Source organism: Solanum verrucosum, unplaced genomic scaffold (assembly GCF_900185275.1).
Source record: "Solanum verrucosum unplaced genomic scaffold, falcon-dt-bn FXZP01000102.1, whole genome shotgun sequence".
Taxonomy (NCBI): domain Eukaryota; kingdom Viridiplantae; phylum Streptophyta; class Magnoliopsida; order Solanales; family Solanaceae; genus Solanum; species Solanum verrucosum.
In genome coordinates this window covers 555,814-627,902 of record NW_026019930.1, presented here as the reverse complement: position 1 = coordinate 627,902, position 72,089 = coordinate 555,814, and the positions used below count along the sequence as shown (strand labels likewise).

The 72,089-nt window shown below is 33.7% G+C and overlaps 8 protein-coding genes across 9 annotated transcripts in view; 1 reads left to right on the top strand and 7 right to left on the bottom strand.

Moving 5' to 3' along the window:
- Window positions 1–5,430: 5,430 nt before the first annotated feature.
- On the top strand, window positions 5,431–6,918 carry LOC125828204 (uncharacterized). Its single transcript, XM_049507525.1, has one exon. It carries the CDS (start codon window positions 5,431–5,433, stop codon window positions 6,916–6,918), a length of 1,488 nt encoding a protein of 495 aa, XP_049363482.1.
- A 7,969-nt stretch (window positions 6,919–14,887) lies between these two features.
- LOC125828163 (CLP protease regulatory subunit CLPX1, mitochondrial-like) lies at window positions 14,888–24,916 on the bottom strand. The gene is made up of 15 exons (XM_049507484.1): window positions 23,940–24,916; window positions 23,343–23,404; window positions 23,088–23,176; window positions 22,242–22,321; window positions 21,318–21,368; window positions 20,338–20,412; window positions 20,136–20,213; window positions 18,821–18,877; window positions 17,440–17,510; window positions 17,249–17,348; window positions 17,023–17,127; window positions 15,832–15,894; window positions 15,566–15,688; window positions 15,334–15,492; window positions 14,888–15,203 (listed from the first exon to the last, which is right to left on the bottom strand). The coding sequence occupies exons 1-15, from the start codon at window positions 24,801–24,803 to the stop codon at window positions 15,129–15,131; spliced, it is 2,052 nt and encodes a 683-aa protein (XP_049363441.1). The 5' UTR covers window positions 24,804–24,916; the 3' UTR covers window positions 14,888–15,128.
- A 1,102-nt stretch (window positions 24,917–26,018) lies between these two features.
- LOC125828129 (uncharacterized) lies at window positions 26,019–43,373 on the bottom strand. Of its 2 annotated transcripts, XM_049507440.1 has the most exons (18): window positions 43,018–43,373; window positions 41,644–41,758; window positions 40,370–40,477; window positions 39,733–39,914; window positions 38,567–38,762; window positions 37,309–37,566; window positions 36,208–36,354; window positions 35,896–35,974; window positions 35,530–35,643; window positions 35,272–35,462; window positions 32,236–32,354; window positions 29,779–29,902; window positions 29,590–29,664; window positions 29,051–29,177; window positions 28,773–28,887; window positions 26,779–26,969; window positions 26,557–26,669; window positions 26,019–26,403 (listed from the first exon to the last, which is right to left on the bottom strand). In XM_049507440.1, the coding sequence occupies exons 1-18, from the start codon at window positions 43,353–43,355 to the stop codon at window positions 26,158–26,160; spliced, it is 2,838 nt and encodes a 945-aa protein (XP_049363397.1). In that variant the 5' UTR covers window positions 43,356–43,373; the 3' UTR covers window positions 26,019–26,157. The 2 variants fall into 2 exon arrangements, with proteins under 2 accessions (XP_049363397.1, XP_049363406.1); XM_049507449.1 differs by lacking the exons at window positions 26,019–26,403; window positions 26,557–26,669; window positions 26,779–26,969 and adding an exon at window positions 28,667–28,712.
- An 8,344-nt stretch (window positions 43,374–51,717) lies between these two features.
- LOC125831423 (protein MAIN-LIKE 2-like) lies at window positions 51,718–52,314 on the bottom strand. The gene has a single exon (XM_049510630.1). The coding sequence runs from the start codon at window positions 52,312–52,314 to the stop codon at window positions 51,718–51,720; it is 597 nt and encodes a 198-aa protein (XP_049366587.1).
- Window positions 52,315–54,545: 2,231 nt separating this feature from the next.
- Window positions 54,546–55,343, bottom strand: LOC125828358 (NAC domain containing protein 50-like). The gene has a single exon (XM_049507674.1). It carries the CDS (start codon window positions 55,341–55,343, stop codon window positions 54,546–54,548), a length of 798 nt encoding a protein of 265 aa, XP_049363631.1.
- Window positions 55,344–56,383: 1,040 nt separating this feature from the next.
- LOC125828320 (protein BEARSKIN2) lies at window positions 56,384–59,810 on the bottom strand. Its single transcript, XM_049507638.1, has 3 exons — window positions 59,645–59,810; window positions 58,581–58,849; window positions 56,384–56,905 (listed from the first exon to the last, which is right to left on the bottom strand). The coding sequence occupies exons 1-3, from the start codon at window positions 59,808–59,810 to the stop codon at window positions 56,384–56,386; spliced, it is 957 nt and encodes a 318-aa protein (XP_049363595.1).
- A 7,124-nt stretch (window positions 59,811–66,934) lies between these two features.
- On the bottom strand, window positions 66,935–68,592 carry LOC125828378 (phytolongin Phyl1.1). The gene has a single exon (XM_049507697.1). The coding sequence runs from the start codon at window positions 68,234–68,236 to the stop codon at window positions 67,508–67,510; it is 729 nt and encodes a 242-aa protein (XP_049363654.1). The 5' UTR covers window positions 68,237–68,592; the 3' UTR covers window positions 66,935–67,507.
- Window positions 68,593–70,835: 2,243 nt separating this feature from the next.
- Window positions 70,836–72,089, bottom strand: part of LOC125828330 (RING-H2 finger protein ATL7) — a 3,607-nt gene continuing 2,353 nt past the window's right edge. Inside the window, exon 3 of the mRNA XM_049507647.1 lies at window positions 70,836–71,873. Within this exon, the coding sequence (XP_049363604.1) occupies window positions 71,360–71,873 (514 nt within the window). The 3' untranslated portion in view covers window positions 70,836–71,359. The remainder of the gene's footprint in view (window positions 71,874–72,089) is intronic.

Here is a 72,089-nt window from a genome sequence, read left to right as displayed (position 1 = left end):
ATAGGCACTCAAGTCTTTAAAACATTTAATAAAATAAATGAATAATACAGACTTCTCAACTATATTGACTATCTATGAAGCCTCTAACTGTTAAAAGATGGAAGTCGGGACAAGAACCACGACATACTGACTAAACTGAAAAGTAAATGAAATCCTACGGAAACAAAGAGGCTCGCCATAGCTAACTCGAACTTCTGGATGTATCAACGAAGCTCTTGTTGATGACCCTGAATACCTATGTCTGCATCATGAGAAGATGCAGGCCAAATGGCTCAGTACGTGGAATGTACGAGCATGTAAGAGGAATTCTAAAGCATAAACATAAGTTTGAAACTTGATAAAAAGGAAACATGCTTACCTCTTCTCAAACTTACTCAGCTCAAGGAATACTCAAGTATACTCAAAACTACTCAAACTTGCTCAACTTAGAAGTACTCAAGGATAAGATACTCAACTCAGAGATAGGATACTCAACTCAAAGATATGTTATTCGACTCTAGGTGCTCAACTCTGGATACCCAACCCAATATGACTGAACTCATTTCAATATAAAGCAATTTAAAATAAGTGCAATATAAAGAAACAAATTATTTAAGAACATACTGTAAACTCTGCGTATGCAAGGATACAACATAACTCTGAAATGCATGTAAAAATACAATAAGCTGATGTATATAAAAATACAATAACTTCTGTGGAAGTTTCTCTAACCGACAACCATCACTTAAGAGCTATAGTGATGATACCACATTTTACCTCACGCTGCCAAGGACCATCCTATACCTTGCCATCAGTATAGGACCTTAACTTAACTTAGTGGATCCACTAGCTTAACTTACATGATCATCTAAAAAGTATGACCCGTTAAATCTCATGTTGGCCACATAGTTCTTATGGAGATTTGAGTTAATATGAACTCGCGTCCCCAATTTGGTGCTCAATATTACTCCCAAAATATACTTAAGCTTATATGTGTTTTAAACACCTCTTTCTTTAGTTTGAGATAATTGCTCAAAAACTTAGCTTAAAAGTTCTCTTGGAATCGATGTTCCCTTTTCTGAAAACTAGCCCAAAGGCTCTTTTGGAAATCATAGTTCCTTTCTTGCTCAAATGTGAAAACATTTATAAACTTCTTTGGGAATACTTAGTTCCCTAATAACTTTTGAGAAATGAACTCAACTCTATACTCTTTACTTTACTCAAAACTTAAGTCTTAAAACAAATGTAAAACGTTTGTAAAAGACTTCTTAAAATGTGGTTCATATCGAATGATGGACATGAACGACTCAATCCAAGGTTGTTAATAACCATATATAGAACTCAAATACTTGGAATTCAAGAACCTCAATGATACTACTCATTTCAAGAATGCTCAACTCATAGTTCATGTGGAATTATGAGCATGAACTACTCAACTCAATGACTCAAAGATACTTCTCATCTTAAGATTGTTCGACTTATAATATTCATGCGGAATTATGAGCATGAAATATTCAACTCAAGTACTCAAAGATGCTTCTCAAAAGAGATTTAGGAACTCAACACTTAAAGGCTTAGAACTTGAAGATACCACTTCTCTAAATGATGCTCAACTTACGAAGTTCATGCAAAATTATGGGCATGAAACAACTCGACTCGATGGTCTACATAACTATATGGAACTCATGTATACGACTCTTCTCATTCTCTGAATTACTTCCTCAAAACTTAGTTCAACTTGATAGTTGATCTCAAAGGATTCACAATTGAACTCAAAGGCTTTCTTGAACTCTACTCTTAACTCTCTCTTGAATGTGAATTATGAATTCAAGAGTTATGTTTCATGATATGAAGGATCTTGTGATGACAAAATAGACTCATGAATACATTCTCATCATTCTCATACTCACTTCCTCGAGTCTTGAAACAAACTACTAGAAGTTGTAGAAGACTCCACAAAAGGACTCAAAAGGACTTTCTTAGAATGTTCAAAAGAATTCTCAAAACTTAACTCTCATCTCTATCTTCAATTTGAATTATGAATTCAAGGTTATGATCATGTTAAGAATGATTTTAGATAGCTAAACATGAGAAAAGACTGAAAATCAATATTTGAGAGTGGGTCCGTAACGCGGAGAGGCTTTTAAAATTTTGGTTTTGAAAACATCTTTTGAGGCAGAACACTCCATGTCAGCTCCGCGACGCGAAACAGAAATTCCCAAATCTGGGAAGTGGCTGCGCGACGCGGAGGGGGTTCCAAATTTCGACCGACGAAATTTCTTCTTCGTTTCCTAACCCCAATTCGCCTAACTTTGATTCTTTTTCTCAATCTCTCTTTAGATTTAAATACCCAGCACAAGACCACAAGAATCTAACTCTAACAACTCTATAAATCGACACTTTAACCTCAAGAACTCTTCAATCTCAGCCCAATTCAAGAACGTAAGCAAATTCATGAATACACAACAAGAACATCAAAGCTTCAACTTGTAGAACGAATTTAAAGCTGAAATTAACATGATTGGCGTGTGGGTGCACAAACCCAACACTATGGAAGCTTACATACCTGAAAGAACCATCTTCTTGCAATACTTGAAGGAAAATCTTGAGAGATGAACCTTAGCCTTAGCGTTTCTTGATTTTCTTGAGCGTAGAATCTTTGGAGTGAATGAGAGGGTTTTGATTTGTGAAAACTGATTTTCTATTCGTTTAGGGCAATTTAGATGACCTCCTAAGGATTTTTAGGACTAAACTACCCTTAAAGAAATAATTAAAACGAGTTGGGAGTCGGAAAGATCTTTAACTAGGCAGTGAGGTCTGTGTTGGCTCCGCGTCGCGGAGCTGCTGCCAAGTTTGCGCGATGTTAGTAAATCAGTCATAACTTTTTACTCAGAGCTCGGAATTGAGAAAACTCAGTGGCGTTGGAAAGAGGACTCGAAGAAATTTAATTTTTTATCTTGTATCTCACCTAACTCATCTTGTACTAGGAGTTATGGTCGTTTGAAGTTGACCCAAAACTTAAGAAAAACTAAGAATGACTTGAATGCTTTTCTCTTAGGTTCTTCTTGGAACTCAAGGTGCAACATCTAGTGACCTTAATACTCAAGAAATTTTAAATTCCTTGCAAAAATCTCACTCACTATGAAGAACGGTTCGAGTCTTACTCAAAAAATTTCTAGGGTGTTACATTTCCTTAGTAGTTTGTTGCTACAATTTTCTATTTAGCTTGTTCCGTGCTTACTCACTTCACTCGTGATGGAATGTACGCGTCCACTATACGTTAACGGACCAGGTTAACTCAGCAAGAACAGTAACTGAAATAAATGCATAAGGTAAATAGCCAGAAGTAAAATATGCACAAGGATTTTACGTGGAAACCCCCTTGCTCAAGGGCGGTGAAAACCACAACCTATACTCACAGGATTTCAACCCAAACTCCATTTCACTAAAACGGAGCAATAATTCAGATTACAGACTCTTGTAACCTAAGAATTTACCTCTAAATCTCTTCCCCCTCAATGTAGCTACTCTACTACAAAGAAAGATCTGAGCAATAACTCTATTGCCCACTAAACCACCCGACTCTAGATGATTTAGACTTCAACATAAGCAACAACTATGTTGCCCACTAAACCACCTAACTCTAGATGATTTAGACTTCATCTAAGCAACAACAATGTTGCCCACTAAACCACCTAACTCTAGATGATTTAGACTTCAACTAAGCAACAACAATGTTGCCCACTGAATCAATCAACTCTAACTGATTTAGACTTTTTGACTGAACCAAAACAATTATCTAATTCTTTTATAACACATGAATAGATTTACAATTTAAGCACATATGCCACAAAGCTCAAATTACAACAAAGACGTTTCAGCACTCTATCAGGTCTATCAGGTCCCTTTGTTGAGCATGAGTAGTGTTCTTCCTTGAAGATGGCCTTTACTTTTTGAGCTTATGAATTTTCAGAAATTCGCAACTTTGTTTGCCAAAACTTGGGTTTGTGTTTGGAGAAGAGACTATTATTAAAATGGACACAAACCCATGGGACAAAACCATTGAATGAGAGCCTGTTGTTCTTGAAAAGTTGTGCACCAACTACATCGGAGTTGGCAGCTTTTTGAGAGCTGTCTTTTCGTCCTTTTCACGTACGCAATCTTTTCTGGACCAGGTCCCTTGTTGTGTTCTTTGGTGCTTGAGTTCTTGGAAAGAATTGCTAGCTCTCTCTCTCTCTTTGAATGAATAATGTTGTTTGCTTATTGTTGTATATATCAATTACCAACAAGGGTTTTGACCACTGAAACAAACAACTTCGTCCGCCCTTCCTATTGGTGAAGTACGCTGCACATTTCACCAACCATCCTGACACGACTTTACAGTTGTGCACCACTTTGAATGTGGACGAGAGCACTCTGCCAGGGATCGGGTCCCTGCATTTGTGAGGATCATCAAAACATCTAGAATATAACAACTCGCTTTTGTTTAGTAGCGATTCTTCATTCTTTAGATATCCGCGTGAGAGATTTGGCATTCCATTCAATTCAGGTCCTTATTAGTTTTAGTTGAATCGCGAGTAAAGCTCAACAACAGTACAACAATAAACTACTTTTTTTTTCTCGTGGTCCTTCTGATGAGGATAAGGATGTAGAGTTCTAGTACATTAGTATGTTAGATGTACGTTAGTACGTATATTCGAGTTATACATAGTTAGTTCCTCTTCTCTTTAGGTCTCTTATGTTCAGCAAACTCCATTCTCTAGATAAAATAATGAACAAGAATTTCAAACTAGACCAAAGTAGTAGTAAGATTTATAAGCAGTGGATAACTGAACCTACAAAGTTAAGAAAACTGCACTAAAAAGACAAAAATAATAAACTGAAACATTCAACTCTATTATTTATTAAAAAATAATTTATTTTGTAATGTCAAATTTTTGTAAAGAGTATTTGTTTCATAAATTAAGTTTGCTCGTAAAAATTTGTTAATGAGTTTTTTTTTCTAATTTTAATTTATTTATGGGGTTCATGTGTACATATATACTAGTAAAATAAAAATAACCGTAAGTTTCCAAATATTGTTATATTGTTGGATATGGTAAGTTACTAAATACTATTAGTTTTCCGAAGTAAATACCAATTGGGTTTTCTGTTATCTAATTGTACTTTTTTAAAATTAGCTCAAAAAACTATAGTATTTGATAATTAACTATACACACCTGACGGATTACAGCGGTAAGTTTCTAAATATTTATTTTCCTAATTTGTTACCAATCGGGTTTCCGATCAAGCCAAGAATTGACTAACTATGCCTATAAATATACTTGATTCGTACAATTGTTCCCATTCCCTTCAACCTTATTACTTTTTGTTGTATAAAATATACCTCTCAGCCCCCATATATACTCTGTTCCATATTTGAAAAATATATATCATATACAAGAAAGAGTGATGGAGTTTGAAGAAGAAGGGTATCGATTTCATCCAAGAGATTCAGAGTTATTCACATACCTTCTTAGGTTTATCGCTCAAAAAGATTTGTGTGACAATGGTTTTATTATGGAGTGTGATGTTTACAAACAAGAACCATGGGTAACTTATGGCTATGGGAGCTATTGTGGGGGAGAAGACGATGGCGATACTAATATTTTTCGATACTTTATTTCCCCGAGGCATAAGAAGAATAAAAGTGATAAGAGATTTTGCAGAGTTGTAGGTAATAATCTTGGGACTTGGAAACAGCAAGATAAGGGGAAATGGGTTAGGAGTAAACAGAGCAAGCCCTTGAATATGGGACGCAAGAAGAGTCTCAATTATGATACTAAGATATGTTGTCCCGATGATAGAAAGTGGCTCATGAAGGAATATGTTTTTTGCGAAGCTATTCTTAAAAAGTTCAAAAACTCTAATTTTAGAGATTATTGTATTTGTGCTATAAAAACGAAAAATTCTGCTAATCCTTCTCGAAGTAGTAATGTGAGTACAGCTGTTGTGGATTTTTCTGATGAACAGAAGTTGGATACAGAGTTGTTTTCAGGGGTAAATTCTGTTGAGCCGCGGATGGATCAGGAATATAAGGCGATCACTCCTATCAATATTGTTGAACCAGTGTTGCAAATTCAAGAGTCTTCATCAGATGAAGAGAAGATCAATGCTCTATTTGAAAATCCAGCGATGGAAGTTGATGATGTTGAGGTGCAAATTCAAGAAGCTGCTGGTGAAGGAAATGGTGTTTTGGAATTTGAGAACACACTACCAGAAAATAATCTGCCTAAGGAACCAGCACATCTGCAGCAAGGTTTTATTATTGAGGACTGTAATGCATATTTGGAACTTCAAGCCAATAATACAAACTGTATTGGACTTCTAACTGGTTGTGGGGACTCTGCAATCAGGAACAATTGGGAGCTAAATACTTTTTCTCCGATTCAAGAACATATGATTCCTGACTTTGCGAATGTCAAGTCAAATATAACTATGCCTGAAATATATGGTACTTTGGCTGAATATATGGATGCCGATGTATTGATGAATCTGGACAATAAGCTGATCAATGCTTTTGAATTTTCTAAACAAGCAATAGTAGAATCTAATCAACATCAGGTGCAGATCACTCAAGAGGCTGCTGGTGAAGCGAATGGTCTGTTGGGGCAAACTGCGCCTTTTTTTCAAATTAAAGAATTTGTGATGCCAGAAAATAACTTGCCTGAAATGTTCGATATGGGTTACACATTGTTGGAGAAGAGTCAGACACAAGAAGAATCTATGACACTTTGTGAAACAGAAAAATGGAGCTTTGTTGATGACCTTACAGAAGCCTTGTTAGATGATGTGCCTCTGAATGATAGAATGGATGCAAATAGGGAGAGTAAGAGAACATTATTGTTGGACCAACAATCTTGGCAGTCTAATGCGCATTTACAAGATATGCTGCTCTGAAGAATTGGTATACTACTTGGACAATTTCAGCTAATTTTGTGGACAATACTAACTAGCTAGGATCAGTTTTTGAAACAATATCAGGAGTTTTTGTGCTCTGCTTCTAAGTCCTTTTTGTTGATGTTTCTTATAGTTAGGTTATGTAAATTCTGTTTGTCCTACTTTAGTGTTCAATTTCTAATTTTGACTAAGAAACTGTTATTATTATAAGCTTGCTTACATGTTACAAAAGTTCATATAGTCCCCCCCCCCCCCCCCCCTATATGATCAATGGCAACAAGCAAGGGAAAACACTCTCTAAGTTATTACACAATTTTATAAATAAGACTAAATTTATGTTAATTAGCCTCGAATAATGATTCTATATTAGTTCCTCGCAGACACTAACAAGACTAGCTAATTGATCCACAATCAAATCTAAGCGCTTCATCATCCTCCAATACTTTAGCCTTGTCATTAGCAATCAAAAAACTTGTACCATTCGGATACATTGTAGACATGCCAGTCATACTTTCAAATATAATGATGCAGCCAAATCCCCTGTTGATCGATCACCCTTATCTATATCCTCTTTTACAGCAACCCTGTTTCTCTTCTTCCTTATGTTTCTCATCATCCTTTGGTTTACTAACTTTAGCACTTTTCTTAGGTTCAGAACTTTTTTTAACCTCAACAGTCTCTTTAGCTTTGCCATTAGTGCTATGTTAACATTCTAAAATTTTAACTATGACTAGAAAATTGTCAAACTCCAGTCTCCAGATTATTGGCTAGACGCCTGGACCCATAAATAGTAAAGGAGTAATTGTCCAAATTAGAATGTCTACTTTTGTCTTAAGAGATATTATTTTATTTATGAGAATGTGATATTCTCATTCTGAGTTTAGGTTCATGGAAAACTGTACCGTTCACTCTTCTTAGCCTAACTGGTTCTTGGAGACCTCAGGTTTCTGTGAATGGTTTTGTGTATTGGCTGGCTGTAACAAACCCAATAACAAAGACCACTCAATTCAAATTCAAACAACCAACAAGTCTATTTCACTAAATCGTAATTGAAATTACAAAGGAATTTAAGAACTAAATGGAAATGGAAGAACACAAGTACAAGAAAGGGATGAGAAGAAGAACTCATAGAAAGGGGATGAGAGGACTTGGATATTTTCTCAACAATTTGCATCCCCCTTTTGTGTTAACTCAAAGACCTATTTAACCAATTGATAGTTGGACCTGGATCCCAAATAATCTTAAATGGACCAGCCTCATTCATCACTTCCAGCCCATAGGCCCTTATGTAATTAGTTTGGTTCACAACACTGGCTACACGCAAGGTGGAATTTATTATCTACTTTGATCTGATTAAGGACGAATTCAATTTTATGGATGTTTCTGATGATTGTGGTTTTGATCGCCAACTTGTTAGTAGAATGCTTATGGTTTTGAGGGGATCACTTGCGATGTTGGTCTCCGTTGAGGATGGTACTAAGGATGCTCGTGAATGAAAAGAGTTCATACTCTTCGACTAAGAAGTTCAACCTTTCTCCAAAAAAACAATGCCATTGGGAATGTTGAACGATCATAAGCTTCTCGTTGTTTATATTTTATCCTTTGAAAATAGCGATTAAATTTGCATATTCAGGATTCACTTGTGATATAACACAACGGGTTTGTTGTTAGTTGTTGGAAGTGAAGTTTCATGGACGACTCATCTAACATTCCCTTTTGAAATGCCAAAGCAATGTCAATAGTTGCCACTAAAATATTAACAACTTTTAATATTTCACCGTCTTAATTCATATCACACGCTTTTTTATTAGCTAATCCTCGGAACGGGCGTTGCACGTTTGTCCCCTAATTGACATTAGAAAAGTTAATTTATATAAGTAAATATATCATAGTGGAGATCGCTAAGTTCAAAGTTAAGTTATTTTGTATGTAAATTTGACATAAGAATATAATTATTCACAAAATATAGCATGAAAATCTTATGTCAGATGTTGGAGGTTTGCTATTTTTAAAGCTTCATGAAGAAAAATCTTTTATTATATCAGAGGAATTAATATATATATTTTAAAAACTAAATGTAGTTTTAATAATCAAAAAAGAAATTGGCTATAAAAAAGATGCGTACGTATAAAGAAAAATATTACAAAATGTCTAGGTGGTGTAACATTAAATTTATAGAAAAAATTACAAGTTCAAACGAAAAAGAAAGAAAAGTAAATAAAGACATAACATACATAATAAAAGACATCACATTAAAATATATAGACAATAATATTATCATATTAATTGAATTACATTTTGTTAGAAGTCGACTGGCTATAAACAAAATGTTTCATATGTTTAAAAAACTAAAATCATAAAAAAAAATAAACAGAAAATTAAAGAAAGCATGACTATATATGTTAAAAACAGATACATTATATTTCTTGAACTATATATTAAAGGATCTGTATATAAAAAAAAAAAAATATGAATTCTAATACAATAAAATTCAATGTAACATTTGCACTAATTTTTACTTTACATTATTTTTTATTTTATTTTTACTTGTGCATTAGTTTTTGTACCTCTCTGTAATAGTTTAAGTACATGGATTTTATAAGCATTTGAAATTACATATAAAAAGAAAAAAGTACAAACATGTTGTTTTAAAAAAGATAAAATGATTATCAAACAACGAAAAATACATAACTATAAATCTTTATCAAAGACTTACTCTTTTACAGGTCTAGTTGTGAAAATATTCTGCGGGATTTAACATGCTTACCCTCAAAACTATTAATTATAAATATAATTGGGATTACCTTGATTATATTTATATCCTAAAGATAGAAGAAATGAAGAATATAAAAATATAGTAACCAATTACGAAATTATATTTAAAAACTCAAAAAGATGGAGATATGAAAAATAAAAATTATCTTACAACTTCATATTGAAGAATATTCATCTTGTAACTATGATAATTTACATATTCCTCAACAAAAAGAAGATGAATATGCATGAAATGTTAAAGAATACAAATAAATGAATTAGTAAGAATTCTTACAATTACAAATTTGTAATGAAAATTTTACAAATGATGTAGACTAACCTAATGTAGAATGAAATATGAACACAAATTTGGATGAAAGAAGGAAATATATATAATATTGTGTGAGTGCCTTTGATAGACCCTTCATTACCCCCACTTATCTTACAAATTAAAATTGAAGGTTATTAGACTCTTCATTACTGTAACGACCCGAACCGTCGTTAATTAGGAAAAGCAAAAATTTGGGAATTTACTAGGCCAGATGTCGCTAGGGAGGCGGCGCTAGGGCGGGGTAAGTTGGCGCCAGAGCGGGATAAGCAAGACAGAATGTAAATAACGTGAAATCTTATTTCCTCCTTCTTTCTAAAATACCTAAATTAGTCGTAAAACACCCTAGAAACCCTCAAAAAGTTGCTCCAAGCTTGGGGAAGATGGAGAGAGAGATTTCTAGCGTAAGGATGTCGATGGATTACGGATTTCCGATCAAGATCACCATCATGAGTTTCGGAAACAAGATTTGAAGCCTAAAACTCTGTGCAGCTACTTGGCGCCCAGGTAGGTTAGGTTTTATGAATTTAGTAGTTATAAATCTGTACTCACTGCATAATATATGTAAATCAACGATAAAATTTTATGCGTAGGCCTTCGTGCAACGAACGAAACACAATTAAATCCTAGGAAGAAGCCTTAAATGATGAACTAAGGCTAAGTATGGGTGAAGTAATTCTTACATGTTATACGTCGATGAGTAGTTTGGGTGATGATTGTGATTTGATAATTGTGAGTTGAGAATTTGTTCTTGCTTCAGTATATTACGTGCATGTATGTGAACAATGTTTGTTGATCACCCTTAATGTAATAAGTATGAACGAAGAACTATATGTTGTGAATCACTCTTGTTGTATGATTTGTGAAGATATACATTGTGATTGTGATTGTGGATCAGGTGTTGCGTTCCGACACACTAACTTGGATCGGTTGCCACGTTCCGACATAATCTTTGGATCGGGTACCACGTTCCGGTATGCTAACAGTTTGGGTTTGGGTTTCCTAAGAGGACCACTGAGTTGACATAATTGTATGCCTTGAGGATTGTGAAATTGTACCTTGTTCGTAATGATAATTGATGTCGTATTTCCTTGAGTTGTTTTATGGCTATGAGGACTTATGTTTGATTGTTCTTCTATTATTGAGTAAACTTGATATGTATCTTGATGAAAAGTGAACTGGAAGGGGGACACCCAACCGGGAGGTGATACGGAGGTGGGGAGTCAACGTTTCAAGAATTGTTAATGTCTGAGTAAAGGTGTCGTGTGTGGTAATGGCAAGGAGTGAGGGGTAGTGTACGTGTTGTAAGTGCTTAGATGGATTTCACTTTGGAGATAGGGATTTGTGGTTAGGGGTTAGAAAGTGTGACGTAATGTACTATGTGGCCATGACTGGGTGATATGAAGAGGAAGTAAGGGTTTGATGTAAGCGGTTAGTTGGAATGCTTGTAGTTGTATTTGGGGACTTTTCTATGGGTTAGAATGGTTAAGCTATGATCAAGAACCTAGTAAGTAGGTTGACCGGAGAGGTGGTTAGTAGTTAGAATACTAGCGTGATTCGTTGGTTTTCGAGAGAGGGTAAAGGTGGAGAAGCGAGGGGTTTTATTGCATGATCTTACTAGTTGTTTTCTTATGTTATGTGGTGGGCGTCGGGTTGACCGATGATGCCTACCAGTACGTGTGATACTACTCTTGCTATGTCGTTTGACATAGTCTGGATGCAGGTTGGTGATGATTCCTTAGGTGAAGATAAGAATTCTCCAGCAGCTTCTACTTTTCCTTCCGCATGGTGGGAGCTGTATTTTTTTATTTATTATATCTAGTTTGTACTCTTAGTAGCTCTTGTACCTGTTTAGACTAGATCCCTGGGATGTTAATTACTTTACAAGTCTTACTAAAATTGTGTTAAATGTCGTTATTATATTTTATTTCCATTTTTCTTAAAATTTCCACTTGTTTAATTATTGGGATATGAGGGTTCTCCTACTTAGGTGTTAGAGTGGGTGCCCACACGGCCCGGTGGGTTGGGTCGTGACAATTACCCACATTTAAGATCTTGCATTAAGTCGAGGTACATGAATATAATGATTGTATATTAAGTCGAGGTACATGAATATATGATTCATTAAGATCTTGGTTGATGCATGAATTTAAATATAACTATTACTTAATATTTAATTAAATAAATAGATATTAATATTTAATTTATTTTAGGGGTAAGATAAGGGCAAAATGGTAATTCAACTTTGAGGTTAAGAACTTCTCATTTATAATAATATATATATAATATGAGATATATGATTAATCTTTAAAAAAGATAAATTTTCTTATTTGTAAATTACAAAAAACATAAGTTCAGGGGGTAATAGGACCTTAAGTTTAGTTAAGGTGTGTCTCTAGAATTTTGAGCATAATCTAGGGGATACTAGTGTCTTATCCCATTATTGACGTGCCACTAAACTAATAAAGAAAATTATTGATTATTATTTTGATATTAACAAAAAGCCAAGACAGGTCTTACTCCTAAAACATTCTTCAATATGTCATGAAAAAGTACTAGACCTCTTTCCTTGAACGAAAATAAATTCCCCGTTTCAATGACTATTCTTAAAACCAAATTAGATTTGATTGAATTCATATTAGATATTTTAAAATTATAAATAAAAAAAAAAAACTTTTTAGGAAAAATTATCTAAATACACATCTTATTTTATCATAATCTCTAAAATTTCCTACCATTTAAAAAAAAATCAAAAATCCCTTCTCAAATACATCACTCCGCTCTCGTTGATACATCCCTATCTCCCTCTCGGATACATCTCTCACCTCTCTGATACTCATCCCTTCCCTCTCGGATACATCTCTCCCCGCTCGGGTATATCCTCCCCTATGTATAGGATGTCTATTGATGTATCAGAAAGTCCAGTGATGTCTTCGAAATCCATAAATTTTAAGGGATTCTTCTAACTTGAAAAATAGTAGGGAAATAATGTAATTAGCTATTAACACTATGAGATTTATGTAAATTATACTATTTTTAACTACAATTGTCATGTATTGTTCATATTAAGTGACTTGTTGGATATGACACACCCTTAAAAATGATAATTAAGGGCATAATTTAAAAATTACTTTTCACTATTATTTTTTTTATTATTTCAAAACTTGTCTCTTAGAAAATGTAAAGTAGTTAAGAACCTCATTAGATAAAGAAAAATTATGGAATAAAAAATCTCAACAACGTTTTTTGAACTTTGAATAATTGACTTATTTTGAACTATTAAAAAGTCACAATAATTCACTTAATATGAACTAGAGGGAATATATCTTAAATTGTCCAATCAAAATTCACATAATATGAATCTCAAGAAGCAAAAATATCATAGAAATTGAGCCGGACCGAGTAATAAATAGAAGGAAAAATTGTATTAAGTAGCAAACATTTAATTGATATTAAATGTTATAGCTATAGTTTACTTTATTTCCAATTCGCAGCTACTGTTCCATATAATTTGCTATAGCAATTTCTTCGAGCGACATTTTCTACTCAATCGAATTACATGTTCCTTAAAGGACAAGAAAATGGCAGTCTGCTTCTTCAGTTGTTGTTACTGAGTTCTTGCTGCTTATTTGTATAAAGATATATACAAATTAAAGCAGTTATTTTCTATCCCCATATACACCATTTTCTCCTAAAATCTCTCACCCAGATTTGTTTCCTCTCAGCCACATTATTTCCACATTATTTTTTATTTTTTTAATTTTCGGTTCTTTTCTCTCCTCATTTACACAATTTTCTCCTAAATTCTCTCACCCAAATTAGTTTCCTCTGACCAACATTATTTTTTAATTTTGAATTGTCACCATTACCCTCCCGAATGTGCTATTAAAATTTCAGGTAACTGCCAAAAACATGTTGAAATCAGCTTTATATTTTTTTTCTTTGTATTATGTATAATATTTTTAATTTTTTTCATGAATTTTCATATATATATACAAATTCAACTAATGGAAATTTTTATTTATATACATATTACATATATATATATATATATATATACAACTAAAAAGCACAACAAAAAGAACATATACAAATTACAGCCAATACTATTTCTTATTTGCATATAGATTTTACATATACACTTATACAAAGAACACATACATATACAAATTACAGCTATTTGTACATATACAATGGACAAGCCTAACAAAAAACACATATACCTATACAAATAACATCTAATGTACAAACGCAATTATCATAATTAAAAACGAACATGACTGTATACATATACACATATAAAAAAAACTGAAACATTTTATATATAAATTATCCAATTGTATAGATGAATTTATACAAAACTGAACAATTTGTATATAAATTGGATATATCTAGCGAATTATACAAATCAAAAGCTCCATAGCAAACATAAAATTTGTTATGAAGCGCACTTATGCAAACTATAGCTATAACATACAAATATGATTTTTATGTTTGCTAAACCTAAAATTTACTCTAAATAGAAATACTATTATTCCTTTACGTTTTTCGAAACTTGGTGTGATATCTGAAATCACCATCCCCTCCCTACCCACGTCTTTTTAAGAAAAAAAAACAGTTTTTTTACCTTAGTGTGTGGGTCAACTTTCACACACTTCAATTAATTCCACCGTATACCTACCATCTCCCACTAACAACAGATACCAGATAATTCTATCTACCAAAGCTGGAATAAATGGGAAGAATCACCTAGTGTCGTGAACCTTAGACCTCGAGGTCTCAACTACATAAAATACTTTAAATACTTTGACATCTTATAACAACATTGAAAATTTTGTGAGAAAGATAACACTTCTGACCAGTTTATAAGCTTAGCCAAAGCACAGAGAAATATGAAGAATCAAAGTTTTCTCATTGCAAAGAATCGGTACACAGCTTGCTGCCTGCTGCCTATAAATTAGAATGGTTACATTTTCCTCGTATACCGTATTCTATTTTCTATGACTTTGCTGGAAGCAGATTGCTATGTTGTTTTACAAGGGGATCAACACCCTGTATTATGAATTTACATTTTACAACAAATGGAATTTTAACCATGTATGAAATCCTAAGACTGGTTCTACTAATCTTACATGCTTATTGCTCTCGACGAGACTTCAGACTCACCCTCCTGCAGCTCAGTTTCGGCTGCACCATCATTTTCCTGGCAATCAGATATTTCCAGATGTCAAACAGTGTGCATGTATGTGGCTAACACAATCTAAGCATGATTATCTTGACAAGAGAAGGGCTACAGAGAGAATAAACTAAACAAGTGAAAATTCAGATCGTACTCTTTGATCTACTAAGTCTGCTTGAGCAAGATACCGTTGCAGAGCACCATCTCCCCGAAGTACTTTACCACCACATCCACGTGCATTTACTGCACCTACTGACTCTTCATCAACCACAATAGCATCTACTCTATCATCTCCAGATTTGACCTCAGGAATCTGCACATTCAATCAATTGAATCAAATATGAAAAACACTTGCTCATGACCTTATAGATTTGGACATAGTTTACCTCATACATAGCATCAGTTAAGATGCTTTCAAGTAAGGCTCTCAATCCCCTAGCACCAGTATTTTTGACCATTGCTTTCTTGGCAATCAACCTTAAGGCTCCCTCCGTAAAATGTAACTTAGTCTAAACAAGCATATGAAAGTCCAAATCAATAAAAAAAAAATTAACTCTCGCTTCCAGGTTTGAGGATGTGTATATTCATGATTGAATCTTTTTCTTTCTTTTTTATTTATGGGGGTTGTAAAGCTGTCATAGTTTGTACTTACATTGTTCATGCTAAATAGTTTTTTATATTGCTTGCAAAGAGCATTTTTGGGTTCAGTGAGGACCTGTAGAAAAAGGAAACACGAAATTAACCACTCGATAATCTGGAAAAGCAGATAGTTATAGATCAGAAGTAAAAAAAGAGAGAATCAGGCAGGGACTAGTCAGTAACTAATTAGACCTCAGCCTTGTTAATATCATTTAAGGAGGTGTATAAATTAGAACTAAAAATACACCTACATGTAAATTTTCTAATTATGTGAGAATTAAAAAGAGAAGTCATGTGCTTAAGACTTGATAATTTGATGAACACAAAATACATTCAGAACAAGAACACTTGACTTTCTAACTCTAATACTAGGAAGTGATTGAAACAATATTCAGAATGCTAGATAAACTTGACGGGTACCATTACGGCCATCAAAAAGAGGCTTAGTGCCACCAAAATGGTCACAGGTAAGAGGAGTGTTGCCATTGGGATGGTCACCGGAAAGTGTGGTGCTGCTGGAATGAAGGAAAAAAAGGTATATCACCCAGGAATAGTTAACAGAAATAGTCATGGTGCCAACCAAGCACTCACAAGGCATTTGAGTAGGTGCAACTGGTTACAGAAAATATACGTGAATAGTAATTCTAAGAAGAAATCAAACTTAAGAGCATAAATCTGGTCACTGAGAAAATAAGAGAAGACAATATACATTGATGACTTGGTAATTCATGGATGGAAGAGAAACCTATTTATAAATTATAGGTATCAACCAGTACACACATTTGATATTTATTCAATGTAAGAAAACATCTAAGTAAAGAACTTGAACACTTCTAAAATTCTTAACACTAACACTTATATTGCAACATCTTGTAACAAGTTTGATCAATGCATCTAATAAGATACATTAAGTAATAACCAATCAATTTCAACATTCATAAATCTCAGGTCTTTCATGGTTTACCAATGAGAAGAGAGCCAACTGGATGTTATCAATATTTGTTCTGCTTAAATCATAAAAGAGCTAGTCCAGAAACACAATTGCCCCAGTAGGTACACTAAGCTTATGAAGAACCAATTGCACAACCCATCAGAATGAGAGAAAACCTCCAATTATGAATGAGTTGCAGCTTGTTTCCATATACAATGCAGTCCATGATTACGTAGAAAAATAAAAAATAAAGGCAACACAGAATAAAAATACCTGAACAAGCTGGTCCTCAGTCAGCGCAGATAAACTAACTAATATAGGAAAACGCCCAATAAACTCTGGTATGAGGCCGTATGTAATAAAATCACTACTTTCTGCCTGCAAACATGAAAATAATATTTTTCAGGAACAGCAACTGACTAGTAAATTCTACAGCACACAACTCAAAGTCTAAGATATAAAAAGAAAAAAAAAATTAAAATTGGATCATCATTCTTACAGATTCTAGCAAGGATGATGTTATAGTTGCATTTGTTATTCCCCCAGTTCTCATGTTAGCACGAACTGGAGCTCCAAAACCGATAGAAGAATCCTGTCGTCTGGTAATAAGACCCTTTGTAAACCATCATAACTCACAAAATCATAGTTCCTGATGCAATTAGAAAAAGTAGTTTGGAAAATAAAAATTACCTCTCGGAAATAGTCTTCTCCAAATCAATGAATGCGCCACCACAGATGAAAAGAATGTCTTTTGTATCTATCTGTTAAAAAAATGCGCATACTTTTTGAAAATTCATAGGCAGAAGAAATAAAAAAGAATTGAATAACTGAAGCACAAGAGTTGGGTTTTGTTAGTGCCTAAGAATCATCGATGTATTTATTGTTCCAATTCAGAGAAAAGAAAGTGTCTACATGTAGCACCTTACTTTATTTTGTCTGATCTGATTGACATGCACATTAACATCTAAAAGTGGACTTAAGGATGCTAACCATTGACAAATCCATTAATAACAAGTCTTGCTACTTTTAAGTCAGAGCATGAGGTCCAATTTTTAACATCTCCGAATCGAAAATTATCTTTAGGACATTGTCTTGTCTAACTTATCTATTGATTCCACACCGTATTACCTCCTTTTTTATTAAAAAGTCAAATATTTTTCTTGGTAAACTTTACCTACTTTAAATGTGCAATGTTCACCTTGTCTCTGATATTTACTGTGCTCACATTTCTATAACTTTGTGCCCTATGCTTCACTATGAGTATCCTCAATGCTTCCCAATTTGCCTCCGTCACTGTTTTCTATTTTAATTCAAAGAACTTAATTACAAAGGAATTTTCCTGTTCTGACTCATACACCTCACTTTTTCAGGTAAAGAAGCCTTGTGCTGAATTTCAGCCCATTAATGCAAGGGGCATAGTGAGAAGTCATCTATGTTTTTAACTGCAGTGTTCTTCTCCCCAATAAAAGAATGACAGATCCTACAATTCATTTCATCCACAGTTTCAGATTTTTCAAGAAACAATAGGTCAAAAGAACATCAGCTTGCTGTAAACAATGAGTTGACTGTATATAGTGTTGAGATGGAGAGAAAACATTCAGGCACTATACAGTAGACAAGCATTATTATGTAAAACATTACATTGTATTTTAAGCTTGCACAACTCTGAAGGAAAGGAACCTACAAGCTTTTTGAAGGGATAGAAACATGGTTGTACAGCTCTGGGAACCATTTATGTTGTTTTGTAAACTTTTAAAGAACCAACAAGATTCCATTTAGTATAGAAGGTTGTTTGCTTGTTTACAAGGGCTTCCATTCAAAACCTTATATACTTCTCCTTCCTACCTTCAGTATTGAGAAGAATCAGGCTCTATACAACAAGTTACCACTTAGCAGTGTTCATGTTATTTTTGTGGAAGATTATGTCTTCTGTATACTGTATACCTTAAGTATACTAGAGTTTTCCTTTTACAGAGGTAAATTATAACTTGATCCAAAAACAAAAGGTTGCAGAACTCTGAAAATGGTAACAAGGGAAAAGAAGAACCGAACACATTCTCATCCACTTTACCTGAATATTCTCACCACGAGGATGCTTCCTTGCCCCCTTTTCAGGTACACTCACGATCTGGATTAAAGAGATATTTCTGTTAATGCTGGTTAATAAAGGCAGCAGCATACATCATTAGCTAAACAATGTTGTTTTCAACAGAACTTTAAAGTGATTAAACAGCATGTTGTAATCTAAACTGCCCAACTTTTTAAGCACTTATGTTCAGCATCATGATTATAACACTGTAAAAACTAAATAAAACAAAACGTGAGGATAGAGAAGCTTAACAGGATAACAATCAAAGATTTCGACTGAACTATTTTAGAATCAAATGTCAAAATGGAAAAGACAGTCTTTGAACAGCTTTCAAGTTTATTTTCAAGAAGCAACACATTTCTTCACGGTGCAATTACCTGCTAGTTTTAGGATGAAAGCATATTCTAGCAATGCCTTTATTTTTGGTGACTGTTCACTATTCAGGCGAGACTATTCAACAATATAAATAAGATGAATGTTTCTTCAACAATAACTTTTTCCAGCATACTTGCCGGGACTTAACTGTTTTGATTTGCAACTCAAGTTATTTCACTACATCGTGTTTGAGGGGCACACTGAAAGTCCAGGGAATTAATTACCTTTTATGTTAAATGCATTTTACATGCTTAAGTTAATACTGTAGAATATTCTTTGTAATTCAGTCATAATTAGGAATCTCAGAATTAAAGTAATTTCTTTATTTAAGAACAATTTTTTTCTTGAGAATGGTTAAGTTTTATTCCAGAGCACAAGGATTATACTGAATCTGTATAATGTAGCAAAAGTAAGAAACAGAAGTGTTCCCCTTCCTAAGCCTGCAGGGATTCCAGTAGGTCTAACACTGTATCAGCTTCATTTACAAGGTTCCAAACTACACCAAAAAAGAAGTGCAGTTTGCCCTTATTTAAGAACTTAGTCCAAACTTCCCTCATTAGAGATTTTTTTGCCAGTTGAAAATGTAGAGAATTCCATGTACATTTCTTAGATGAATTTAAATGGAGAAATGTGGTTAGTGAGGATTCATATAGCCGACCCAACTTGTTTGAGAATGAGGCGTAGTTGTTGTTGCTGATAGGATTATATATCCTGATTAATAGCTTTCTAATAAATTTGCAGTAGAATTTAACTCCGCTTTCCCCTAATATACAACTGAAATCTTGTAGCCTTTGGACTTGTTAGCCAGAACATAGTTAAATAATCTGGGAGCTAAGAATAGCCCAAGAGAGCCAACAAATACTTTCTTTTCTTATTATTAAAAAAAAAACTTAATAAATGGTCCAAGACCAAGAGCACTCACAGTTCCTTCTAGCATTTTCAGTAGTGCCTGCTGAACTCCTTCCCCAGAAACATCTCTGCTAACGTTTAAACTCTCGGCCTGCATATGAATTAGATAGATGTCAGTTGTGATATCCTTCAAATGTCAGATAAAAAAGAATTACATAATGATCAAATTTCATTAACAGAAGGCATAAAAACAAAAAAGAGGCAAAAGAAAACACCTTTTTTGTTATCTTATCAACTTCATCAATGTAGATCATCCCTTGTTGTGCTGCTTGCACATTAAATTCAGCAACCTGCATATCAAATTGAAAGCTAATAGTTCTTTTCAAAATTTCATAACCTGGTTCAAAACAATAAATAAAAGAGGCTCAAAGAAACAAAATTCTTCAGCAAACATCCCCAATCCAGAGCAAGTTTATACTGAGATTCAAAGAAATGAGACAAAAAGGCCTGTTCACACATAGAAGTATATTTCACAGCAAATATATCCCCATAGCAAAGTTCATACTGAAACCTAAGCATATTATTAATTTGTGATATTTGCAGATGAATGTGCTAGATGAATGTGCTAAAGGAAACCATCATTCATTTTATCCCTTCTAAGACTGTAAATTAGTATAAATACGAAGGTATAGATCAAATCCAACCAACTCTTCCAATTCCTTCTCAATAGAGAGGTCCCACGAGATCAGATATCATCAAGGAATCTCCACATTGTTGGGATCTATGTTGCTCGGACTCTCCAAAATGTCGACGTTGGACCCTCCGGAAATAGTGCATTTTTTAAGCATCCGACACAGGTGCGGCTACATTTTTGGAGAGTCCACGTACATATCAACAATCCACCAATACAGCCAATGTAAACATCAATGAGTTGTCCGATACAAAAGAATGCAATGAGTTTAAATTAGTGCAAATATGGCAATTTAGAAGAGAGCAGGAATCACATTCCTAACATCACCCACGTATTAGTCAACACTATATTCTAAGTTAAAGTAATACTTTGCTATATAAAGAAACTACTGGCACAATAAAAGATGGGAATAACAATAAAAGGGATGGCATATTAAATGTAAAATGTAAAAAGAAGCATCCTGGTAATAAATCCAACTTTTCTAGAACCAAGAATATGTAGAATAGGACATGCTTAACTCAGCCAGTTATTTGTAAACTTATGAATCTGAAGTAGGAATTATACCGAAAGCAACTTGTACATTATGGATTCGACATCTTCACCAACGTATCCAGCCTGTAAGATAGCACAAAATGCTTCATTAAGGTTAAAAAGATTTATCATCATAATTAATAATCGCTTAAATTTATAATGGGTAATAGTATCTTTTTTTTTTGTCTGATCAAGTAAAAGATTTCATTGATAATGACAAGCAGACAAGGCCATTTTGGCCGTATACAAGAGGTATACTATAAAAAGATGAAACCTACAAAATATGGATATCTCCAAAAGACACCCAATCCTCTATACAAACCGGAACTACATGAGTACACCAAAAGAAAATAAGGGATTGGAGACTACTCCTGAATCGATTAAAGCTCATCTCCACCCCTTCAAAAGCTCTCATATTTCTCTCTTTCTAAATGATTCTCATATATTTCCTGTAATTTAAAGTTTACTGAGATATCCTATCAGTCATTATGTGGCATTGGCATATACTATTTGACACGCTGATAGAGATATTACAGAATTTTCAGATTAGATGACTTTCTAAACTACGATTTGGTAAAATCACAACACTCAGATAGCCAAACAAGGATCAAACATGAACTGGGAAATATTCAACCAAATCAACTTCAAACTAGAGTTTCATTATATCTGATCTCTGATTTTAAAAGTTCCCAAACAACCGCTTAGATTTTATGTTCTTTGACCTTCAAGAGAAGAACATCTATGCATTGAGAAAACCGAGTAACAAGGTAAGTCAGACATAACTTAGCTAGAGAGGAGCAATGTCAGTGACAGCAAAAAGGCCAGAAAAGGAGAAAAAATAATTAAAGCAAGCACCCTGCCAGTAAAAGGACAGATTTACACCCATTTATTTTTCATTAAATAAGAACAGAAACAATCAAAGCGGGCAAAGTTCAAATCAAACAGCATCTTACTTGCCTGCGTTAAGGTTGTTGCATCTGCAATAACAAAAGGCACATTCACAAAACGTGCAAGCGTTTTTGCAAGTAGTGTTTTCCCTGTTCCAAAAGCAGAGTTAGAAAGTTCAAAGTTTCACAACTTCTTCCACACAGATAAGCAATTGTCGGCAGAAAATATTATTGGATAGCAAGGACACACCGTAGTTTGGGGAGCTACGAACAAAAGCATAAAATGAAAATGAGCGCTTTCTTAAAACAATCTATATTTATTGCAACTATTACTGTGTTACAGAAACTTAATTCGTTTTTAGTATAAGGACCGACACAAAAAGAAGAAAACGAGAAGAAAGTCCAATTTTCCCTTGTTCTGTTGGCAGACAAAACAAGAAAGTGTGGACAAGGTATTCTGATGAAGAAAGAATCAGTGTCTGCAATGAGAAAATGTCTTCTCGTCCATTGTTTTACAAGGTATCATTTCTCATTAAGCAAAGGGGAAACACAAGTTCCCAGTTCCCACATCTCCTTCCTTTTTACAGTCCCAATTTTCCAAACATAAATTAGAAATTTCTCAATTTAGGTTCTCAAATTTGGAACATCCCTGATAACAAGCAATATCGACTTACACAAGGTCTCAACATTTCTAAGGCAAAGCAAAAGTTTAAGGAAGCAACAAATGAATACCAGAATAAAAACGGCACATTCACAAAATCAACTAAGTTTGCAATTAGTTTCCTGAATCAGAAAACCTAAATCTGGACTTCTTTAGTATAGAGACTTCTGTCAGCTGACAATCTCTGAAGGTTCTTAGGTTAAAGATTTGCATAAGTAACAGACTGAAAGTACAAGAACGGAAGTTTGATTTTACCTGATCCGGTAGGCCCCATCAAAAGCACATTGCTTTTCTCCAATTCCACATTTTCTTCATTATCGTCCTTTGGCGATTCTGCTCCAGACCTAATGCAGAGGTAAATAAATATGGTTCATATGGAGAAAATAAAGTAAAAAGAGAAAGGAAAAAGAAGATAAATTTTTCAACAGGATAAAAAAATATCATAATTTAGAAGGAAATGCTGATCAGCAATAAGCCTTCAACAAATCATGAATCAAATGGATTGCTTACCCTTTCTGCAACGAAGCATGGTAAATCCTTTTGTAGTGATTATAAACACCCACCGAAAGCACCTGCCATATGAATCACTTCGTAAACAAAAGACAACATAAAGACAAAACACAAGTTTGACGCATTTATTTTATGTCACACATATTGTGCAAACAATGACTTTAGAGAGAGTTCTACCCTATAGCGCTTCTCTAAAGTAGGCTAGAGCGACACAAAAAACATTCACCTGAAGCATAAGCATCAAAGTCCAGTTTACATTTCGATTCCCAGGAACAAGCATTCTAGATATGCATCTCCTTTAGCCATAAAATGCAAAATAGAAATCTATTCATGCTCAAAACTCCCAGCAACAACAATTACAAAAAAATCATTCTTTTTTTTCTTTTGAGAAGGAAAATAGCAAATTACAAAGAGATTAGTAATATGAAATTGCTGCTGATTAAAGTTGCAAGTTGAAAGTTCGATTGGATTGCGCACCAATAGATAGACTAATTCAGTTGCTTGATCACGGTTATAAAGTTTCAAACTTTCAGTATTGTGTAGTACAGTGAAGAAACAGTGACTATAAGGGATTAAATATGAAAATGAAAAGCTCACCTTCTTGGCACGCTCTTGACCTATAACAAACTTGTCAAGTCCCTTACAGATCTCTTTTGGTGTTGGCAGATTCTTCCCCAAATTAGACCCACCCCACCCACTCTTCTCATCATTACCCTCATCTTTACCACCCCCATTTTTCCCTTCAGCTCCATTAGCCCGTATCAGATTAAGTCCAGGAGCAAATGGTGGACCTGGAGGTGTATGCACAGCCAGCCCATTACCAGGTGGTGTCCAATTTTCAGGAGGCTCACCACCATACGATTTCAACGACTCCCAGAAAGACGGCTTCTGTCTCTTCCCATTATCTTCATCATTATTCACTCTCTTACCATTCCCATTCCCTTTCATCCTTCCAATCTCAAAAAAACTACCTTGAAGTGGCGCCATCTTATACGGTCTAAAATAATAAGCCGTTTTACAATTAGGGCAAAGATTCACGGCCTGATAAGGACCTGAACCTGCTTCACCTTTCGAATCAGTACTATTATTATTACTATTACTACTATTGCTATCATCATCATCATTAGAAGGAGGAGGAGGAATGAGTTGATGATTTCGATTAGAGAAAAGAAGATCCATATGCTTAGAACAACGAGGACAATAAGCTTCCGCCCTAATCCTTCTCGGAGCAGTTCTATACTCATCGGAAGAACCACCACCACCACCACGGTCCCATTTATATCTTTCTTGCACCCCAATTATAGTCTCTCTCCGCTTCACATGTAACCAATTCACCAAATTCCGATACTGCAAATTTCGATGCTGCAAATTCCGATGCTGCTGCTGTTGTTGCTGGTTTCGAAAAATCATATTCCTAAATGCAGTATATTTTACATTTCTCCATCTCCATAACCCAGACATCCTCAATACTCCTTCTTCTTCTTCTTCGTAGTTAATCCGAACAATATAATCAAATCAAATACCATAAATTAAAGGATTTGGAATTGAGATCTGTGAAGAAGATTAGTATATTATTATGATGAGTACAGGGTGGTATGTTTTTGTTTTTTTTTTTTTTGTTAGTATAACTGAAAAAAAGGAAGAAGATAAAGGTGAGAGCTTTTTGTAGGAATAAGAAAAAATTACTAGTTTCGAGTTTCGAATAAAAAAAAAAGTGTATAAAGGTTAATTAATGGACAAAAAATGAGTTTTGACCGCGTCATGATTTATTTCTATAAATTCTCATATTCATTCTCCATGGATAACAGTTACCATCCACTTACTCTGTGAACTACCGCAGTTGATGTTGATTACACCATGTCATTTGTTTGTTTCTTTTAATTATTATTTACACTCGTGTAATTCCTTTTCTTTTCTTTTTTTCAACCAACATTCCACTAGTATATTTTAATGATCCATTGGTGACATATTTCAAGTACTTATTTGAGAAATTTATTTGGATTATTTTAACCATATACATACATACACTATATATAAATAAAATAATTTGCGAGCAATAACATAATTATTTTCTTATTATATTTAGCGGTAATAATATAATACTAATATTTATAACCAATATTATTTAGTTCTATATAAATGTTGCTAAAGACTTCAGCAACTCGAATGACATTAATCCATGATAATTTAGGTGTATAATTGAAAATTCTATTCGATAGGCTCAATATTTGATCCTTAGCATAAAACTCATTGCTATGGGAAACTCCCATATATCTCTTGTTACTATTTTCATGCTCTTGACGGCTCATGTATATATTTAATTAATAATAACATGAGTTCCTTTCATCTCCGTCAGCAACCATATTATAACAAATACTATGTGAGTTCTATACAAGAAAAGTTCTAGATAATCTCTCCATTTTATTTGTCATCCTTTTTTTGGTTGGTCCAAGAATAAAAAATTATGTAATGTATATACTGAAATTTTGTAATATTAACGTTTCAGTTTACTCTCAATGAAGATGTTTGGTTGAGAATGTGGGATAGTCATGGTTTCAATACTTGGTTTATTGTTCAACTCACGCTGCAAGCGTTTATACTCACTTTTTTGGCTCATGCTATTTGGTCAGTTGTTTGTTTGGTTTGAGTTGTTGATCCATATCCAATCAGACAAGAGCGAATTATTATAACAAATTTTGTATTACACTTGTTTCGGAAACAATCTCTCTCCTCCACAAAGGTAGGAATAAAATCTGCGTACATCTATCTTGTCCTTATAGCGCATATTGTCATTGTCATACAGTACAGTAATCTTTCAGTATCTGTCTTGCCAGATCATGTGCTCCACTATTTTGTAAATCAAGTGTAGATTGTATGCTGCTTCTCTGCGTAGATCACAGTAACCTGGTTTTCTATTTTCCACGGGATCTAGGTTCTCATTAGGAAGCTTTGGGATGGGATAATCGTCTTCGTGAGTGTCAAGTACCCTTTGATAATATATGGCAGCTTCAGAAACAAGACCAACATGATGACAAGCTCGACCAAAATTAAACAGTGCTTCCTGCAAAAGAGATTCAAGGAGTTCCTTTAGATGCCCCCAACACTTTTAACTACGTTGATGTAATGGAAAAGAAAAATATTAAACTTTAGGTCGTCACAAAAAAGTCGTATTTCAGACTTAAAAGAAGAAGGCTAGGCAAGTTCAAAGTAGAACCTGACTGTTTCCTGAAAGCCTCAAATTATTATGAAGGAAAGCCATTCCCTGTAGTACACACTGATGCTTGTTCAGAAGTCTGAATCCAAGAGCTACATTTACTATAGCACTTCCTGGAAGAAGAAAAAAAGGCAAAAGTCAAACCTTGAAATTGATACCATGAAAGATTAAAACAATGTCAAGTCTGCCTTCTTTTATTTGATTGTTAGAAGAAACCCATACCGACACAGAGATTTATCAACTGATTATCTGGCATCAGCTTATAAGCTTCTAAATACTCTCTAGCCGCATCTTGATGATGGCTAATCGTGGTAAACTGATGACCAGCAATAATAATTGGTGGTATGCAATCTTTGTGTTTGGCACGCATATGGCTCAAGAACTTGCTATGTTTCGAATGTCGATTATCTAGTCTGCACATGATCATCCATAATCAAACAAACAAGTTACAATAATAAATCAGAGATAAGATCATGCAGTCATGAATTTGTAAGAGGAGGGGTTCTCTTTTTTATTTGTTCATTAAGAAAGGATTTTCTTTTTCTTTTGCATCTTTAAAGGGTTCAAATCTGATTCTGTAAAAGATTTCACTGTACTATCAAATCTCAAGTAACTACTTTCCGCTGATGTTCTACTGAAAATATATTTTTCACATATCACAGGTTGTGGTAAGGTCTGGATACACTCTACCCTCCCCAGACCCCACTTTGTGGGATTCCAATGGGTATATGTTGTTGTTGTATTACAGCTTAGTTATAAAAGAACTGAATGCATGAATAACCAATTTTCTTGAGATTGAAAAATTCAACCCAGAATGCTACAGTTCATATAAATACATACTAATCTAACTAAAGAATATAACATTCAAGAAAATATGACAAGATGGCAGAGATGTTTAAGTTTCAAAACTACAGTGGACAGGAAAACAATTGAAAGACTAGTAGATTACTAGGCTGGCGAAAAAAACAACTGAAGTTACTATAAAGTATCAATTAATTGTTTAAAGTTCAAATCTGAGAACTGTATTTACATTGAATGCATAAGCTAGTCCCTCCTTCCCAAACTGAACCACCTACTTTAGCAAGCACAAAATTTTATACTAGAAAGTCCGAATACAATTTTATGTTTTAATTTGTTTAGAGTATAGGAAATAATGATACACAAAACGCTTGGAGATCTAAAGATGTCAAAGTGAACTCAAAATAATATAAAATATGTATTATTTATGTCAATTAACTTCCTGATAATTGTAAAATTGCTGTTGAAGGACAGACGTCAATCTACAGTTTAAAATAGAAATCAGGTCAAACAAAATAGAAAAGGAGCATAAATCAATTCGCTTTTGATAGTCTTTATGATTCTCAAAATGCTAATGGAAAATCAGGCGCTGGATCGCAACACGGACGATGAGGTGGTGGAAATAATACGATTAGCACAAAGATTAATACAAGCGGGTGTGGTCTGCGTATTACCGTCCCCAGACCCCACTTGTGGGATTACACTGAGCATATTGTTGTTGTAGGATGTGAATACATCATTATACTTTAATTTATTAGAGTATATGATATAATATTGGAAAACCTGAAAAGCTAGGAAGTTAAAGATGCCAAAATGAATTCAAATGATACAAAATAACATTATTCTATTGAAGGGAAGAAGTCAAACAAGGAGCATGAATCAAATAGCTATTCAAAAACCTTAATGTGGTACTCTTTATCATTTACCGATCTTAAAAAAAACCTTAATGTTATACTCAAAATACTACTGGACAGGTGGTGGGTTCCAACACTACCAATGACGGCCATGTCCCTCCAAGAATTTTCTGTAGTTCATTTAGGATACATAAACCCTAAGAACCAATCCATGCCAGTGCTTGCTGACTGTTACTTAGTCCCCAAAAATGCCCAAACACAAAAACAATCCTTGTTACTTTAGTGGTGCATGTAATAATGTAAATTTATAAATGCACAGTATGAAATATTTCCAACATACTTTAGGCACAAGAAACTTATTAGCCACATTCTCCCGATCTCAACTCACGGGAGCTCAGCAGAATCAGCGAGTGCAAACAAACATTTATAAACAGTTAATTACCTATATTATTCAGTTAATTCTGCCAAGTACCTGCTTAACAAGGGAAACAGACACCGATTCCACTAGTACCAACCACAAAAACAGAAGAGCGTTCAGAATACTGATACAAATTTTGCTGATACCTTGATATTACTTTGTAGTAGCAATTCCATGCTGCAAAGCTGTAAGGATGCTGACTGACAATGGAACGTGCACAATCAAACCCATGGATGGGATCAGCAATGTTATATCCTACTTCTACACGATAGAAAAAGAAAGTTTCAGCAAGCATGCATCTCTGCCTTTCACTTTACAACATTAATCAACCTAGTATATCTCAACCTGCCAACAGATGTCTCAAAGTAGTTTATACAAACAAAAGTAAAGGGAAAGAGTGCTAACACTACAAGTTGAAACTTACGAGCTCCTAAAGCTTGCAGCTCCCCTTTTTTCTCAACAGACAATGTGCTGGATGCCAATTTTAGACACAGATTAATGATCTCAAGTGCATCCCAATACCTTTGCAAGGATATTAAAGCCTTGCAGAGCTACAAAAAAGGACTTTAAAGTGAAAAATTGCATTCTATCTGACAGAACTACAAGTACTAGTAAAAAGAGCAAACAAAGAATCAGAAGAGAATTGGAGATCTATTTAGCATTGAAATTTCCTGTGTATGCTGTCATATTCAACTACACATGTCAAAGAAGACATCTCATACCTCTGCTTAGACTAAATGACTATCTGTACTGGTATAAAAACTGTAAGCATGTGTCGTCTAAAAACGAATAAACACAAGAAGTGCATTAATGTGTGAAAATGGAACAAGAGCTCACATTAAACTGACATGATCATTAAGGAAAAGAAAGAAAAAGATAACAATCAAAACAAGCAAGAAAGAAAGGAGAGGAAGTCGTTAAAAATTAAAGAAAGGGATGAGATGGGAAGCAAGAAATACTAACATCTACAATAAGGCACAGGTGTTCCTCGTCTTTTAGAAGATCTGGTAGTGGAGGCTCTCGGTATACGTGCTCCTCCTTAAGAATTAGGATAGCATACAAGAAAGAGAAGGAAGTCTTAGGTTAAAATCAAGGGTATAAAAAGTATGTAACATGTACGATAACAAAAGACATTGGCTATGGGCTTCTCACAGGAAACTCACTGTCCGAATCGTCACTTTTCCAGTCAGCTCCAGCAGCCAAAGCTGCAGCTTTTTTTGCTTCCTTTAACATTTCTTTCTTCCGAAGCAATTTTTTTGCTCGTGCAGCTTTTGACCTATCAAAAAGCCATAAGATTCATTATTTACCTTCCACTGTTGAGATCTATCTATTATATATCCCTCCTTCATAACAACAGGTTGAATCACAGGTAAGTGAATAACAAAAGATCTCAATAACTTCTGTTAATTCAGAGAGCTCCTCGTCGATGTCGTCTTCTTGCAATTGAACCTTTAATATAATTTCACTCTCTATCAGCTAAAGGTATCAAAATTAGTGCAAGTCTATGCAAGTGATGCAACCTACCCAATCAGTCCCAAATTTACTGACATGTTGTGTATGTAAAATAATAAAGGGATAAATTTACTGACCTTTCTCCAAGTTTGTCTTCATAAAACTAATCACTAATGCCAATAATTAAAATATGATGAATTTAGTTTTTTGATAATTGTGGGCCAGAGCCAGCTTGCACCAACTTAATTCCACAGGATACTTGCCACCTCCCACCAATAACAGGTTCCAAATAACTGTGTAACTAAAACAAATGGGAAGAAATCACCTAGTGTTTTGTCTCTGCTGGGATATGAACTTGAGACTTCATAGTTCTCAACCAATTCATTGACCACTAGGTGACACCCTTGAGTGTGTACGATGAATTTTCCCTATCGAATTTATCATCACTTTTGAGTTTCAAAGTTACTTAATTTCTTAGAGAAGAGGAAACTTACCACAATATTGATGAAAACATTTAGGATGTGAAAAATGGGAAGAGACTAATGTAATGCTTTTAGATCTTGGATGATATGAAATTTAGTTGGGATGGGACATTAATTACGTGATTTACGTCAAGCAGTTATAATGGGTTGTGTAACTGTGGGATGCTTCAGCTAGGTGGGATTGTCAAGTTTTTGCTTAATAGCGATTTTATACTTGTAGCATCGTGGGTGCTTCAGATAATAATGTGGCAAGTTTCTGCTTCTCACTTTTCATTGATATTCTTACTTCTCAAAAAGCATTTTTCTTAAAACTAAAATTTGATGATAAATCAGAAAGGACAAATTGGTCAAATTATAATTATTTTTGCATTAATAATAAATAGATTCAAATAACTGATACAAAAAAAACAGTATAATGGAGGCAGACATCATATCACAAAGCACAAGTGAGATTAACATTACGAAACCAAACCTGGAGGGAGGTCTGTGGAAGTGTCCCAATACTTAAATATAGGTGACAACAGGTTGAATTCAAAATTGGCCCTCTAAGTTTTGGGTTGAAACGGCTAACAGAGTGTCTACAAATTGATTTTCAACCCACTATTTGAAAGACTAGCTAAAAGTACTCAATATCTCACTTTATTTTCTAGTTTAATTAGTAGCATGCTAAGGCTGTCATCTCAAGTAAAAGAATTCTAGCTTTTGACTTGGGGATAACAGCCACAGAAACATTTGGCATGATATAAAATGGAGCATGACTCTCTGTTAACAATAATTCAGAAACACGAGATAGTTCAACAACAAGCACTAGAAAAGGAGAAGTAATGGTATCTCTCTTGACAAGAAACGTTACACTAGCTAAGAGGCACCACTGTTTGAACATACAACAGGCATTTCACCATAAATTCAACTATTCTCAGCACTGGTGGCAAATCATTCCAGCCTGCATCTGGTGTGTTGGCCTGGAAGGAAAGAAATTTTAAGACTCTTTGAAATTTCTAGCAAATCCATCAACTTATTTAGGATGAACTGTCTTAGTCTCTTCTTCTTTTGGTGTAAAAATTATCTTTTTGAGGATACATGGGATCTCATAGAACTGATATGCAAAGTGTAATAAAGATAGATGTTAATTCTCTGTTTTTTCTGGTAAAATGTTAGTCGATGTGCGAGAAAGCTGGCCTGGACACCACAGTCATCAAAAAAAAAAATTAGCTCTCTGTTTTAGCCCTTCATTTGACTCCTTTTTATGGAGTTTGTAATTACCTTCCAGAAACACCCCTGGTGTTGACTTTTGATATATATACAAGTTACCTTAAAAAAAATATATATTATTCTCAAGAGCTTTCACAGCTTGAAAGGAAATGGACGGTATGACCTCTATGTATGCCAATCATTTTTAAGGAAATGTCTTTCCTTACAAAATTTAACGTCAAGTTTTAGTAAAAATATCAACAACAAAAAGAAAAGCACCCAAATTGATATTTAAGAAATGATATAAATGCAAATGAAACAATTTGTCCACAAACAGATCTTATTTTTTTCCAAAACATTTCATGGACAAGACTTGGCTATATAAGCTCGACCCCTGAAACTACTTGGTTGGCTACTTTTGCCCATAGAATCCTCAGCTAAGGAGTTGAAAGAAAAAGCACAACATGGTAAAAGTCAAACTCACAGATCAGATGCCAAAGCTACAGGCTTAAAGCCATGAAAGATGGTATCTGTTTGGTGATCGTCCACAACCTTGATTCTTTGATTTAGAACACTTTTAGATAGCCTTCTCCGCACTTTGACCTAAAAATATATCCACCAATTAAAAGAAAGAACAAGCAGAGCAGTCAAAACTCAAAAGTGAAAAGTGCAAAAAGAGCCTAAAAAAGTTTGTTTGAGCTTTAATCACAAAGTGCAATTAAAGTGCCGGCTTTAGTGAAGAAATCGACAATGAAATTGAAAATAGAAATCTAATGTAAAAAAATGTAACTATAAACACAAACAATAATTACTTGAACTCTTGGAGAGAATAGGAGAACTATGATAAGCTATATGTATGCCCTTAATGACAAAACCCATTGGTGAAGGTGCACATGCCTTAGCTTCTTGACGCCTACACTAAAGCGCTAACTAAGTGCGACAAAGCGCACAACATGGACTTCACTGAGTTTCAGGAGTTACGCACACATTTAACAATAATAAGAACAAGTTAGATACAAGGTAATCTCTGAGAGTTGAAATGATGCTAACAACTGGACATTTATTCTAGATGATTAAATAACTTGACTTAAAAGTAAGCACACATAATTTTCTAGTATGGTTATAGCTTGTCTTTGATTCTATTTGGGTACTAATTATGGACATCTTTACAAAGCAATGTAATTATGCAACTAGGATACCCTGTCCAAGATAACTTTGACCTTGCATGCATCAATTTACTTCAAGGAGAAATGCCTTAATACACTTGAAATGCCTTACTTCCAACAATTCATGTCACTTTTGCACTCCTTGACCTTGTAAAGTGACACAAGTTGCAAAGACTTCAACAAAACTTTTTATGGGATACAAAGGAAGAAATAAACAAGCAACATTTAGTGAATTCGAGAGTTGTCACATCAGCCAAAGGAATGGGGAGGATTTGCAGTTAACCGTTCACTCACCTTATAGCTGGAGTTTTTATTCTTATTGTGATTGCAAACACTAGATTAAGCCCTTCACATCCATTTCTTGCTTGGAAGAGTGGAAATTGGATTGGTATTGAACAAGTAGCAAGATATACCATTCTCAAAAAAACTTATGCTTGATTAATGGAATCAAAATAGGAATAGGGAGATTCCTACTTGGGTCTATCGATTGGGTCTTAATATTTTTCCCTTGGGTTTGAAAGAACTATTGGGGATTCCCTTGCTAGAGTTGGAAAACTCCAGTAAGTAATTATCAATTGAATTATTTTCATTAATCCTACGTATTTCAGCAAGATAGTGTTCATGAACTAGCTATACCTTGTTGAGGCTACAACCCCGATCCCTTTTAAAATCAAAAACAAATCATACTTTCTGGCATTCCAAGTGTTCAACAACATTCGCAGCTTATAAAAATGTGATGAGAGTGGCAGAATTTCTCAACATTGTTGGAAACTTCAATGGACTCCAGGCTGAAGAGGATGCATTATGGTGGAAAGGAAGCAGCAAAGGTATATTGATGGAGCAACGAAGTCAACAGATTCCTATCTGGCCATGGAGACAAATTTGGAAAGGCAGAATTCCTTATAAAGTCTCATGTTTTATATGGCTGCTAGCTAAGGAAGCAGCTTTGACACAGGATAATGTTATGAAAAGGGGGATAACCTTATGTTCTAGGTGTTTTCTTTGTGGAGAAACATCAGAAACTGTTAACCATCTTTTTCTACATTGCAAATTTACTCAACAATTATGGAGGGTATTCTTGAGTCTCAAAGGCATATCCTGGGCTATGCCTAGGAGAATTACTGAAGCCCTAAAAAGTTGGGAGGAGGCAGGAGTGCTAGCTAAAGACAGAACGAGATGGAGAATTATCCCTGCTTCAATCTGGTGGGCAACCTGGAAAGAGAGAAATTCTAGGTGTCTTGAGAGCGTAGAGAATAGTATGCAGAAAGTTAAACTCAACTGCATTTTGTTGTTATGTTTTTGGTGCAATCAATTATACTCAAATGAAACTGTCTCTATAATTGATGTTTTAGATTCAATTTAGATTTAGAATAGTGGTGTTTTTGAAGTTCATCTGTATATAAGGTTTAGTACTGCCCATGTACTATTGTGTTATAATACAAAGTTACCAAGTTTCAAAAAAAAAAAATGTGATTTTGGTAATTGGTACATGTTTTTGTAAACCTTTCATAAGATCCATATTCTGGCTTTTAGCTGGAGAATATCTCTGTTTCCGGAAGAAATCGAAGAATTTCTTGGGAATCCTACAAGACCCGTTCATTCTTTTTTCGCTATCTACAGTTCTGTTGTATGTGCTCGGGTAGAAGACTAGAAGTTTTGTATAAATGTATTTGCAATGCTATTAAGTATTTTTATTTAAGTTCTTCTGTCCGAAGAAATGATTCATCAAAATATTAAGTCACCATTGATATCAACACATCTGAGATAGTCTAGTTTTAGAGTTAACTGTTCACCCACTGTTTTGTTTGAAGAATAACTTAAGAAATTCACAAATTCACACTCTTGGACACCTTGACACACTCTTACTCCTCGTGGGATCGACCCCAACCTTTGTTAGGTTTTTCTCCCTTTGCGCCTTTTTTCATCAACGTCAGGCTTTATTAGCACTTTGAGCTTTTCGGCTTTCGCCTTTAGTAACACTGGACTACATTGTTCTAGACAAAGGTATGTGATCAGCTACTTTTCTGCTCTTCCCCTAGACATTTAATGGCTTACATTCTAGAAGTATACCAGATAAATGCCAGCCAGAAAGTTGTGATTGCAGCATCCCAAGCAAGTCGCCCAGGGATGTAAGTTAGTAAGTATAGTGACAATGAATGATTGCTATGAAAGTTTCAACTCTAGATTTATTTATTTTTGTTATAAGTAGATTTTTTTGAGCTGCATGAAGAAACTTTCATGTCAATGCTCCCCCCCCCCCCCCCCCCCCGGCTCACTAATTGAAATATCACTTTTGAAAAGAAACATCCCTAACTAGCAAACTTCAGGATCATAAATGAAAAGAGTAAGCTTACCTTTGGTTGGACAGACTTAAGAAACAATGTCTCACGAATCAAAGGAAAAATAACATCAACACAAGCCTCTAGCGACCCTTTAGCTCTATAAATTTGGCAAAGCTTCAGCTTTATCTTGCTACTAAGCCACCAAGATTTTGGTGTACCAGAACTTGAGTCACCTGAAGATTCTGGAAATGAACCACAGAGCTCTTAAAAGAAGTTTACAATGATCCACATAATAGAATGCTAAAAGTATCCCAAGCAAATGATTTATACCTGATTCTTTGGGACGGGAAAGCACAGAAACTGCTTCATCATCTTTGCCATCTTCAAGGAGGATCGATGATAAAGTTAATCGAGCATCAACACTATCCTCAAGTTCATTTACAGCTGAAAAGAAAAATAAATTAGATAAAGACATTGAATAGATTTGGAGCATCAACAGACTTAAGCAAGTCACTAACACAAAATAAACCCATTCTGCAGGAGGGTATATAGATGAGGAGGTAAGTTATGTCACACCAGAGCTATAAGTATTTAATGAAGTCTATGCACCGATAAATATATATACACACACACACTATCATATATATATATATATATACATACATACATATCATATCACATATGTTATGTGGATACCTTTATAGAAGTACTCAATTGCTTGTACTCTTTCCCTCAAAAATACATAACACTCGGCAATTCTCAAGTGCAAATAGCCCTGAAAAGGATTGAAATGGATTAACCACCAAAAGATAATAAAAGGAGTTTCAGAAGATGGATATGCTTTACTAGTAGATAGTTCAACAAGGTTCCTCTCAATAACAGATCAACTGAGCATGGTTGGTCTGCTTGATAGTACAGAAAGGGCACATATACACGTGCTTCCAAGTGAAAGGATAAAATATTGCAATGTACACAGAAGCAGTAAAAGGGGGAGTGTTATTTCTTTACTTTATTCTTGTTGTCATCTCCAACAATCATCATATAGTACTTCAAAGCTGATTCATAGTATTCAAGTGTCATAAGGGAGTCCGCGACCTCAGTGACTATGTCAGGATGTTGAGATGCATTTTCAGATTGTACAGGACGGAAAATAATCTGCACATTGCTTGACAAAGTAAGAATAACATAAAACTTCAGTTCAAATTCATACAGAAATAGTATAGAATTTTTTTAGAGACAACAGAATAGGATACACACCACCCTCCCAAGACCCCACTGGTGGGAATCCACTGAGTATGTTCTTGTTGTCGAATAGGGTATTTAGAAGAGGTAAGATTGGATTTCACTTCAGGATTAGACTAAGCTCTGGGCTTAATAAAGAATTCTACAACCTGTGAGATTCAGGGTTCCAACTATGATCTGAGGTCATCGTTAAGAAATACTAAACTTGAGATGTATAAGACTATAAGTACTTCTGAGACCTCATTTTGTCAGAGTCCTCCTGTTCCTCAATCTTCACCTCGGAAAACTACCCACTACTTGGGCCACTTTAGAGTCACTTTAGCTAGTTACAGTGAAGTTATAAGTCCCATAAGGGTCCTATTCTGCATGTTCTCTCCTATAGATTAGCTTTAACTTTACCTACGTAGTATCCCATCTAACACCATTACATCTAGTTGTGGTGCCAAATAACTGAAAGTAGATTTCTAATTTCTGATGGTACAAAGTTTTAGTAAAATAAATCTCGACCACATTTAGCTTTTCCATCGTTATGTTACAGAAATATGCAGGAGCTTTCAAATGGAATCTCAGACAGATGTTTTCCCTTGAACAGCAACACCCACATGTAACCCATAACAACAGTTAATACTAAGAGGAAAATAGAACAACTTTGAAAGCCTAGTCCAGTTTCCATGATTACAGTAGCACGTAAAAAGAGAAAGATCATTCACATTTCCACTGTTATACTCATCAGAATATTGTGTTTCACTTATTGTTCTACGCTTGATCAGCCTTTACATTGCATAAAGAACTCAACATGGCAGAGTTATTATTTGTGATGGCACTTCTATAAGCAACAAGAAACTTCAACATCAAGCTCAAACAAACCTCTGCCTCCTCTATATGGCCAAGATGTAAATGACATATTCCAGCTTTGATATTTAAATTAAGAGGCATCTGTTTCCCAGTAAAATATCTCTGCTTTGCCCACTCAATTAGATCAAGAGCTTTTAAATGTGCATTGTCTTCCATGTGTATCACAGCTAACAGATGTATCACGCTTAAATCAGCTTCAGTTGGATGATTTTTCAGGTAGTCTTCGAGGATACCAACAGAGCACTCATGTTTGCCACATTTGCTGTAAAACTGGAGAAGCAGACAAAAGTCAATTTCATGCTTAACAGTGGAATATGAGAGTAAGTACTATTTGATACAGCATTAATTATATATAGACAAAAAAAAATCCTGTAATTATTGGACTAAAGCAACAGTATTTCTCATAATGATTCTCTTGGCATGTTCTCGTCAATTTGTTAGATCTCAAAACCTTGATATTATTAATGAAACCCTTTACTTGATAAAAAAAATAGTGATAGTAAAACATGTTGTCTTTATTAGTAATATAAAGACAAATGATGTCCAATGAACATAAGGACGACAATAGAAAGTAAAATGGATTAAAAAAAATACCATAAGATGAGGCATTCAACATGTAACCATTTGGTGCTTAGGCCAAAACAACTCTAATGAATCTTGGGCCTAACTCAACTTGAAAAGTTAGCTCAAGGTGGAAAGATTGCCTAAGACTACATATCGAGACCATCACCCATCCCTTTTTCATCTGATGTGGACTCTTTAACACCCCACCTCAAGCACAGACCTGGACAATGTCTGGAGCATGGACAATTTAATATGAGGGGCCAACATTAACAAAAAAAGAATTGGGTTGGGTCCTGCACTGATACCATGTTTAAAAATGGGCGTTGAGACTAATCAATCCCAAAAGTTAACTCATGAGGGGAAGATTGTCTAAGACCATCTAAGGAGTCCACATACCCAGCCCACAAACAGAGTGGGACTCCAACACCCCGCACACACACGACTGGACATTTGGAGTGTGGACAATAAAAGACGGGAGATCCAACATCGAAAACAATATATTTTAGATGGACTTGAAGCTAATACCATGTAAAGAAATGGATCTTGGGCCTAACTCAACCACAAAAGCTAGTTCAAAAGGGGACACCACATAAGGAGACCACCCATCCCTTTTTTATCCGATGTGGGACTCTTCAACAACAACTTTATGCAAATCAATAAGACAACAAAGTTTGACAGATATTGAAGGAAGAATAGATGCAGACACCTGAACAGCTGTCTTAAGTACTCCAACGTCATTAGGGCGTAGACGAGCAATTTGTTCGTACTGCTCTGCAGCTTTTTGATAATCTCCAAGTTCAATATATATTGAAGCCCTGTGAAACCTAAGACTAAGGTCTTCAGGGTCTGCTTTTATTGCTTTGGAAAGGCAATAGCGGGTCTGTTTCCTATCTCCCTGCTCTCTGTACAGTTACAAGTTATCTTTTAACTGACAATACTCAAGAAGCACCAAATGTTGCAAAAATAAACAGGAACCGGGGAGCAATCTTATACAACAATTTTAAAAACAAAACCTAAAATTGGCAATAAAAACACGGTGAACAATACATATTTGCTATTTCATCATGGGTTTAAAAGGAAACAGGTCAAATGCATATCGTCACATACATAACACATTCCTAAATTAATTGACCAAGAGATGTGATACAAAAAAAAATCCTTCAGTAGGCTGTCACTCAAAATGTAGAATATCTGAACTTTGTGCATCAGTATCCAACACTCACAGACCTGATGCTTTCTTAATTCCTAATGCAGAATGGGTTTTTTTCACCCCACAATATATCAATTGAGCTCCTTTAGGACCAAACTATCACTTAAGCATCATACAAGGAGTAAATATATTTGTATCCTTGTGGTTCATCTCTCTCGATGTCTTTAAAACCAAAAGTAACACAAAGAACCCTTAACCGTCCATCTAAGCATATCTGTCTCCTTCACTTTTTCAGAAGGTTAAAGAAAACAGTAGATTATAATGGAATTTTTGTGTTAGTTTTCAAAGGATGCCCTTCCATTAGGGAATATATAATAAAATAACTGTCAAAGTTGAAAGGAAGGGCAGAGAAAGCCCATTTCAGAAAGGGATCAGCATTTTGGCATACCACTGAACGCGTAGGGGACAAAGATTTGATCTCAAGGGGATAACTTTTTCCCCCAAACACTGGATCTCTAAATATATGCAGGAATCTACTCCACATAGGAATGATAATACAGTGCTGTATGAAATAAGAAAAGGAATAAGGATGACATATTTTTACACCATATATGAGTAGACAGCTCAACTGTGATTTTCTTGAAATGTATATACAACAGAAAAAAAGATAAGAAAAAACAAAGAAAACAAATGATGATACTCGAAGTCCAAGGAATTCTCACGTGGACCAAGCAACCAGGAGATTCCATAGAGATGCATCCTTCGGTGACAGATGTGCTGCAAGCATGTAGAAATTCATAGCTCTCTTCTTATCACCCATAGCATTGTAAATCAGGCCAAGTGTATGGTATGGATCAGGAAGGTTTGGCGAAAGACGAATGACTTCACGCAACACAAGTTTGGCCTGCAACAGAGAACACTAATAATGAGATAAATAAGAAATGGAAGGACTAATAGCTGTTATAGAGCCCTTCTTAAATCAAATCCATCAAGAACGGGGAAAAGACTACTTCTTCAACAGGTGTGCACAAATTTTTACATATAATTGACAGAGAATACCAATCAAAAAACAAGTAGGAACAAATATCCAGAAGCAAAAATAGGTTCATTTGTTAGAGCAGGACCATTACCGACAACAACAAAGAGAAAATAGCAACTTCATGTGTCAATTCATATATATATATATATATATTTAGAAAAGGTAACTTGTGTCAATTCATGTATTTTACTGTGTAAAGAAAGTATAATCTTGATGAAATTATTCTTTTCATGCTTTATTGATATCATATCTACACGCAAAGCAGAAAATTATAAATGCAGATCAAGCAAGATCAGGGGTGCACGACGCTAGATGCATACCTCTTCGTAACGGCCATGTGCATAGTGAAGAGTGGCATCACCAAGTTTTCTTTTCAATTCTGAACAAACTTTACTCTTTGATCCCTTCCGCCGACCTCTCTTCTTGAGCTACATATGGTACAACATAGCATAGTGAGCAGAAGATTACTAGCATATGCACAATATTTACAATATGCAAAACAAGAACTTGCAACCGACAATAAAGAGGGGTCAAAATAACAGGTTGCAAAAAGACTACCTAATAAACTAATTTCAATAAAAATGGCGACAACCTCAGATTGTTCTGAACAGTCAAAACATAGCCAAAGCCCATCCAAAATATATTGAGAACTGATAGCTTCACAAGGTGAGTTAATAGTTAAGGTAGGAACATTGGATAGGGAAAACATTGACAATAGTTCACAAACTAATTTGTAAAAATTCTTTTCATTCTTCTGGAATCAGTAAAACTCCTTAAACCATTCATAACTTCCATGAATTGCTTATAGTGCGAATGTTTTGAAGACCAAAAGCTCATTGGGTAAGCACCACAACCACTATCAGTTGAGATCATTGAGTTTTTTCTTAGCTAAGCTTATAGCTGGAAGTGTCTCTTGGTGTGACATAACCTTAGCACTGATGATCAACAAGCTTAACCTCAAAGCTAGCTTAGGTAAGCAAGATGGTGCTTCATATCCTCAAAACTCAAGGTATTCTTTAATCTACTGCATACGGCATAACCAGTTCTTTGTAATCAGTTTTGAGTTAAACAAACATTCCTAGCTGCAACCCATCCAAAATGTGCCACCTTTGTCGCAACTTTAGTCTTCCATAGATCTTCCAAGTCCAAGTAAAGTCCCAATGACCAGCTTGCATTAGTAATCTTTTTCCCAAATGATTAATGCTACATGTAATTCAATTTGAAATTCCCTTATCATTTAACAACTATATTAGGAAAAACTCGTTTTAATGAGATATAATAAGAGATCTTAAGCTTGAAATTAAAGACCTTAACTTTAAGACCTCGTATAAGGATCTGAAACCATAAGCTGGTAAAGGTAAAACAAAGTACCATGTTTTGGTGATTCTAGTTTTCCAACTAATGACTACTCATAAGAAAATAATAGCCAAGAACCCAAAAAACAAAAGAATGCAAAAAAAAAAAAAATGAATTGTCAAGGTTGAACTTGGGGCCATGGTCTGCTTAGATCTAGTATTTTGTAAATGGAGTTCAAAGTTTCCCCAAACTGCTAATGACAACATATTGTAGAGAAAACAACAAGCGGATATCATACCTTCCTTGATTTTCTCCTCATCCCATAATTCATAGCTTCCAATATTTCATCATAGCTTGCTCCTGGACCATCTTCTTGACGGTCTTCTTGCCTAGATTTCTTTGCTGGGATCTCACTGCACTCACTCACACACCCATCCCCAAACATGGTATAAGAAATTAATATAAAATGAAGGTCAATGAGAGGCTAAGTGTCCAAAATCCAGACAAAGCATGTAAACAGTACTGCAATCAAAGAGATAATTAATTACACCAACCCCATCCCCCGCCCCTAGTTAAAACAATCACAAAATTATTAGAAGTGCTAGAATATGAGAATCAGAACATCAAAAGAGTTCTAATTTTAAGTTAGATATAATATCAGTCTGCACAAATTTCATTGAGTATTGTGTTTGACACTTATAAATAGGTGTAGTATGTATTAACTTATCGACAAGAAAATTGGTGTATCTCAGCATTCACCAAGGCCTCAATACATATTCTTTCATCTCTCTGATCACTATTCTGACTATAGTGCCGATTACAACTTAAGGTGATTATTTAAAACTGCAACCGAACTACATAATTAGACATACTTCACTACCACATATACTATTATTACCTATAGTTTCAAAATTTTACATATCTTACCACTAATTAACCACTAATTAAGAGTTTCCTATGTATCTTACGCTTATGTACATGTATTTTTGCTATCAGATACACAAAAATAGAGAGAGACACGAACGAGATTGGGGACGGAGGCGAGCAAGATTCGTATGTATCCCAAATACATGTAAATAACACTAGATACATCCTAGATACATGTATGTAAATATATATATGGAGTGATTCGCATGTATTTGGGATACCAAATACATGGGAGAGTGGCGAGCAAGATGGGAGAGAGGCGAGGGAGATATTTGCTATGTATCTCAAATACATGCAAATCCACTTGAATACAATGTATCTAGAACAAATTAAACCTAAATTTGACCTCACATATCCGAGATACATGTCTGCACACCAAAATCTGGTAAGATACGTAATATTGCAAACTAGAGTATATCTAAGTAATTAGATACTAAACTAGTGGGATTTATGTAAGTTCCCAAAAAATAATGGGGCAACATTAAGGTGATTATATTTACTTTTCTATGCTAATTCTAAGGTGAAATTTCATGAGCAAAAGGAAGAGTAGGGGAGCATGGATTCAGAAAGACAGTAGAATTTTTACATCATGCACTTCGGCAAAGTATAAATTTTCATGTCAAAAATTCAAAAAAAAAATGTACATATTTCCTTTTACATGAGTACAATCACTATTCATTATTCATTACCGTGTAGCAAGAAACTCAGTTTTTTTTTCCCTTTCGCTTCACATTATCAAAATTACCTGGGAGGTAGGGCTTGAGCTTTCCGCTTTTTGGCAGCGAGAGCTTCATATTGGTGTTCGAGGTGCTCAAACTGCTGGTATGGCTGGCGTCCAAAGGCGTCCTCTTCGGTGAATGCCAAAGGATCCATTTCAGCTCCGAATTGAAATTTATACTCTCCGCTTCCATCTTCTTCTTCTTCCTCCCCCTCTTCGTCTTCATCTTCGTCTTCGTCATCAGCCTCTTTACTGTTGTTATCTCCGTCGTTGTCCTCTTCCCCTCCTTCTTCTCCGTCTCGCAATTCCAATTCCATTGGGTGTTCGAAGGCATCAAACTCTGCTAAAGTTTTTTCTTCTTCCATGATTGCTGAGTTTGAAACTTTGATGAGTAAACACAAAACAAATAAAAAAAAAAAAAACTCCCCCATTTTAAATCACTTGGTTTTTTAATGGGCCGTTAACTCAACGGACAACTAATAAGGGCCCAAAGATGAATTTCCGAGGGTTTTGACAAATAACCACTTGCTTTGTTTATCGATTAGCCACAGTTTTAAAACTAATCGAAATTTGAAAAGTTACCTAGTAAGACAAACATGTGATATGTATTTACTATATATAATTATAGTTTACAAGAATTAAAATTTGTAGATATAATTATAATTTTATAGCAAATCTCTCTCTCTCGCCTCTCGACTCTCGCCTCTCGCCCTCTCTTTACACTCTCTCACGCCTCTGATCACCTCTCTCTATCGTCTCTTGGTCGCCTACTTATACAATGCAAATACAAATGGTAACAATCAATTAGACAAATACAAATACATATAGTAGTGCATAAATACAATAATACACAAGGCAATAGATGAATGCAAATACAATTTGTAACGAAATACAATATTTTATACAATTGTATTCATTGATATAACAATTGTATCAATTATATTAGTGATATAATTATCGATCAGATATACAAATTAATTGTGTCTCTCTCCTCTCTCTCTCTCTCTCATCCTTCTATTAGCTAGTTTTTTTTTATATATAAATCAATTGAATTCGTGATGCAATTATTTCAGGTGTACAAATAAATTGTATTTCTCTCCTCTCTATCCCCTCTCTCTCTCATATCTCGCTCCCTTATGTCGATCCTCCCTCTCCCAATATGTCTTGTCTCTCTCCTCCTTTCAACATGCAGCTATGAATCATAATTAAGTAAACTATAGCTATAAATATCTAATTAGCTCAAACTATAGCCAATTTTTAAAGGTCCTTACTGAAATTAAGTCACAACTTATAAGAAAAATATATTTGAACAATAAGAACCCTCCACATATATATAAGGGAAAATTGTATGAAATAGCAAACTATTAATTCAAATTAAATGTTATAGCCATAGTTTATTTTAATTGTAATTTGCAGCAAACATCCCTTTTTTTGACATCTGATTCGGTATACAATTATCCCTTTATACATTTCGGTATAAAATACGTTTGTGTTTGTATAAAGAGAGAGAAACGTGTATATACAAATACAAATACATATATTTTCGTCATATACACTTATAATTATACAAATTACAATGTATAAATGAATTTATACAAAACCAAACAATTTGTATAAAATTGGATGTTTGTAGCGAATTATACAAATCAAAAGCTCCATAGCAAACATAAAATTTGCTATGGAACGCAATTATGCAAACTATAGTTAAAACATACAAATATGATTTTTATGTTTGTTATATGTGAAAGTTGCTCTATATATAACTATCAGTCTACCACACAATCATATCTTTTCCATAAAAAAGGGGATTTTTGTTCTTTTTAATTTGTTTTAGCCCATATCAATTTTTAAATCATGGTAAGCAGCAGTGATACATGGAGATTGTGTGAAGAAAGATGATCAAGATTATTATGCAAGATAATTCAAACCAAAAGAGAAGATTTGTTAGGTTTTTGCCCTGATTTTCTTACCTTATTTGAAGTTTAATTTTTCCTTAAAGAAAAGACAAAACATTATCATAAATGTTTTTACTTTTCACAAAAGGAAAATATATTTTTCTTTCATATTTGGTTTATTCTTTCCTTAGAAGAAAAGTTAGGAGATCTATAAATTGAAGACCCCTCTTCTCACATTAAGAACACAATAGAATCCACAATGTAGTCGTTTAAGAGTCTTGTTTATGGGGAGATTTTCTCCTAAACATATTTATGTTTTTCAATAATAAGTTTTACAATATGTAGGTCGCTTGACCAAACCACATTAATAAAATATGTCTTTAGTATGTTTTTAATTATCGTCTGATTTATCAATCATATGATATGCAATTGTAAGCTTTCGCATGACACCAAGATCACTTTCAAACCCAACACATATATACGAATTGATAAGAAAATATACAAATCAAATGAAAAGAAAATCTGATTGAAAAGAAAAACAACTCAACATCTACTAAAAATGCTTTAAATAATTGAATGAAAAGAAAAACATTATAAATTAAATGAACAAATTAAAATCTGACGGATGACTAAAAATATATTGATAACACTTTAGCTCAATTGTCCAACTTTTAGAAAAATAAAATTTTATCAAATCAAGATGAAATGAGTTTTTAATAAAGAGATGAGTCATATTAATGAGTTATTTTTTATTTTTTATTTTTTATTTTTTATGTTTAGATCTTATTGTATATATAGAGATCTTAAATTATTCTTTCAGTCAAGATTGGAAGAGTTAACCAAAATAAGCTATTATTTGATTCAATTCACCAAAATAATATGAAACTTTAAAATTTTACAAAACTAGTATAAACATTGTTGGTAGTAACGTATTAGGCTTTATTTCATTTTAAAAAATAAACGGACTATAAATACTTGAGAGACGGCGTTAAAGAAGATTTACGTCACTAGAAGTAACATTTTAGGCTTAAAATGTTACCATCAATAACGAGACTCTGCAAATCTGCCACTTTCGAATCTTTGTACCAATTTCGTTATTACGAAGCACGTTTAAAAGGTAAAATGTTACTCTTAGTAACGATTCTGTCGAGTCAAATCAAGTCTGCTAACTGAGAATCTTTGTACGAAATCTGACGTTAAAGTCGTTACTATGAGTCATGTTTTAAGACTACAACGTTACTCTGAGTAACGATTCTATCGAATCATGTCACGGGGAACTGAAGATGTCTTATTGATTTGATATGTCAATAAAATGTTACTATACGTTACGTTTTAACTTTAAAACGTGACTGACAGTAACAACAAACTGCTAAAGTGTTCCTTTTACAATTTGACCACGGATCATTATAAGAAATGGTTGTGTAGAATGTTTAGCTCATTCCAATAATTTCCTACAAAGCTTCTGCTTATGTGCCCCATTGTTGAATCAATACTCACAAAATTTTAATAAGTAAGCATTGTCAATATGTTGTAATGTATTTATAAAAACATATTTTAATAACTATAATGCATCTTATTTTTGGGTATAGGATTTTTTATGACTAATTTTAAAGATAACGTGATGATTGCTTTGTATTGGGGTGGTGAAATAATCAATGAAATGAATGAATTTCGATATAACGAATGGCCAGAATGATTGTTAGCATGTCTATTTCGACCAACTGCGTTGAATTAATTAAATTGTTGCATGAGAAAATGGGGTCTGATGGTGAAAACATTCAATTGGATATTTCTGAAAAATATACATGCTCATTTCAAGGTAACATTACAAGATTTATTGAGTTCAAAATTGAGAATGACCAATCTTTGCTACAATTTTTTGTCATTCCTCAGAAACTTTTTGAACAAGATTGATATAAATCTTTTGGAGATGTATATAAAGATTAGACCAATAAATAAAGATAATCTATTTCGAATGAATGATCAACATGGTTATCATATGAATTTATTAGCTCAAAATTATGAATTTGCCACAATCAGTCAGCCTCATTATGCATACAGTGCAACACATGGTATCCATCAATCATTTGGTGTAGGCCTTAATGAACATGAAAATCAATCATTTGCTGAATGCTTGAGTAGTCAAAGACATATTGAGAGTAGCCACAATCAATATGAAATCTGATAGAGTAATCTTTTCATATAAAAAATAGTAATTCTATTTAGTAGCATGAATAATATATATTTTCATTTTATGTATTTCATGAAATTAACTTATTTTTTTCTACAGAGAAGATGAAGTTACCTTTGATTTGTGTAATGATGCACATGCTCAAAGAAGTTATGAAAATTCGGAGGAGGATGAACCTTCAGAAGATGATGGAGAGAGTAAAACCATTGAAAGTGAATCTGATGAATATATTGGAGATTTACCTAAAAATAATAGTGCGGTAGATCTTCAAAATCAATTTGATCAGGATGTATCTGAAATGCAAAATAATGATATACCTTATTTTACAACATTGGAGAATGGGAAATATATTTTTATCTCTACTCGTGAATCCGAAATGAAATGTTGTTCTGTTTGGTCCGAGGATGCAAAAAAAGATTTAGAAAAAGATATGTGTTTTAGCAGCAAAGCTAAGTTGAAACGGGTTGTGATAATTTAGAGTTTGCTCAAAAATAAAGAATTCAATGTTGTAATATCAAGTAAGAGCTTATGGACTGTGAGATGCAGGTTTTATGATTCATTGGGTTTTCCATGGTTTCTTCGAGGTTGAAAAGTCACTACCATGGTTAGACTTTCATTAGAGCAAATCATTGAACAATCTACTCGTAGATGTCAAACAACTCACCAATTTGTTGAGCAAAAGGAATTGTGGACAAGCAGTTTCAAAATGAAGTGGGAAAAGAACTATGAAAGTTCAAAAAGACACTTTGTTTATGATTGAAATATATCCACAGGGGTATATATGAGGTTAGATCTATATAGATTGATGGTACTAGTGGTAATCCTCATTGTGTTTCACTAAGTGAAAAAAAATGTGATTGCGAAAAATGGGCAAATTTGCACTTTCCATGTTCACATGTCATGAAGGTTACTAAAAGAATGGGAGCACTAACTAGAAATTTTGTAAGCGAGCATTTCACAATAGAGAATTATGTTGCAACATATTCTGGGTAATTGTCACGACCCGATTTCTCAAGTCATGATGGCACTATAACCCACCAGTAGGTAAGCCACCCCGTAACCCGGAACAACAAGTAATGGGTCTGAGGGTAGAAACTAAACAAGAGTAGGCAAATAACAATATAAACAGGCGGAAGCAAACCAAAAACACATATACAAATAAGATCTCTCCCAGAACCTAGAAGTCACTAGTACAGAGCTACTAACAAAATGAGTACAAGTCCCAAAAGTGGACAACAGAGACTAAACTGTCTCGAAAGGTAAAAGACAAGTCTATATATATAGATGGAGACTGAAATAGTACAAAACGTCGTGTGCTCACTCCCATCTCCGGATCAGTCTACTCCAAGCTCAATCAACGCTGGCTACTAGTGCCCGGACCTGCATCATGAAATAGATGCAGAGCGTACCATGAGTACCAAAACAACCGGTACCCAGTAGGCATCATAGGCCGACTGAACTTGAAAAGTAAAGGCAATATGAAAAGAAGGAATAACACAAATCGAAGTCAAGAACTAAAATCTAACTAACAAGGGAATGCACACGAGTGTACAAAGAACTAACTAAAGTAATCTATAAACTAACTACACCTAACTGGGCCCCCATAAGCCCAGAAGGTACACTCGTGCGCAAGTTAAATAAAAACTCGAACGGACCCCCATAAGCCCGACGAGTACACAGAATAACTAAAACTAAAGAGAATTGCATATAAGAACCCAAGAACGGAGAACACGAATCAGAACCTCAACCCTAATTAGTAAAATATGACAGTACGGAGGCCGGACCTCTAACCGGATGCTCACCAGAAGTACCCAAGTAACCAATCACAAATATCAAGTATATGAGGCCGGAACTCTAACCGGATGCTCTATATAAGTATCTAGGCAATAGAGGCCGGAACTCTAACCGGATGCTCTATATAAGTATCTGGGCAATACAGGCCGGAACTTAAACCGGATGCTCTATAAAGGTGTCAATGTAACTGCTGAAAGAGTCCTAATCGATCCACACTCATAAATGTCCGTGGACGCCGTCCATACTTAGCCAATCAATGTAAGTCCTTGGAACCAAATTGAAAATCAAATTCAAACCGCGAAGTAGAACTAGTGTCGCCAATGTAACTCGTGAAGCCGTAACATCGGGGAAAATAAGGATAACTATAGTCGGAGAAAGAGTATCGCCTAACTAAGGCCCAAACTATCAGACTCAAGTCTGCTACACTAGTCTACAGGGATCTAAGCCGGCCGAGTGACGTCGGGGTAAAACTAAGGCCTATTGGATTCGAATAATGTATTTCTAAGACAAGCCCTAGTCAAACCTAAACTAAGGCCCTACATTCTTCAAATAAACAATAATTAAGCATGCAAGCACTCCACATAGCAAGGAGGGTCCGTTAATAACACAAAGCATGCTCACAGTTACCCGATAATTCCCGAAATAGGCCGAAAACATGATTTCTTAACACCTATGTAGGATTCAATAACTACCCAACCCAAATCCCAATTAATCAATATGCATTCACATTCTCGAGCTCAATCTAAGAGAGGAAAACCGTAGCCTACTTATAGGCCAATCACACGCGCTCCAAAATCACTTCTCCAGAGCTTTCCCTATCCGAACGTCCTCGAAACGCTGCCCCGCTATCAAAAATAGAGTCACACCGTTAATACAGTCGTTTAGACACCAAAATCACAACAAACGAAGACGGGTCAATTTTGGTGTCAAAACGAGAATCGTGGGACCCGCACCGAACTGTCCAAATTTGACTCCGTCAAGACACACTAAACATCACCCTAAACTTGTGTTCCAAAATGAAACATAATTCGGGGCTCAAAACACAGCAAAACCAACAAGCAAGAAAATCCCATTTTAATCAACTAAAAAAAAGAAATCAACAACAGCCTAAACTCAAGATCTACAAGAATCTAATGGTGTCCAACACTCTTTGAACACTCTACGATGAAGCCACGACAATTCTCAACACGTGAGACTTCGAATCACCCAAAACCGAGGTAAAATGAGTGAGATATGACCAAAACAATAATACCAAAAATAAAGGCTCGAAAAAGGTATTGCAGTCAGGTTTTATCGCGAAATTACCTCGAACGAGGACTCCAAATCACTATCCGAGCTCACCAACACGTTGTCCTCGAAAAATCTCACAACTTTGCCTTTTGAATCGTCCAAATCGGTTGAGAGATGAGAAAGCTATGAGGGTTAAAGTTTTGGGAAATATTGCTGAAAATCTGCATTATATTGCAGATTTCTGCAATTTTTCCAACAACTAAAAACTCCGACGGGGTACTCCGATCTCGTTCGGAACTCCGTGCACGCAAACGAGATATGCAACCATACCAAATTTGACATTCCAGACTCAACGGCGCAGTCGAAATTTCCATCAGAGGTCATTTCGATAAAAAGTGGGTCCCACTTCCAAAAGCCATTTGAAGTCAAAACCCACAAAAGGGCTCGGAAAGATATCGAAAACCTCCAGACACAAAATAAGGGTCAATCTAGACCAAACTCGACATTCCGAAGCTAACCACGCTGATGGAATTCTCATCTGAGTGCGTTTACTCAGAACGTTGACCAAAGTCAAATTTAGGCTTAAACTTAAAGTTAAAACGCCTAATCGCATCGACTCACACTGAAAACCTTGGGAGTCATGACGACCATGCTATTAGCCTAAAATGACCCTTTCGGAGCTGATGGAATCGTCAGAATTGGATTCCGATGTCATCTTCTTGAACTTTTGATCGAAAATGATCGTTCAAGGTTCATAAGCTCCAAAACACAAAAACTTGCACCAAGACCAAACGAACGACCAGGTGACCGAACTGTCACTCCCAACAAGTCTTAAATGACTTGGGGTCGCTATAGGAACGCTCTAAACGACACACAGAAGACAAGACACAGAAATGACCATGAGGGTCATTACAATTATTCTCACCGATTGGGCACGAGACATATTGGCCATCGCCAAGTTTTATGATGAGAAGTAATGAATTCTATCGTCGTCCCAATCGATCAAGGACTACTAGAATTCCTAATAAGATGGATCATGATCCTGCAGTATATGGGCAGACTTGTGGATTGTGTAGACAGACCGGGCATGATAGGCGTAGATATCCAACTCGAAATCAAACTTAAGTGGATAGTCTAAATATGTATTTTTACTTTCAAATAACTCTAATTATGTATTTTGCTTCATTTTAATTTGTATGGCATCATTTATATTTTTCAAGTTGTTCAAATATTCATGACCAAGTTCATGATTCTGTATGTCTCACTTGAAAATGATCTCGAACGTTTCAAACATTTCTTTTCACTCAAATTTATTAATTGCATATTTGCATTACAGATTAGGTCATCCAAGATTGTACAGTTCACACATTGATCCAATCAATCTCACAATTCTGCACAAAACAAGATATCAATTCAATCAAATGCTACCATTTCTTCGCCAAATCACTTCTTATACGTTCTAACAACAAGAAAATAAACCAAACAAACTAGTAAATTATAAGAAATACAAATAAATCATTTGTACAATTTTTAGGTATACCTGAAGTAGTGGTAGAAATCTGGCTATTTCATTTTGGGTAGTTTGTGAGGCTTTACAAAGAAAATGATATAAGTAAGCTATAAGGTCACACTCCCCCAACTATAAGACCCAATTTTATCGATGTCCTCAAGCATAGGGAAGTACATAAGCTTCAAATAACCACCAGATGTATCCGCCATCAACATACCCACAATCATCCAGAATATGTAACATATGGCCTTCTGATTGATCATATCTTGTGTTGCCGTGTTCAGCAACTCTGGTTGGCTTAGCATGTATGCATTAAATGCAGCGACCTTGAGGAAATTTGCTTTGAAGTCTTCACGAGATGGAATGAAACCTAATAATCTTTGACAAATGTTTTGCCAATTCCCTATGGTCTTTATCGTCTCATTACCAAGTACTGGATCACCATTTACAGGTAATCCATACAACACCTCTAAGTCCTGTAAGGTGACTGTTGCTTTACTTGTCCTAAAGTGAAAAGTATGAGTTTCGAGATGCCATCGCTCAACTAATGCAGTGATCAAACTACGGTCGATAGCAAACCGATTAGCTCTGTAAACACCATACAATCCACATATTCTAATCACTTTAAGAACTCGTGGATGGATATGATATTTTTCTACGAGCTTCCAAAAATTTCCATCTTCTCTCCTCGTATTAAGAATCATATTAGAACTTCCTTCCCATATATCCTGTGATCTATGAGTGAGCTATCCCGTTAATACATCCAATTCAAGTGGATCGGGATCCAACTTGTATTCACTATTATCCGCCATAAAAGAAAATACCTATGAGATACATATGAAAGTAAACTTAAATGTTAGCTCAAATATTGTTATGTGATTTTTTCTTGACATTCATCTAAAAAAGAGAAGCATGAATTAGACAAAGCGAATTAGGAACTTGGATAGGCAACATGCTATTACTATGGCTCTAATTAACAAGGTTTTGATACCAAGTGAAAATGATCCCAAAAAAGTGTCTTGAAAGATCTAAAAAATTATTTGGCATTATCAAAGATTGTATCTTCTTCATATTAGAAAAAGAGAAAACCTGGAAGTTTATATAAGATAGTATCTGGCAGGAGCAATGCCTGCCCTTACAATCAAAGCGATTTTCTTTATGCAGTTGATACTTTTGCTCATCAGAGCTTCCGTTATTCAAATCAACGATAGTTGGGATGTGAAAGTTGCTACGAAGGCAAATCAGAAAATCAGAGAGAGTTCAAGTTCACTGGCCATGAAAGGAGTGTCGAAAAATAGTCCAAAAAAATTAAAATCAAATCAAAATCTATAACAAAATAGAATCCTATATTGAAATTCAATTTCATGACTTTTCCCTCAATTTACAAAAGATAGAATTCTTCTATGGATTTGTCAAGCCTTACTTCGTAAAGAAAAATCAAACCTTGAACAAAGAAAATTACATTGAAATAGTTATGGCGCTGAATCTCCTTCTTCCGGCCACACTAGCGGCAAGAATCGGGAACTGAACGGTGTTCGCAGCACTAGATGAGATTGAGGTTAGGGGAGGGGTGAAATTTCAAAGTAGAACTGAAATTGGGTTTAGAGTAGGTTAAATCGTATAAGGATCAAAATTGGGTTTAGGGAAAAATTAGAATTAAATGTATAAATAAATATAAAACGTTACCCGTAGTAACGTTTTCCTACTTAACGTCGTCCCTCATTAACTTTTGTCCGTTTATTCTTTTGAATAAAATATGGACTAATACGTTACTGCCAACAACGTTTATACTAGTTTTGTAAAGTTTCAAAAAAATGTATTATTTCTGTAAATTGATTTAAATAGTAGCTTATTTTGGTCAAAAATTCGTCAAGACTGTGTCATTGATGTCTTGCCAGCTCTTTCCATTTTCAATTCTCGAAGCTATTTCTTTTTTAGTGAGTTTAATTCTCTGTAGTGACGGTTTAAAAAATATTTAAATAATTAGATAACTTGAACTTTAATGAGTAATTTGACAAAATTGATATCTTATCTGCTATCATAATTTGATTTATTGATAATATAAAAAGAAATTCAACCGCTTAATTACTTAATCCTTTTTCAATTGTTTGCTAATAAATATATAATACTCATTATAGGCACAAGGTTGTGTTCGTGGCATGGCATGGTCTCTAATCAATATTTATAATTAAACTTTTAAGAAGGTATATAAATAACATTAATTAATTATGTTAATGCTAGATCTGGATATGTTGCAATATAATTACAAAATAACCGTCCAACTTTTATTACTAGGTTTTAATGATTTTTTTAATTCTATTAGTATTGTTAGTACCTTATAAAAAATATTTTTTTGAATTATGATTATATATAGCATATCAAATTAAAATATGAATTTATGAATTGAGTTAATTAATAAATAAACAGATCAATAATCAACTCAAACTTAAATAAATGGGACGAATTATAAGTTTATGAGCGAATTTTGTCGTCCTAGTTAATGAAACCACCAGTGATCATCCTTTTAGGAACTCTTAACTATATATACATTTACAATGTTAGGAAGTTCACGTTTAACACACTACACTGATTTGTTTAAGTTATGCAAGAATTTTATATTCATGCATGTAAAAATAATGTGCAAACAATGACATTATTTTTATCTGCAAGCAAGTAATAAAACTACCATGCTAAACTACAGCTGCGACTCTATATCAGATAACCAAACAATGTGATCAAAGCCTCGATCTGTAAAGGCTGAGCAGTACATGTGATTCAAAATTGTATGATTAGATGCAACAGTTAACACCTAAAAAGTACTCCGTAAGAAAAATAATTGAAAAATTGTAAATTGAACTATATATACAATAATTCTTTTTAACTGCATAATCCATTTAATGAACTAATTATAAGTATATAAATATTTTGATGTGTATTATATATCTTGTAGAACGTGTGAATTCTGCAACCAATCGTCAGGAATGTCCTCAAATGTTCTATACATCTCTTCCTGAAATTTGTTGCTTCTAATATCATCAACTCCGTGGCCTTCTTCTACTTCCAACGTTGTCTCTCTCTTCTCCATTGTAGTACTGTTTTGATCTCCATGCAAAGAGGAAGTTGTAGCCTCTTGTTCATCACAAACCCTAACTTGATCTTCCGTTGTGGAGTAGTCGTTATTATGATTAGGTTCAAGCAACATAGGATCAATAATTCCCGCAACATCTCCATCTTGTTCCTCCATAACATGATCCGCGTTCTTCTCTTTATTCATCTTCTTCTTTATTCGACACACTACAAAATCTTCTTTAAGAATATGATTATTTTCCTTAAAGAAACTATCCGCGACATGATATTCTACCATCAACCAGGTTTTATCTTGGCCACACTCACTTGTTTCAAACTTGAAATTTCTCTTAAATCCTACCACAGGCGCCGTACGATTCCTCCTTATAAGATGTTCCCCGGTTTGCCCTTTCCATGTCCCTTTAGTAGAAATTCGAGAAAACCTTTTATATTCAGTCTTCCGCTTCTTCAAAGGAGTAATAAAGTAACGAAACTTCTCTTCAGAATTAGCTCCAAATATCTCCCATGGTGGTTGATCTCCATATATATCCGCAAACTGGATAGGACATTGTTGATTCAAAGATAATTCGCCTCTGAAAAACTTCTTAAGATAGTTGATTAGCTCCGTATCAGTAGGATGAAAACGTATTCCCATTGGCTTCGACATTGATTCTAATTTATTATGTGAATTATGAAGTCTACTCAAAGATAGTTATCTATTTATACACATCTTATAACCCTAATGGAAAAAACTCAAATTACTTAACAAACTCAAATTACTTTATTTCCTAAATTACTACTATAACCGTAATTGAACAAACTAAACTTACTTAATTACTACTTCTCAAGTTACTTTATTTCCTTATTTAATTATTTTCAATTTCTAATTTTTATAGGACCACGTGCCCCACTTTTTGAAGCGCCATTTCTCCTATAATTAACTTGATTTAACAAATTAGTAATATTGAATTATAGAAGATTAAAAATATCTTTGAAGATACTTGTTTTTTCCGTTAACTGCAGAAAAAAAAAAAACAAATGAACTAGGTTATTTTAGGTAACAGGAGCTGTTATTTTAGGTAAGTTGTTGAATTCAATTCCCTGTGAATTTTTGTCACATAATAAGATTAATTAATATTTATGAACTAGGTTTTAATTATTTTTTTTCTTTTATTATTTTTAGTACTCTATAAAATTATTATTTTTCTTTATTATGATTATATAAAAAAATGAATTAATAAAAATAATGAATTTATGAATTGAGCTAATTTATAAATAAACAGATCAATAATCAACTCAAACTGAAACGAATTTGGACGGATTATAATTTGATGAACATATTTTTGACGGATAAATTAAAAAAAACATATTAATTAAACTATTGTCTTTAATTAATTACTACTATATATATAAATCATTTTTGATGTAGTGAGAGACCAATAGATTGAATATTTAGTTTGATTTCTCAAATCATAAAATTGATGATTTTAAAGAAAATTTACATTCCAATATAGAAATCACTAACATAAAATAAGGAGGACATACAATCAATCATACATTTTCCCCCCGAATACATCCAATATAATATATAGTACAGGTACAATAACAAGCTAAGTATAATTAATAAAAGTGATATATATATATGTCTTTTCAATGTCAATATATATATATTATTACAAAGAATTACTAATAGTTGTGTCATGTGTATTATTTTCCATAGCTCCAAAAGTCCATTTCTCCACGCATAGGAAGTTGATGATTGATTTGATTAGATTCAAATCCCATCCCTAATGAAACTTTAGATGAATCAATATTAATTCCCCATTGATGATCATTACTGCTTGCTACTTCTAAGCCAGACTCACAAGGCGCTGATTGATCAGCGCCTGACGATGAGAATTCATGAGGATGATGATGATGATGATGATGATATCCCAGTGATGTTGACTTGATCAAGTTTTGTGCTACTTCAATGTTGTTGTTGTTGTGTGAATAGTACTCATGTGGAGCCAGAGTAGTAGCAATTGGGATTTGGGAATAGTTTAAGTCATGTTGGTCATGGTGTTGTGGTAATTGGTGTAGTAGATAAGGACTATGATCATGATTGTCTTTGTGTGTGAAGTTGTTGGTTGGTTGGTGGTGGTGATGGCTTGATGAGGCTGCCTCATTTCCAGTTATTTTGAAGAGGTTTTTCTTCTTGAATACCCTACATATCACCCAGCCATCCTCCTACACACATTTGAAAAGTACATAATATTGTTAAAAACATAATCAACGATATATATAACAATTACTATAAGAAAATATGGAATTAGTAACGGAATTTATCGGTAATTTTTAGCTAATTCGTAACTAAAGAGCTCATAGGTAATTGAATTTTCTTATACTCTGTCACTAATCCCTAGCTAAATGAGATTAATATGGAATTTTTTGTTTAGATATAAAATTTTGTTCGTCGCTAATTATTTATTTTCTAGTAATTAATTTGGCTTATGAAAAATTAAAAGACCAGGTTGCATATGATGGGACATGTATATAAAATTTCTTAGAATGATATTCTTGCTGAGACATAATAAAATTAAGCAACTAAAAATAAGATATTTCTGATAATTTAAATTTTTAAATGGCAATATATATGATCACACACACTTCTATAATTAGAATAGAACATATATAAATATTGGATTTGAATTCCACCACTACCATCATTTTAAAAAAGAAATTTGGTCCATATATGAAAAGAAATCAGATCTTTTAGAATGGGATGTTCAATTACTTGTATTAAAATTGTCCTACTATATAAGTTTTTTTATTTATTAGCCTCTTGTACCATTTCAAGAATTCAGCTGAACTGAGATTATTACTATGGATAACAAATTCCTTGAAGCATGCATGCAAGCAGGGAATTCCTGACAGTCAAAGATTTTGTGGCAAGAAAGTCAATCCTGGGGAAATTATTCACTAATTAATTAATCATTATTATAAGGATCATTTGATTACTTTGACTAGCTTCCATACATGCTTACATATATATATATATATATATATATATATATATATATATGCAATTGACGTGTAAGACTTCAACCAACTGGTTTTTCTTTAGACTTAATATATATATATAGAGAGTCGAGCTGCATAAATTTGTTAGAATATTTCATTCTGATATTTGAATTAAATCATATTCTAATTAAACACTTTAATTCTTAATAAAATATTCTAATTAGACATCGTCGATTCGAATTTTAAAAAAATATTGTGCATGATTTAATTTAGTTTAAATATATATATCCATGTTTATAGCTAATTGAGGCTGATATGTATAAATAAAAGAAATAACTTATATGGTTTAACTTAACTACCTAAAAGATGAATAAAAACACACCAAAAAAAAAAAGTTACTTCAAAATTTCAATAGAATTATCTAATTAAAACTGGAGATATATATGTCTTAATTTTAGTGTCTCAATGAAATATCTAGATAAATTTATGAGCTAGGTTGATCATGTATTAAGCCTTTTCTTTTATACTTATAATAATAATAATAATAATCTGCCACGTATGCATGCTTGTTTTGGTAACCTTAATTTTTTTTTCTTTAAATTAATAAAGGAAACTCCTTTTCTTTTTGTTTCCCCTTAATGATGAGAGGCCATTTTAGGGGAAAGTGGAGAAGAGAGAGATGCATATATATATATATATATCACAACCAGAAAATAAGGAAGTAGGGATGGACAAAGTTTCATAGCTAAATAGTTAAAATTTTTCATGTTAATCTTATTTGGGTACTGATTATAAGAAAATTCATTTAACTATGAGTTATTTAATCACAAATTAGTTAGAAATTACCGATAAATTTTCTAGTTAATTTCATGTTTTCTAATAAGGCATGGGAGGAACTTACAGTTTGATTTTGGTCAGCATCTTCAAGTCTGTACTCATGCATAATCCAATCAGTTTTTTGTCCATGTGGAGCTCTTCCTCGATAAAACACAAGGGTTTTCCTCATACCAATTTTCTTGAAGCTGTTCCTTATGCACTTGTCCCTCCCTGTCGCCTTCCAAAACCCCGCATTTGTTGCCCGGTTTGTCCTTGAACCTGTTGGATACTTCCTATCCTTATGGCTGAAAAAGTACCACTCATTCTGCGGCGTCGATCCAATATTGCACCTCTCTGAATAATTATCATCAAATATTAACACATAAATAACCAAATCATTTCTCTAGTTACTACTTAAATTCATGTCTCATATCGATTCACACTAGTCATGTTGAAAATATAATTAATTAAAGAGAAAAAGGGTAAATATACCCCAGAACTATCGTAAATGATATACAGATACCATCTGTCATACTTTTGGGACATTGTTGTTCATGCCGTCCAAAAACTAGAGCATATATGCTCTTCACTCCAACAGAAGACTAAATAAGGACACATGGTGCTATCTTATCCGTCGATTCGATATTATGTCGAGTTGGTGGATAAGATTATAACACACGTATGTCTGTTAGTATAAAGGGTATATGTGCTCTAGTTTTTTGACAGTAGGGGCATCCAATGTCCCAAAAGTATGACAAAGGATATTTGCATACCAGTTACGATAGTTCGGGGTATATTTATCATTTTTCCCTTAATTAAATAAATAAAAATATAATTTGCTTATAAGTACTTAAAGCTTTTAAATAAGAGAGATTATATATTTTTATTTTAATCTCGTTTTAGTTAATTATCCAAGAATATAAACTATCAAATGATAAATAATTTGTTTTTGTGTTAAACTAATCAATTTTTTAAAATCACTTTTGAACAATAACTAATTAAAAATTTACTTTAGAGACGGATAATAAATTATGTAGCTAATAATTAACATCAATATAAATAGATTAGCAATGAATTATTGAATAATTCTATTAGCTACAAGTTATTCAGCAACGACTAAATTCGTAGCTAATAATAATATGTGCGTACCTTGTAATTCCCATGGCTCAATCTTATTCAAGTCAATCTCTCTGATAACCTCCATATCAAACTTATGAAATGAAAGCTTCTTCTTCAAGTAATAATGAAGAAGCTCTTCCTCTGTTGGATGAAATCGAAACCCCGGTGGAACACCACCATTTGATGATGATGCCATATTTTGAAACTCGATCGATCTTCTTCTTGATTAATTCCCACGATCTCTTAGTTTGTGTTTGTGTATTTCACTTGCTGGAGCTTTCTTAATTTTGATTGAAATGGCCTTATTTATATATATAATATGCTTTTTTTCTCCAACTGTAGTATAAAGTCAACGATCAGGTATTGTGAAATTCATGTGAGGAGGGAAAGTTGACGGCCGTTAACGCCGCCCGCGCAAACTCTTAAAGCTTAAGTAAATTGCAAGTTAGTGAATGTAGAATATAGGACAACATATGTGGGGATTGAAATTTTTTTTTTAATTTTATGGGTTCGGAATTTTCTAGTCATGTAATTTAGTGAATTCTTTGTGTTTATACTTAACTTATTGTTTGTGAGAGATTCTTAATTAGTACTAGTTTGGTTCGTTGATTACTTGGACTTTAAAAATATTTCGATTACGAAAAAAGAAAAAGTACTTACCTATTAATTAAGGATAAATTTTAGGAATCACATAGTTTTAATATGAAATTACAATCTATCCCTCTTTAGTTTGTAATTACATTAATCCCTTAAAAAGTAATACAAACCGGATACATAATATGTAGCTCAGATACATTAAAGAGTATCTCGGATACATTATAACATAAGCCAGATACATAATATGTAGCTCGGATACATTAAAACCTAGCTTGGATACATGATATGTAGCTCGGATACATTATAAAATAAACCGGATACATAATATGTAGCTCGGATACATTAAATATTGGCTTGGATACATTAAAGAAATAAGGGAATTATTACGTATATTTCAGTAATTTTTCCATTAATTAATAAGTGTGGTTTTTGGAAAGAAAACACACACATGATATATAACGTTTGAGTCGAAAGCTATTGAATTTGTTTAAGCCCACCGGCTTGGGGCAGATCTAGGGGGTTGTCATGTGTTCACTCGAACCCCCTAAATAAAAAATTACACATTATATATAAGGTATTTATTTTTTATGTATGTATATACATGGATTTTGAATATATCCCTTGAACTCAAGACTAAAGGTTGGGTCAGTTGTTTAGAAAGTTCAAAATTCACCTTGAGGTTTCAACTTTCAAGAATAAAACAATACATTCATTACTACACCCGCTCATTATACAGTAAATCCATGCTAGGATATAACCCCCAAATTAAATTTGTCTATGCGCACGCGCATACATGTGTAAAAGTCGATAGTCCTTAATTATTTCACTTATATCAAGTTGCAAAACGTGAATTTACGCAACAATCTCTATACATTAAAGTAGACTGGGTACGTAGGTCTCTTATCCCTTCATTAAAAGAATTCAATCATTTGTATGGAATTTGCCAGCTAGCTCTAGCGACTGTTATTAGGAGCATAAGAAGCAATATAGCAAATATTCATGGGGTACTAGCTAGCTAAAGCCTAAATATATATATATATGGATGCATGAATACCGGTTAATTTTCAACTAATTGCACGTAATTAGCTAGCTATTCCATTTAGTAGACTACTAGTTTGAGCGACCATTTCACTGAATATCAACTTTGTTCACCTAAAATTAGACAAATGATCAATTACTCACTCTGTCCAACAATAGTTGTCCAATGTCTATTATAATATTTTGGGATGTCCAACAATAATTGTCTACTTTATAAAATAAATGGATAATTTTACACTTAGTTCATAATTATAGTCATTTCTCTATTACATTTTTCAAGACATTGTATTTATTATATTCAAAAGGTTGATATAGTAAAATTACACTTCTATTTATAGTTTCTTAAGAAGTGTGCAAAGTCAATAGTTGACAAGTATTGTTGAACAGAGAAAGTGTATTACTTTAATTTTTGTTTCCAAATTATATGATATTGTTTGATTAGGCACATATAAGAACGAAATTTGTAATCTAATACAAATCTTAACTATTTATATGACTACAAATTATTATTTTTGACGGTAAAAAAGTAATTTTAATATTAAGTTATTTCTATACTATTACAAACCATGCAAAAATCGACGGACAGAGTTGATCCAAAAAAATAAAGGAAAAACCGACCTTCGATTTAAGCGTTGAATAATCTCAATATTAAAAGAAAAATAAAAAAAATCTCAATATTTGCATCCACTTTATCACTTGTATGGTGCATGAATTCCGGGTTCAATTTCAATTTTGGAGACTTGCCATGCACTTTTGCACAAATAAATAAATACGTAAATGATCCCGATGAAATAAATAACGGGACGTTTGATTGTTTCTAAAGCAAACTGTAGAGAAAAACAGCTACAAAACCTCCTCGGGATTGCAAACTCATTTGGACGCGCCATATTTAATTATGAATTATTAACAGGGTTTAATATTTTTTTAATAAAAGTAGGATCCACGGGTCAAGGTTTAGGTTTAGGGTTTTTCATGTATTTCTTTCGATTTATTTTAGAGAGAAGTATTGAAAATATCCATAAGCTTGACATAAATTATTAGTTTTATCTTTAAACTATTGATAGCTTAAATTATATTTTTTACTTGACTAACTAAATTTAAAAATACTCAATCTTGCAATATGCGAGTGAAATTAACACATTCCTAAACTCTCACCAAGTTTAGAGGTGTTTTCAACTTTTTTCTCGGCTTTTTATTAAGATTTCATGCTCCTATAAGAGTTTGAGACCATTTGTTATGTCATGTGACAGATCGAGGGTGCATCTAAGTTTAGTTAGTCAAGTAGAGGGATGTTTTTAAGGCTGTCAATAGTTTGGGTATGAAACTAATAATTTGCGCAAGTTCAGGGGTGTTTTCAATACTTATATCTTTATTTTACTTGTCATGTTTTTCTTTTTCTAAAAATATTAACTAAAAAGGTAATTGGACTAAGTTATTTCTTCTTTTTCAATAGATTAATTACTCCCCATATTTATTCAGTGAAAATAAATAAGAAAACTAGCTAAAAATTAAAATCTATTGTAATTTTCTAAAATCGCAATTATTTTGGACCAACTATTTTTAGTAAGCATGACAGGGAAAAAGTATAGGAGGGGATAATATAATACTCCCTCCGTCCCTATTTACTTGTCCATATTTCCTTTTTTAGTTGTCCCTATTTAGTTGTCCATTTTGACAAATCAAGAAAAGACAACAAATTTTTTCCTATTATACCCTTATTTACACTTCTTGAAAATTGTAAAAGTGTATGTTGTTTCCCTCCAATTTATTTCACTTTAATTCAAATAAGTGGTTGTAATTTTGAAGTGAAAAGTTGTCATAAGGGTAAAATTGTAACTTCACTGTGCTAATTATTGTTGCCTTAATCTGTGTGCCATTTCTAAAGTGGACAACTAAAAAGGGACGGAGGGAGTAATATGAATAAAAGTTGGAGATGCAGTCGCCATAGCTCGGGCTTCGCACATGTTAGGAGAAGACCTTAAGGAAGTTCATTTAATTTCATTCATTCAACTATACGTTTCCTTTCTGTTCATTTATTACTATATATTATAGTTTATAAATTATACATGTATTATAGTATCATATCATATACATAGCAAGTTATCTGTATTTCACACAACACACATAGAAATATGAGCATAATATAGTAGACTTGAAATCTCTTGATGTGTTGTTTGAAATTTTGATTAAACTCTTCAAAAGTTTTATCGTAATTAGAGTGTGTTTGGCACGATGAAGAAAAATAGTTAAATTGATTCTTATAAAGTGAAACGTGGTATGTAAAAATTAAATTGAGAGTAAGTACAAACAATATGCTTTGAACACAAGGATTAATTAAATAAATTATGAAAATGACAAACCAGGAGCACATAAAATCAAAATTTTAATTCTAGGTTCGCATCTCACAATAGGGAGCTTAAAAATATTTCAGTCCCCGTGGTACTAGATATTCTATTGAAAATTGGAGAGTGTTTTTATGATTATTTTTTTGAATATTGATTATTATTGGTGTAATTGTTTAGTAGCTAGTTAGGAAGTAAAATATGCATGTCCTTTTTTAGTAGCTAGTTAGGAGTATTACATTTTACATAAGTAATACTCATAACATTTGGCAGTACTCTTTTACTTAGTATAAAATTAATATGGTGTTCGGTTTAGACGTCCGCATATCTAATACCTTTGTTTTAATTTATTAGTCCTACTTTCCTTTTTAATCCATTTAAAAATAATGCTTCTATTTTTTTTAGCAATTTATTAATTTCAACTATAAGATTAAAGACATTTTGGTACATTTGATACAACTTTAATGTAAGACTATAATCCATATCAAAATTCTTCTTTACTTTTTTAAACTCCATATCAAATCAAAATATTACAAACAAATTGAAACATAGAGATTAGAGAGTACATGTATAAGTTAAAAGAAAATTTTATGTTTATTATATTATGCAAGATAAAGATGGAATAACTAAAACATATACATAACTAAATCTTGAATAACTAATTTCTATATAAAAAAATAATTTTTAATTTGATAATCAACCACACGCTAAAATATGAGCTTAGCAAACATTTTAAAGAAAATTAATCATCAACTTCCATGTTACCTGATACCTGTTAATGGTGGAAGGTGACACATATCCCCTGAAACTAATCAAAGTGCACACAAATAGCGCTCAAATACCACGATTATTAAAAAAAAAACTAAAAAAACTTTTGTCATACCAAACACAACCTTATTCAACTCAAGCTTTAAGGAAATCTAGATGTACTTATTTAATGTCTCCTAATATATGTTACAAACTTATTACAGTTAGTTACCCTGATGATGTTTGAACTTTTCAACTAATTATAAAGCAGATTGGCCATATTATTATTGTAGTACAAGTTGCAGGCTCATGAATCTTTTAAAGTAATTGCTTATGACTGATAATAATATATGTAGCACGCGTGCATTTGTATGTATGTTTTACGATCACGTGATGAAATGATAAGTATTTCTTCATTTCTAACTAAAGATTTCAGATTGAGCTCTGAGTAGGGAGTCACCTTTGATAGGAAGCATTTTACCTAGCTCCAAAATGAGACATTCCAACACAACTCTAAATTAATGAACCTCAGAACGAATATCAAATACCGAGTAAGAACATCAAAATTGGTGTATGTTTTACTGCTCGCTAGGGGTTGAATCGAGTATTGACTTGCATATTCTTTTGCAGACTTTCTATCCTTCTTCCCTTATAATATAATTGAACACGTGACATGACATGAGTTGACATTTCAATTTTAGCTATTTTGAATTTTCTAGGAAGATGACGACAGTATTGTTAATACTAAAAATATATATTGGGGTTGTGAGTAGTTATTGCGTTTGTATAAGTCAAAACGTTTTTTTAGAGGTAGTGTGATCCAAGTTTTCCTTCTTCCTTTTTCACATATCGAGGTGTAAAATATACAAATAAACATTTTTCGCGGTAATTGAAATTCTACGATAATAACAATTTTTTGAAGATATGATTCAAAAATGGCCAATGGACACTATTTATGAAAGTAGTTGAAGCCCAATTGACCTTTGATGTATATACCTCAATGATAATTTTTCAAAAATAGACTGAAAAGTGGTCGGTGAACTCTATTTATGGAAGCCATTGAAGCCCAATTAAACATTGATGTATATTTCATTGAAATTGCACAATTGCTCTTAAAATGAAGTGATTTTTAATATTTGTCATTCAACAACTAAACTTATCTATGGCGAGACATAAGTTCTTTAGAAACTGAAGTTATAATTAAGTTGTTTAGAATTTGATTAGCACACTGCCACAACAATTTGTGCATATCTACTTCTCAGAATAATCAAACAGAAAACGTAGACATAGACATATTTTCCAACCGAGTAATGAATCAACCAAAACTCATAGTGTAATTCCTCTACAGTTTAAGAAGAGGTAGGTTAGTTTAACATCAAAACTGGAGTTGATTTCTCAGATGGTCACTCAATTAAAGATTGTTATCTCAGAAAGTCACTTTCTTTGTAGTAGAATATCGGGATTAAGAAGAAAGTAGACTTTCTTAGATAATAACTAATTACTGATCGAGTGAGAAATCAACCCTCAAAACTGTGTAGAGTGCTGTCTATCAGAAGTAAGATGCTAAAGAGCTGAATGGAAAATGCAAGAGTTACTGAAATAGGTTCTAACAACTTCACATGACATGAAAAGGTATCCTTCTCAAGCCTTGCATATGCATCTAATTGTGACAGAATCTCAAGGAACTCGATGAAAATTCGCGTACCTCTGAGCTTAATTGCCATGAGATTCCCAGCGAGGGGAAAACAGAGATATGCCAAGTTAACTGGATTTTGAGTTGATGATTATTCATCTGTACTGATGCCTATTCTACAAACATTAAAAAATTGAAGTATCAACAAAATAAAGGTTTAGTGTTCAGGTAAAATCAAGTCCAAGAAGTCACCTTCACAGTAAACTTACACTAAACAACTAATTGAGGCTTGATAAACCCCTTTCTTCATGGTATGTCCCTCAATACAATATTCTGCTTCAGTTAGTAACTTTTGAGCATCCAAGAAATACAGGTTGATCAGTTTTTTTTTTTTTTTCGGGATAACCATGGTGTCAGGGCCAACTTGTGCACTTACACAGATGACTTTCAGTAACTTCACTCCCTCTTTCCCAGTACAGACATAGTTTCATTGTGCATAGAATTAAAAGGCCCACATAACTTGTGCAAGAGAAAAAGAGCACGTAAATCAGTAAAGTACTAGTTCAAATAAGTATGATGGGAAAAGAGAAATAACATCACTTTGTTGTCGATATTTTAATTGTTCATGAACTTGAATTCTTGAAAGAAGATTGCCTTGCCAAATATTACTATCTGAAAGTGCGTAGAAGTAGAACATTCTAAGTGGAAGAGTATCAATCAATTCTCAAGATGTTCCTTGCAGCACTTCTCCAGCAAAGTAAAGGGCTACACCCCCTCACCCCAACCGAAATTTAGCAATTTCCCATCAACAGTAAGATATAAAGGAAGACACACGGAGTAGAAAGATACTGTTTTACCAGGACTTTAAACATTTTTGTTTGTTATGCTCAAGGGATCATAAAAAATGCTATACAACAAGCAGACTTATTATAGATGGAGAAGGAATAGTTCACATTGCATGAAGTAGACAAATGCAGTAGAGTATTTTTTATTTCAAAGCAAACTTTTAACTGAAGAAAAAAGTACCAAAATTGTATGTAACCAGGCATTTGTATATACACGAGGCAACGGAAAATAATAAAAACCACTATAACCACTACTATGCCTCAACCCCAAGCTAGTTGGGATCGACTCCATATTTCTCCACTTAGACCCGTCTCAATCCAATAGGAAAAGAACACAAAAGTATTAAAATGAAGCACTCGTGTGGTAGATACAAGGAGGAACAATGAAGCTGCAACAAACTTCAGACGACTAGAATAGCCAACAAGAACCTCACATCGGTTGTAATCTACTGCATCCCCTACACTCTATCCATAAACAAAGTGATTCCTGTACAAAAAATGAGTTTCCAACAATACTTTAATGAAACTTAGACTTGATATAAGTATGACAGCTGCTTGATTTGTTAATTTCATTATCCACTTTCTTTGGAAATGCTTATCGCGATGCAACACTGTGCTGAGGTATTTCAAAAGGCTAGAACAATAACCTCCTTGGCTCCAAGCATTAAGATAAGGTAAGAACAGAACAACTTTAGTGAAGGCACTTTGTACCTTCACAAATAACTAACCAGATCACAAGCAACACAAGACATACCACAACATCAATGGCAATGATAACACGTACATGGCGACACCACTTCTTTTGGAAGTTTTGAGAGCTTGTTATGTTCCTTACCAAGCACAACTCTTTCTGTGACATAATTGGAATAACTACTGTATCTTGATCGTTCGTATCTACTAGTTCTGTTGAGTTTCGGTCCTCCTCCAACTCAGCATCTCTGATAGCAATTACATGATCATTCCTTTTCTTCTTTTCTTGTCTACTTGGCTTTCCCAACAACAGGGCATTTGTTGAATCACCACCCTCAACAATTTTCCCAGTAGCATTGTTACATGGTGAAATAACAGGAACTAATTCTCCTTGTAAACAAATCGAATTTAGATTTGACATAGTCCAGCAAGAACCCTTTTTCGCCACTTTCCTAAATTCATCCTTTAACTGTTCTAGAAACCTTAGAACTTTATCATTACCAAGATCCTCATCTACAATAGCAAAGTAAACATACCCTTCATCTTCCATCAAAAACCCAAAAGTTTTCTTAACCATAGTTTGAAAATACCATTTATGAAAAGGAGGAACCCTTTCCAAACACAATGCAGCCAAATTCTCAGTCTCATGATCTCCACCATTATATGCATATATAAGTTGACCTCCTTTAGATACTGAACAATAATAAACTGAATTTTGTACAGAAGCCATCTGCTAATATACTAAAATTAGCCAAATTCACAGTGCAAAGTGTGAAAAAGTAAAAAAAGCTCAGATTTTTGGAGAGATTTCTTCAAGACCCTAAACAATCAAGATTGAGCATAACAAGTAGCCAAGACTATTCGTAAACTAATGCTACAAAATCCCAAAAAAGATAGAGAAATTCAAAGAAATGGAGTACCAAAATGAGGGGTCGAGATCAAGAATAAAGTCCATCAGTGTACCTATTTAGTGGTGAAAGGACAAACCCCATAGCGTTTCTCAATGAATCCAAACAAGAAAAGTTCAAATCTTGGAGAAAAAGCAGATCGGAAAAATACAGAGAGTATCAGGTCAAACAGGAAACAAAAATGGAAAAATACATATTAATGGTGTACTGAGGGAGTTAACTTGATGATGAGACAAAAAAAGAGGAATTGACCAAGTCAAATGGACTACACTAATAAAATTTGGACTAGTTGATTAAATTAGTAATACTAGTTGGTAAACATTGAGGGGTAGTTAGATTGCTGCGCAGGCCGCAGAGCGGTTGATATTAATAATACAGACATTAGTTATAAATATAGATATTACTAATGTAATAATTAATTACATTTTTTTAGTTATGTAGGAATTAGGCACCTTTCTATTTGATCGGTAGGGGTGTACAAAATCGAACCAAATCAAATCACAAATTGAGTCAACTCGAAAAAAAATCCGACTAGTGGTTTGGTTTGACTTGGTTTGGTTTTGGAAAAAAAAAATCCGACTATATTTGGGTTGGTTTGGTTTTAACTAAAAAAACCAACCCGACATTATATATATAATTTTAAAATTTTATTTTATACATAAAAATATTTACTTTGATATAATTTTTAAATATTTCTTATACTTTTTCATAGTTTTTATCTTTTAATATATTATTTCAAGTTTGAAACTTAGAATTATGAATGAGTCAATAAAGATTATAGTTCACAGATGTTGGTAATTATAATAAAGCTTAATCAAAATCAAATTAATACTAATGCAAAAAGGAAATCAATTCAACACTAAGAATGACAATAATATTGAATATTAGTTCTTTAATTTTACATTGGTTTAGACAATTAAAATACATAATCTAATTTTAATTTCCTTTAATATTTAGTCATGTAACTAATACTTATTAAACTTAATTTTAGCATGATTTAATACTTTTAAATTATGATTATTTTCATTATGACTTGTTAATTTGCAATATTTGTTTTACGCGATTTCATTATTATTATTTTTGTTGGATATTTTAGTGTCATTAATCATATCATATTGTGTTATATTTTTAAGAAACATCTTAGATAGTTGTATTTTGGTAGGATTAAAGAAATATTTGAAGTACAAGTAAATTATATGTTTGTATGAATACAAAAACCCGAAACAACCCCAAAAACCCGAAAAAATCCGAAAAAACCCGAGGTTGAGAAACCCGAGTTTTATTGGTTTGGTTTGGTTTATAAATTTAAAAATCTGACACAAATAGTTTAGTTTGATATTTGAAAATCCGAACCAACCCGGTCATGTACACCCCTATTGATCGGTAACCAAACTACCCTCAAGTGTTGAAAATACTTTTATGGTTGGAAGTGATTTTATAAATAAGAAGTTACAGATTAATAATAAACTATTGATGCATTAGATAAAAAAGTATTGATAAAATGTAATATATTAGGGAAAAAAGTCTCAAATATATTCAAACTTTGACCGAAATTGTTGTAACATTATCGAACTTTGGAAATGACCTTTTACCTCCTGCACTATTTAATAGTATATTTTTAAAGCATATATGTGTCCATGTGGACATCATAAATATTGCATCATTATAAATAGTAACGTGTCCACGTTGACACATAAATACCTTTAAAATATACTATTAAATAGTGCAGGAGGTAAAAGGTTCTCCATAAAGTTTGGTATCGTAACAACAATTTTGACCAAAATTAAAGTATTTTTCAGACTTTTTCCCAATATATTAATTCGTAGTATTTACACAAGGAAAAGAACAAAAGTTGGAAAAACACTTTTTGATGTTTACAATTGCATTCGTTGTCCTAATTTGAAACTGGCAATATAATAAACTTGTTTAAAATAAATTAATTGGGGGTACATGTAAGGGAAATAGAAGGGCGGTTAGTAGGTGAGAAATTGAATTCTCATCAATAAGTTAAATTTTAGATAGTCAATTAACTGAGTTATTATGCACCTCGTTGCATAAAAATCATACATTGAAGCTTTAAAGATTATTCATCACGATAAGTTGATAAGCACCGGAGGCAGAGCAAGTAATTAGCATGTCAAGCAATCGTACTTGTTGATTTTATAGAAAATATATGATCTAAAATAGTTTTCAGTTGAGAAGAATCAACATATAATTGAGTACATTGATTATTCTTGAAAGTTCTAAACATTGACTAATTATCATTAAAAAATCTAAATGAAAGACATACTCCAATATTGTGATTGATTAAAGATCATAAATAGGAGTATGTTAATTTCTTTAAGAGGTCTGTAAATAAAAAATGTAACTAGTAAAGTGATCCGGATGGAATAACACTAAAAGAAGCTCTTTGCTTTGTATTTTAAAAATCCACTAAATATGTATAAATTATTAATTTAGAACACGGTAACTTTAAAGTACAAGAATCATGAATCCATAAACTTCAAATTGCTCTCCTCTACGCCTAAGCACAACATAGTATTATCAGGTACAACTCTATTAAAGATTACTATACACCTTTATGACTCAGAAAGGTTACATGGTACAACTCTGCGGATACTTCAACAATCTGTATACTTGCCTAAGGATTGTTTGAGCTTCTTCTTATCCCAGACGGCGAAATGATGCAAGCCTTAACCTCATATGGTGATTTAAGCGAGCCGTTCTGCCTCCCATTTCCTGAGGAAGTCGAAACTTCATGAGCCTGGCAATGAACTTTGATCTCAGAAAGACTGGGGTATTTTGGAATCCGAACAAAGGGGCAAGCTCATGCTGTCATATTCATCCTGCAGTTTCATCCCTATCATGACACCTAACATGCATCAAGCTGCATCACATCTAGCCAGCGTATGGCTAGTATTTTTATCTTCCCTAACTTATGAACATCAGACTGAATCACTTGGCTCCAGCATAGTGTCATGGCTCCTATTTCTTGAGACGCTGTCGTGGTCAACGTTATCACTTTCTTCTTCATTAGACAATCTGTGTTCCGTTTCTTCTGGCTCCTGCATAGTGTCATAACTAATATTTCTTGAGACGCTGTTGTGGTCAACGTTATCACTTTCTTCTTCATTAGACGATCTGTGTTCCGTTTCTTCTCTGGGTTCTGGCTCTGAATTTGATTGACCTACTTGAGGATCCCCACAACACTCAGAACTGCTTTGGTGAGATGTTTCATCAGCATCTTGTTCACTAGAAGTACTCTCAGTAGTTTCTGAGCTTGTATCAGGTGTTTCAGTGCAAGCGTTAGGTGGAGCAAGGATTGATTGGCGGCAGAGGGGGCAGGTGTTGTGGGCGGCTAGCCAGAGGTCAATGCAAACCATGTGAAATGTGTGCCCACAAGCAGGTATTTGTTGAAGCTTATCATCTGCTAGGTAATCCCCTAAGCACACTGAACATCTGTCCAGGAAAGATCAAACTTCATTAGAAAACAATGTTCAAATATTTGAGTTTTTGTCTCTAGGATGCATGTCTGTTAAACCTTCTGTTTTCTTCACAATATGTAAATCTAAATGTGCAATCTATATAAAACATTTATTTCATTTGTCATTGCTTGTGAACAAATGAACTAAATTAGCGAAGAAAGTTAAATTAAGAGAAGCTAATCAAGTAGCT

Excerpts from the sequence above, each read along its gene's own strand:
- LOC125828378 (XM_049507697.1), bottom strand. The coding sequence starts at position 68,236 with ATGGCTTCTGTACAAAATTCAGTTTATTATTGTTCAGTATCTAAAGGA.
- LOC125828204 (XM_049507525.1), top strand. The coding sequence starts at position 5,431 with ATGGAGTTTGAAGAAGAAGGGTATCGATTTCATCCAAGAGATTCAGAG.
- LOC125828320 (XM_049507638.1), bottom strand. The coding sequence starts at position 59,810 with ATGGCATCATCATCAAATGGTGGTGTTCCACCGGGGTTTCGATTTCAT. Across the intron at positions 58,850-59,644 it reads TGAGCCATGGGAATTACAAG|AGAGGTGCAATATTGGATCG; the intron begins GTACGCACATAT and ends ATAATTATTCAG. Across the intron at positions 56,906-58,580 it reads ATGCTGACCAAAATCAAACT|GAGGATGGCTGGGTGATATG; the intron begins GTAAGTTCCTCC and ends AAATGTGTGTAG.
- LOC125828163 (XM_049507484.1), bottom strand. The coding sequence starts at position 24,803 with ATGTCTGGGTTATGGAGATGGAGAAATGTAAAATATACTGCATTTAGG. Across the intron at positions 20,214-20,337 it reads TTGATAAGATAACAAAAAAG|GCCGAGAGTTTAAACGTTAG; the intron begins GTGTTTTCTTTT and ends ATTCATATGCAG. Across the intron at positions 15,204-15,333 it reads CAGACTTAGTAGATCAAAGA|GAAAATGATGGTGCAGCCGA; the intron begins GTACGATCTGAA and ends TCTGATTGCCAG.
- LOC125828358 (XM_049507674.1), bottom strand. The coding sequence starts at position 55,343 with ATGTCGAAGCCAATGGGAATACGTTTTCATCCTACTGATACGGAGCTA.
- LOC125831423 (XM_049510630.1), bottom strand. The coding sequence starts at position 52,314 with ATGATTCTTAATACGAGGAGAGAAGATGGAAATTTTTGGAAGCTCGTA.
- LOC125828129 (XM_049507440.1), bottom strand. The coding sequence starts at position 43,355 with ATGGAAGAAGAAAAAACTTTAGCAGAGTTTGATGCCTTCGAACACCCA. Across the intron at positions 35,644-35,895 it reads AATTGAGTACTTCTATAAAG|CTGTAAATGAACTTGAGGAT; the intron begins GTATCCACATAA and ends TTTTCTTTTCAG. Across the intron at positions 29,903-32,235 it reads GTAGCTTTGGCATCTGATCT|GTCAAAAGCTGCACGAGCAA; the intron begins GTGAGTTTGACT and ends GCTTTTTGATAG.